At 40.7% G+C, this 72,089-nt stretch overlaps 1 protein-coding gene across 1 annotated transcript; it reads right to left on the bottom strand.

Moving 5' to 3' along the window:
• Positions 1-1,242: 1,242 nt before the first annotated feature.
• CACUL1 (CDK2 associated cullin domain 1) lies at positions 1,243-43,166 on the bottom strand. Its single transcript, XM_057381650.1, has 9 exons — positions 42,778-43,166; positions 36,625-36,751; positions 33,016-33,118; positions 23,398-23,493; positions 18,761-18,863; positions 8,597-8,686; positions 7,551-7,689; positions 4,671-4,714; positions 1,243-4,215 (listed from the first exon to the last, which is right to left on the bottom strand). Exons 1-9 carry the CDS (start codon positions 43,037-43,039, stop codon positions 4,175-4,177), a joined length of 1,005 nt encoding a protein of 334 aa, XP_057237633.1. The 5' UTR covers positions 43,040-43,166; the 3' UTR covers positions 1,243-4,174.
• Between the last annotated feature and the right edge of the window lie 28,923 nt (positions 43,167-72,089).

The raw sequence follows: 72,089 nt of genomic DNA on the forward strand, positions 1-72,089 counted from the left end.
GTCAGATAGCAGAAGCTCAGAAAGAAGAACATTAACCAAGTGTATCTGGAGCATTCTGGAGACAGACAGAGACAGCCAGAAGGGATTTTTGAGTACTCATTGCCTATTAAATTTTGGAATCCCCTGAAACAAGTCATTCCAGTCAGATCAAGATACATTGGTTTAATCCTTTTCCTCACTCTCTCTAGCAAAGTACTTTGTCAAGGGGTTTTCAGCTRAGGCAAACCAGCAAGTTTGTCTTGTTTTTACTAATGTAGTAATTTTCTGTCCTACCTGACAAAGAYAGGGGATAGCTTCCCTTCACAGGTGATTCTGGTCCCTATTCAAAGCCAGTCGATTTTAGTGCTACAAGGATGAAATTCAGATCCTCCAATCTTTTTCTCTTACCAGACACTATGGGCATAAAGCTACTTCACTCGGCCAGTATCACACTGAWTTGTGCTAAATCCCCTGGGACAAAGTAAATTCCCATGGCCTGTAGTGATTAGAATGACACTCACCAAAATCCACCCATTTCACACCTGCCACAATCACCAATACCTGAAGTCTGTAAGCTACCAAAAAGATCCTTGTTTAACCCGGATGAAATCCAGGATGGCAGCAGTCAACTGATCCTAAAGGCCCACACTGTGAGCTGAAGTAAGTGCTCCCTGGATACCCTGTGCATGTCACACGAAAAAACAACCCCAAAACCAAAATTCTTTGTTTTCTCTCTGCTGGAGCTGGGTTGATGACAGGAGTCAAATTCAAGTGGTTGTTTTTTATTCCATAGCTCTACAGAATAGTCCTTTCACTATGGTTGTCACAGTGTACACAAAAAATATTTTTCAGTCACTCAAAACATGCCCTTTGTAGTTCTTGGGAGTTTTGTTTGGTTTTCTTAAGTTTTAGAAAGTAAATTACCATGTCAGGGAAAAATTAAAAGGGATGAATCTGGCTGATCATATTTCTATCAAATGACAGGAGTCAAAACCTTTTTCCTCAACACATTAATCTGTAAACATTTCCCCAAYAACTGCAGGAAGGAGATGCAGCTGAAGAAGAGTTGGGTACTTATCTGGTAAGAACCCCCACCCCATCATTTGTACCATCTTAACCATGCATCAACAAATGCCAACCATCAGTCAGCATGCTCAATTTAAATATTTCAACTTCTCAAATAAAGAAATGAAATTAATCTAAAAATATTTTTAATATAGCAAGCTTGGCTATAGAACCAGTGCAACATAAAGAGGACACCCATTGTATAACCAACTTTACTGCTTAATCTTAACAGAGTAAGCTACAGATGCAACAGATTCACCACAAGTTATTTGGTTAAATTAAATACTGAAGTTAGGATCATGCTGTTGGTAATTGTGGCTTTAYAGTACCAATGCTCAAGTTGGATGAGTTAGTTTGACTGTAAGTAAAATGCAAGTTTACAGAAAAAAAAAAAAAAATTAGTATAGTAGCCTGTATTCTGTTCCATGCTCAGTCACAATGACAATGTCTTCAACAGATAAACAACATTTCAGCATTATGTAAATAATGCCAAAACATACAGGAATTGTAATGCCAAATTTACAACATAATACAGTGCTTAACAAAGAGATTTCTCAGGCACGGGGGCCAGTAGTGACAATGCTACACAGGACCAGAAGCATTCAAGCCCTRCTCAGTGCACACAGTGGACCACACTGACAGGAATGCTTTACCTTTCGATGGAATTGTCACTCCAGAAGTTTGTGTCCCAAACATAATGCAGTGGAAGAGAAATGTTAAACTCTTGCCTCAGACATGAAGCAAAAGCACTACGTGTTATTTACAAACCTGAACCAGTAAAACCACTTTAAGAACAGARAAAAACTGTGATCACCTGATAAAGATGACAGAGCTTGGTTACTGTATTGTGTGAACTAGGATAGTARTGAAGTTGTAAACAAACTTTAACCAAATTAGGTTAATGCATCTATTCTTAACTCAAGAATATTGCCATTTCAGCAGACAGTGATTTTTAAAGCTAAGGACACTATCAGAGGTTTTATTTTTKTTTAAAGCCAAAACTTTAAAAACCTGGAAGCTGGCAAACTATTTTTGTTCCTTATTAGCCTTCATTAACTTCTCCACAGCACACTTGAACAAAATTYTCAAACCTCCTGATTTATCTAATTCTGCTCCAACTAAAGTAGCTGGTACCAAAGTTGAAGCAGACACTCAACACTTGAAAATCCCTACTCAGGGTGGCTTGGCTTACACTACTGGGGATGAGTTCAGACTGCTGGTATAATTTTCATTGAATATAAAGCATGGARGCATTTGGTTTTTAAAAGAAACACTTCCTCAAAATTCAACAKGCTTTGCAAATATGCAAAGAAATATATAGGTAATCATTTCTGAATCTGTCAATATCCCAGCAATGTCATACTCATTCTTCCTCTCCCACCTTTCAACCAAACCACATTGCCAAAGTGGCTGATGAGACACTGATGGAATTAAATTCACTGACATAAAGCCTGGATACAAAACAAAAWGAAACTTTGTCCCTGCCGCATCTATTTTTTTTCTTTTTTTCTTGCATTTTTTAATGAACCCATACAAGCATAAAAGGAATTGTGTTGGTACTTTGTGTTGGTTTTTTTTTTAAAAACAGGCATAAGAGTTGTGCCAGATAAAACTGAAGAAACTTTTATTTCACTTYGGAAAGATTTTTTTTATATTACCAACCTATTTCTCTTCATAACTAAAGGTGATAAAAAATAAATCCATAGTAACAAAAAAAACCCAAACCCTGTAATCAAACTGCTTTTTCAAGTATGTTTCTCCCCTCATGAAAGAGCTGCATGAGCCATAGTGCTGATTAAAACCCACATCACMATGAGCAGACTTAGCCCCTAGCCCCAGATCCCCCAGAATTGGGTTCAGCTTCCAGTACACAAGACTGGAGGCAGGAGGCAGATGGGCACCTGCACTTTCCACCACACCTCAAATCCCTGATTCTGACTACATCCACTGTCACAGCCCCATAGCATCCCCCCACCAGGGGAAATGGCACAGGAGCCACAAAGTGATGTTGGACAGGTACCGTTGTTCAGCCCAGTGCAAATCTTGTGCTGATGGAGATTGATTTTGCAGACCTACCAGACTGGAGAGCTTTGCCCACAATGTWTCTAAAGAGCTCAACATAAACCACATCTTGGTATTTTGTTCAGTCTGGAATTCTTATCTCCACCTATTGCAATTATGGAATCACAGAATCACAGAATAGTCTGAGTTGGAAGGGACAAGGATCATCCAGTCCAACTCCTGAGGCCAATGAGGGGGATTCTACAAGAGTTGGTCCCTGCATTAAACACTATAAAATGTGAAAAATAAATGGGGACAAACTTCCAAGTCACTATTAGTGATGGTGATAGGTTCAACTTTTCTTCCTTCCTCCTTATATTCACTTCCCATCAATGCAAGAGAAAAGTGCAACTTTGCAGCATGTTTGTTCACATCAAGTTTTTCATCAAGAACACATTTTGCAGTAACAAAATATGGTCTATAAAGTCGCAAAGTGCACAAGCTGAAGGCACAGAGTACAAACACATAGGAAAACAGATTTCAAGATACCAAGTAACAAAAAAAATGATAAAAGAAAAATCTGGAATTCAAAACTCCCTGACAGAAGATACATTTATATGGGACCAACTCTTAAAAGGTGACAGTTTTTAAACTAACAAACAAATACTGCAAAATAATGAAACTTTATTCTTATTATTTAAGTAGAAGCTCCAGAAAATAACTTGAAGTTTAAAATCTAATACACTGACGTGTTAACTAGTTTTAAGAATGTCCTTAATATTAAGAAAAGAGTGCAAAAAGGATTCTTCCATTCTAACGCTTTTGGAAGCTGCTGATTTTGGCTGCCCATTTCCACTTTGAAAGGATTGTTTTTCAAGGTGCATTCCTCACAAAGGTCACAGAACAAGAACTTTTTGATAGGCCAGACCAAGGAATCRTGTCTTTCAAAGTCATCCCAACTGTAGCAGCAACTGACATTTTAATAGATAAAGAAGAAAGTTCAAAATTCTTCTTTGAGTCATAGTTCGTGTCAGAGCTTGAGTATCAGCAGTTGCCAAAGGAGGCTCCAGATGCCACCTGTGCTCCTCCAGTGTCCTGGCTAGGAATAGAAGCTGATCCAGTATATTCACTATCTGTATCCCCTGGAGCTTGCACAAGCTGAGGAGCCATCTGAAATTACAGAAAAAGTTCAAGAAATTCCCTCATATTAAACTTCCCCATGATGTCCCTTGCCACCCCTCCCCCAAAACACAGCAGTGTCTGCAAAACATTAACAGTGTAAAYAGAAGCTGCTACACCACATTAATGCCCRCTCATTCATTTCAGCCTGTAATAAGAGCTCATCATGAAACTGTATGGCATTTTATGGGAGGGAATAAAGCAAACACATGAGGAAACTTGGTGGAAAGAGCAGAAGTTACCAACAGTACCAGAAGAGACACTGCTCCCCAATGGCTCCACACCCAAGCAGTTTGTATTCTTTTAGGCAAGGTAAAGATTCCATTGCAGACAGCTGCTACATGTGGAGATGCAGCCCCTGAGAACCCTAAAGTCCACCAGGACCTGTATGCCCAAACTGCCAGGGGCTGGAGCAGCCTGGAGGGCAGGGCTGGATCCATACTTACTGTAAGTTAATTCTTCTCCAGCTCTCTTGCGTGACTGGTCACCTCTGTGGGGGAAGGCACAGAAATATCTCAATAAAAGATGTTCAGACATCTAAAGGTTCCTACAGACCCCAACCATTCCGTGATCTTCAAAACAACAGTGAAACACCTCAGCACAATCATCAGCTTCTACAGATTTAGAAACAAAATGTAAACGTAGTAACAATACTACTACTGCAGGAATCTCAATTTACTGAAAGCATAATCTGTATTTCATAGATTTAATTAGTTCATCCTTTTGCTACAGACAATAGGCTTGATCTCRTAGGGTAATTTTTYATAAAATGAAGATGAAAAGAAATGYKCATACACAGCTGGAACTTAAATCATGCATGAAATTRTTTTCCTCATTTTGAACTCCTCAACCAAACTTTATGGAACTATGTGAAAAAAYTCTGCATCTGTCAGTCTGAAAAGATGCTTCTGAATCCTGAATCTTACAGACTCTAAGCAACTCTGAGATGACAACATTTGTTCTTTAAGCAAATTAGCACTTAATGGTGTTGGTAAGCTGACTTCTTCATCTAGAGGTTGACATGCCATTACTGCTGCTGAATACACCTCACTGTGCTGTGCTCCTCCCAGTTATTGCTGAAAATGCAGCAAAGACATGACCATCTTTTGGCACAATTAAGGGAGAACAGATGACATTTCATACTAACTCAGAAGAGAACAGACTTGGCATGCTGTTTGATAAAAGAGAAAAACAACCTTTTTATACATCTATGTGTATAGGAATATAACCTCAGAACAATTCTGAAAGTCATAAACAACTATGCTTATAATAGGAAGAAGCACATTACATCCTCAAATTCATTTCAAGGCAAAATGCATTTCAAATACACTGGAAAATGCCATGCAGCAAATACATTCCCTGTACTTCAGTYTGCTTTTACCCGTGTGCCTTTAGTGAATACTCGACTCTGACACTTAATACAAGCTCCATATTGAGCAGACTGCACTGACTCACTGATAAAAAATATGTAAAGAACACTGTGCCAAACACATTCATCAGAAACTACCTGCCATTGATGGAGATATTCCTCTGCAAGTTTTAGCTCGCATTTTTATTTCATAAATTGAAAGCAAGCTACATAGAAACAGCAATTGCATGAAAGCATGAGGTAGGGTGGGCCAATTTTTTAAACCTACAGGGCACGACACAACTCTCCACATGTCCAATASCCAGAAAATCTCACACTGCAGAAAGACAAAGGAAGGGTTTAGAACTTAAGACTACAAATAATGTGACACAGAAACCTTTACTTAGTCCTTGTTTGGATGACTCTCAGGCTCTAATCTCCCCTTTGCTCCTGACTGTCACACAGGACAGAAGCTGTTCCCTCTAGATTTGCTTTAGTTCAGTGYCAGAKAAYTACTTTTCTAAAAGYAACTAAAAAAGRAGTTGSTAAAATCTATTCTGARGCTCCCACAGAGTCTCCAACAAGYACCACATAGGCACTTARCCTCTGCAATAGTCAGTGCCCCTTACTACCCTTCCCAGCCTTTCATACAGTCTCTCCTTATAGAACCAAAGAAGTTCAAAGCCAAGTCTCTCATTTTCAAGAAACTAAAGAAAAACATTTTTCAAACCAGTTGGTCTTGTGGATAGAGAGTGCTACAACTTGAAATGTCATGTTTRGTTCTCTAAGCAGTGTGAAACTGCTGAAATGCACTTGTAAGCAGAACTATTATCAGCCACCTACAGAATTAGTAAGATTGAAAGTTTGACACCACCRAATTGTTCCCCTTTTTGTTTTGTTCTGTACATTATATTCTTTTGTCAGCATCATATGCCTACTCAGTTTCAAAGCCTCTGATTCTTGGGCCAAATGCACTGCTTTGCYCAGCCCAGGGTCTTATGGTTTTATTTTCATGCTTATCTCTCAAAAAATTATTTTCCTCAASAGATACACTTACAAGGAAAGAATCTGAACCACATCATTTGCATTTGGGTCAACAGTAGAGCTTTGAAATTTGGTAATTTACCAAGCTTTGAAGAGAAGAGATGACATCTGAGGAAAACCATAGGGTCTGAAATTCAGAAATACACGCAACACTAAACACACCCACACATCTAGTGAGTGTTCAAACTAGAGGCCCAGACCCTCAGCATTGCACATGTAACAGGAAAGGTGAAGACATTTCCTCTTTATGAAGAAATGAACCTGTTGGGAACAGAGCATGAGGATTCCCCAGCCTGATCTCAGACTGTCACACTACTGCAGAAATGATTCTCTGCTGTGGTGGAAGTGCTGTGCCTTTGTCTGGGTGCATAAATAGAAGAAAACAGACCAACAGGCACTGCCCAGTGGGAACAATTTACAGGACGAGCATTTTCTGCTGTGTCTTTTACTGTTTGGTCTTCTCCCTTTTCCCCCTTCCCAATTCAATACGCAGATGGGAAATGCCTATTTAAAATAAACCCCTTGAGTGTATAAATAACTCTGAAAGGAGAAAACTGACATTTTCAGAAGCACCACAAATAAAAGAGAGTTTATAGAAAACAGCCAAAGTAAAGGTTGARGCTGAACAGGAGCATGATCATGCAGTAGAACCACAACCAGAACACAGGAATGCATGAACTGCAAGCAATCTGATCAAAATGTTTCAAGCCTTCCAAYCATCTACAGTTTTGGTACCATCTGCAGGGCTGTTAGTGCTAAAAAGATGTGGATAATAAGGCCATATTTCAGATACTGTGAGGGTTCTTTACTAAGGGGTTCTTTACTGAGGATTCTTTACTTTCTTCAATTATTTCTTCAATATTTTTAGGTGTATCCATTTTTACCATTTCAGCACTGTYCTGCACAATCACTACAGAAGATTAAAAATTTTTACCTTGTAAATCCATTCTGAATAAGGTCTCTTTGAAGTTTCTGGTCTTGAGCAGCATATTCCTGAAGCTCAGATTCCACAGCAGGGGGTAGAATATTTGGGATGAATTTAGAAAATAAAGCTGGTGCCATCTGTACCCATTCTGTAAGAAGAGAGAAAGCAATAACAAAATACATTGAAGAGGTATTTTGTGAAAATTCTGCTGTTTGACAAATGTGACTTTATTTGATATTTGACTTATATCATTATATTAAAATGATATTTTAATTATTCTAATTATTAGAATCTTGAATTTAAAAAAGAACAAAAAGCAACAAAAAAACCAACCAAACAAACAAAAAACAAAACCCAAAAAAACCAAACCATCACCCAAACCCACACAAATTATGCCTTAAAGCAGAACAAATAAAAAAGACTTAAAATCAGGTGTTCAATGTAGCTAAAAGAATTAYTTTCTCAACTTCATTCTCAGATTGAAACTCAGTTCTTCCTTCATCCCATAGGACCTTGCTGAGTCTCTGGACACTCTAAAGGACAGGCAGCTGATAATCAGCAAAATCACTTGGACAATTAGAAAATTAGTGTACATTTTACTCCAGGAAACTTATCCATAAAATATACCTCTCTCTTCCCTGAGCCTTACCTCTAAAAAGCACAGTAGTACCATAACACAACCCTGCTACTCCATCCCCATTTCAATGGAATTCACGTGTTTCTCTCACTGATCTTCCAAAGCTTACAACATATTTTTAAAATTCATAATGTAATTCTAATCTGTACTAGTTCAGCTTCAGGACAGAAATGTGATTTAATYTCACTGCACTGAACATTGTYKTACAGGAGTAAGACAATTTACCTTKAAGTTGCTTCAAGGCTTTAGGACTAAGCAAAGGATGAAAATTTTATATATTTTATATTTTAAATAGGACTGGTCCCAGTACTGAGCTAGAATTAGAGTATTTTCTGGCAACATTTGAAACCTGACAGCTGTAAGGCACTTTCAACCTGAAGAGAAATAAGAGATCAGTACAAACACTTTTCCTTTTTACCTGGTCGTAGTGTATACAGGCCTTTCACAATATTTGCCATGGTTGAAGGAGTTATTTGAAAGGGTGTTGACTGAGCTTCCAAAAGTAAAGCTGAAATAAAGAAAAGTTGTTCTTTTAAACACAATATAATTGCACCTTCTTCTTGAAGAAAAATCTGACAACAGCACATTTACTGTTTATGTGGTAATACACAGGCTTTTAGCCTTATTTGTATTTGTATGAGCTTTGTACCTACACCCAAATTACAGAAACACAYACACAAAAGAGAAAGAAATTAAGAAGGTGTAAACCAACTGCTGCCTCTTSATTTTCATTTCTCTACCAAGCAGCTGAGCACCTTTTTGTACCCAACACACAGAGAAATTACTCTTACAATTCTGTGTAAAGGACACATCTCTTGGGCTTACATTGGAGAGACTCTGCTTTTTAAGCTTCAGAGCATCTCCAGTTCTGGCTTCAGCATCTGCCACTACAGTACTTGAATAGAAAGAAAAACCTTCAATAGCATGTTTTTCTTCACTTTCTGAAACTGTTTAAACAGCTCATGTCATAGGGAAATTAAAATAAAGTACTTTTTGTAACCTTCAAGTAATCACAGTTGTTATATTTGACTGTCATAGATGAATTTTTTACAAAGAGCCATCTTAAAAGTGCTTGCTCATTTTAGCTGAAGCCTTGAGGGTGTGAGAGCCTGTGATTTGYTCTGTAATGACATATTGACAGCCCCCTTCCTAAGGATTTTTCAAACAGCCTCTTGGCAGCCAAGAAAGTTGGAAATCATAGAATTAAAATGGGCATAGTGCTTTATAATGAGACCATAATGTACAATCCAAACAATGTGTGTGCATATACAAATGTTTATATCTTTAATTAGATTTTGGCTACTTCAGCATAAGCTTCAACAATAGATTTGCAAAGTATTCAAAGAACTGTGAATTTGTTCTTCATATGTAGACATTAAATTATGTTCCTAAAATATGTAAAAATATTTAAAACAAAAACATTTTCATCACTTTACTGCAGCTTCAGAAATTAACATTTCTTATCTTGCTTTCTGCAAACACACACATCACCTGCTACAATGCAGATTTAGATCACTCACTCCTGATTTATAGCCAATAAATACAAGCATGACAGCATTATATKCAACAATATAACAAAGTAATGACATGCATTTCCCAATATTCAATAAAGAAAATCAAAGAATATACTGCTTAATAAACCATACAGTATCAACTAATCCAGCTTTTCCAAAAGCTGGACATCTATCCCTTAAAAATTGCTATAGGATTTGTGTTTGCAGGATGATTTCCATAAGAACAAACAAGATTCCTCTCTTATGATAGAACCAAAAGATCTCAATGMAGGTTTAAAGACAAACAGGTAAATAGAGGTGCCAAGATGTAACACTTCTTTGCACACAAATTCATCTTCATTTTTTCAATTAAACAAGCTTAGACATTCATTCAAAACTGTATTACTTCTTGAGAGTGTCACTTAGACTCAAGGAATAGAAACAGCTATGTCAGACATGCTGAAATGTTACCTCTATTGTTATTTTACAATCTTAAAAAATACTAACAAAGACTAAGGCTTTGGATCTCGCTTTATTAGAACAATTAATGAGAGCCTACAACACAGCGTCCTTCTACCTACTTCCTGAACTGCACCTGCAGCATTTACAAAGAGAGAGGAGGGAGAGGCAKAATAAAACAACCTCAGCTGAATGAGTGGTAACAACACCATGATACCATCTGACCACCTCCACAATGTTCATGAATTAATATCACATCCTGCAGAGTAAGTAACTAACATGCAAACAACTTAATTAACCTGTAAATAGTCTTGAAAACAACACCTGGCAGAATCACAGAAGAGAAGTGTGGGTTCCCATGATGCATTAATTGCAGAAAGATACATAATGCTTYGAAAAATTGTTGAACTGAGAAAAGACACAGTACCCAAAAAGGCCTCAAGGATTTTTGAGGAACAGTGGATGAACCRTATTGGAGTATGAACCTGCAACACTTCAGATCCTCTGCAGTAACCAAGCTACCTTGTTACTGCACAGCAGCACTGGAGAACTCATGATGAACATTTAAACTGCTTCCTAATTACAGTGGGGCACTTTGGCAAGATYCAGGACCCCAGTAATTCCAGGARTAGCAGATGATATCTTAACAAGTTCAAATTCACAYGTTCACAACTCAAGATTSACTTGCAAAAACTMGGATTTAGCWSYTCTAAAAAYCTTTTCCCATCCTTGAGCATTCCTTTGAAAACAGATTTATTTTACTTAGCAAAGACGTAACTCTTCTGGCAGAATAGTGAAACTTTTGTATGTTGATACAACAAAGGGTTTTTTCCCTCCCTTTCTAGTAATCTAACAGAACTTCAAAGTAAGCTATTTTAACAAATCATACACAAGAATAACCTAGGCAGATGCGTTCAAATATGTAACTATCCAACAATGCACTCTAAAAAAATTAGAAACCACATTCCTACTAAAAGCAATTCCAACAGCTTCCACACCAAGGCTATAGTCAGTCATTGCTCTCCAGCCTTCAACAGCAGCAGAACCCATTGCTTAATGTAAACAAAAGATGCTGGAGATTTTTATACTGCTGTACAAAATGCTTTTTAGGACTTAATTCCTCTATGTATGCAATGTGTACATTATCATGCAGAGTAACAACTTTAATACTTCCAAGGAATTGAGCCCTTACATAAGTGCACAGCWTTTCTGCCCCTTGGGAGGATCTGCAGATCCTATGGAGTCAAGTCTGTAGTGCCCCACTGACTTTCTCTTTGTCTTAACCCTCCCATTTGCAATTACATCAAACTGCTCATGATACTGGGATTTTATTTTCCTTTAAACAGAACAAAAAATAAATTTTTACTAACTTAAATTCTTTGTAAGTTTGCAATGAATTAAAATGTAGATCAGAAAAAAAAAGACATAAAAAGTTGTTCTTTGTTACTATGCATTTGCCACTAGGTATTTATTAAAGCCACAGATTACTTATAAAATATTCATTACATAGACCAAAAGCTTTATTAAGCATCTAATAAAAATACTGCAAAATAAAGATTCTGAGTCTTAATCACATGGAAAATATTCAGCGCTGTAAAAAGAATAAATATGAGAAACAAAGCTATAAATGTAGAGATATAYGCTTTTGGACTTGTATAATTGGAAAATAAGGCAGTATTTTCACATTTATAATTTTATGAGGCCTTATTGAAATTGGAACATTACTCCTATTTCTTTGCCAAGGAGCCAGATTAACCATGGTGGTCATTGCTTGAGTCTGTATTTTCCAATTTAATTTGAGGTACTGCACCTTAATCAACATGAAACAAGGAAAATACGAAATGTAGCTGCAACTTTTTTTAATGGCCTAGAGTTCTTTGATGAAAGGTTTAGTTCAGAGACAAAATTTGCATGCAGATTGTTATTTAAAGAATTTGAATGTATTCTACAATACTTGGTAATAACCCAGACTGCTTTCCAATATTGTTACAACACAATTACTCAGTCCTTAGCTGTGAAATTACAACTGCTACTTCAATATTAGTGATAGSACCCTTAACTGTTAGCGTGTCATTATTGATTATTCCACCAGATCTGCAGGGCACAGAGGGTATAAAAGATTAACAGCTCTGRAGAGTGTAGAAGTACCTGCTGGGCTCTAAGAAAACGGTGACATTAACGTGACAAGAGTTTGGAAGGAATGGTTGTCTTTCCTGCAATAGCAGCATCCCATAGTGTTATAATATGAACAATATAAATATTGTTTATAAGGTTAGAAATGGAATTTGAAATTATTAGACTATTTGCCRACATAAAATAAGCTAGAAATCAAACACTCAACAAATTCACAATCCTGTAGATGCTAGAAATTCCTTTAAAATTCTTTTTAATGAAGAACTTGGGAAGGCATCCCTTCCATATTTCTCAAAAAATAGCCTTTAATGCTACAGAACTCTCTTGCCCCTCAAATAATTTACTGTCAGAAGCTGGAACCTRAACAGCTCTATAGCTGGGGAAAAGGATACATGAGCTTTTTCTTCCGAGGAATTCTAACAGAAATCACCCCATTTTAGTCTGGCACAAACATACTGGAATTAATCGGTATTTTCTCCTGGTCCTCTGCTACCTCTCTCCATTTTTAAGGCACTGAGGAAGGAAATCTCATTTCATTTTGGAAGGAATCTTCTAATTTCATTTCACCTAACYTGACATGTGGGCTGATTCTAAGGACAGTCACCCCACAGGCCAGTAATTCTGCATTTTTAACATTTTTTTTAACTACTTTTTTTCCCCTGTATCTTCTTAAGCTTAAAAAGCAAGAAATATAGTTTATGAATGTGGGCGAGTTGTGCAGATTTTTTTCTCATACTAATTCTAAAGTTTTAGGAAAAAGCAAAGCAGTGTCTAGGGGCTGAGTAACATTCAATACATTACAGAAGGAAAGGGCCTCAGTAATCAAAAAAGACATTTTTAAAACACATTGCTTCTGTCATCAGAGTAGTCACTCTGCRTCCCAAAGAAGAAAGAATAATGATTTCAAATGCTTGAGGGCAGTTTCTACATTAAAGTTTTAGTTCAGATTAGAAATGTGATTTTGAAGCAAATTCACTGATTATCCCTACTTTGCTGCTTCTTGCTTGGTATGACAGAGCTGCCTTGGAGCATATTACTTGAATTCCTTTTGGGYAAGATTAAACCAGATGTGCTCCAACTGCTACTCCCTGGCACTTTGTCCAAAGGAGCAGACATTAGCAAGTGGGAAACAAAACTCTCCAAAAAGCAGGGAAAGGTCAGCACTGGGTCCTCCACACCGGCACAGAGGTGCTTCATACTCTGCTCCCTTTATACCACCCCACTTCTGAATACAAAAGTAGCAATGAAACCTTCAGTTCTTCTCTCAGAGCCCAAACCTTCCAGATAAAAGCCTGTGGTTCTGCTGCACCAAACCTGTAATGATGCTCCAGGTGTTTTGTCAAAACCAACTCAGGACAGACATCCAAGAACAAGATCATTTTCCTTATGAAACGCAGTCATTAGATGTGACATGGAAATGAGAAGCCCAAAGAACAATTTCTTCAAYGTCAGCAGTATACAGAAAGGCTGGAGGCAATGCTCCCTGCAAGAAGCTGAAAAACCAYGAGAGTGTTTTCTCCCCTTGTCAGGGCATTTTCTCTGCAGTTTGTGCATCAAGGCAGTAACAGGTTGCTTCTCAGATGCAGACTGACACAGATGTCAAAATTGAGGGGGAGGAAGATACATCACCTCAAGCAGGGTAAATGTCAATTCAATCAATCTTTCTCTTGTCTATGTCTGCCAAAGGCATGAGGAGAGAATAAAAAAAAACGCAGGACACATCAAAACAAACCCTGTGCTTGCTGTTGTAGCTGTATAGTCAGGCCATGAACTTGGCATCAATCACAGTCATTCTCTCAGCCTTTGCATTGCTCCTCTCAAACAGAGTTCTGTATTCACAAACAAAAGCTGGATATTATTAAGGAAAGGCATTATGTCACAGCAGCACACAGCCAAAGGGATGAGGAGGATCCCTTGATCAGCTGACATCAACAGGATTTGGGAGTTCACACAGGGCTGAGGGCCCACAGAGCAACAAACAGCACAGAAACACAGCCCCACACAGCCAACACACTCCCTGCTACAGTCATCAACCTCCAACAGCTATAAACTAATTCATTCTCTATAATTTTGCATTAAATTTCTCCCTGCTAAATCAAGAAGGACAGCTGGACAACCTCATTGTCAGAGAGCTGTTTGCAACCTTTTCCAGTGTTTGAGTAAACTTTTCTGGCACTTTTTAGAGAGCAGCAATGCAGTGGAAATATCTTTCCTGTTTTCATATAAAAAGAAAAACCCTTTCCAACATAAACAGCCCTTCTATTGAACTTTAATACACCTCCAACAAAAAAATAAAGAAAACAGAGCAACAAGATCTCTTCCCGTCATCTGAATCCAAGTGACCTGGCTAGGAAGAAACAAAGCTATCATATGTAAAAATCTTCAGAGAAAATACTTCCTCTGTAACTCACCAGARACTCCAAACATACTGAAGTAGGCTGCCAGTGGTCACCCTCCTCCTGACTTTTTTCAAATAACTTTTTCTTGGAAAACCATCAGAAAAACTTMTACTTTGGCAAAATATGTGATATATTTTTATACTGTGTTAAGCTCTGAACTCACACAAGCACTGACATGAAGAACTACATTCAACAACAGCCTACATGCCTTTAGAATCCACACACACTAACCACTCTGTGTGCTCAGGTTTCAGTGGCTAATTCTGTAATTACCCCAGGCAACAGGAACAAAATCATAAGTGCTGCACAAAGCTATTTTCCCTCTGACAGAGTTCACCTGACTTCCCAGTTGAGTAACTGCTGTACAAAAGTACAGGCAGAATTTTTTTTGGAAGAAGCAGCTTGTACTGAATGATCTGTACCAGTACATTGCTCTTGCAAGAGTAAAATCCCTTCCTGAACTCAAAACATTGACATGTAAGGRAAGAAAAGCCCTTACACAGACAGATATAAATGGCTGAAGTACTACAGAGATGTGCTAAGGCTTATTTGAAGTGTATCAATCTGATACATCCTACTTCCCCCAAAAACACTGTTGTAAGCAAAGAATTAGTAGAATATTCTACTCAGATTGTCCCGTAACACAGTTTTCACCTCCATGACCAGCTTAAGTTTCTGTTGCTTTTTTCTCAATATGAGATGCTGGGAATCTCATCAACCTCCCAGAACAGGATTCCAGCCTACCACTCACCKTCCTTTCTTTAGTTTTCAGGAAGAGAACAGGAATAATTGAAACCTCTTGTAATTTAAACCCAAGTGATCTCTCCACCAAGGAGACACAACAGTATGCTGTTATGTTAATAGCTTTTCCTCTATTGTTAGATTCAAAAGAGAGCCTGGTTTGGGCACTAAGCTGCCAATATCCAAAAAAGAGAAGAGTGAGTTACTTGCATATACTCTCCACCATTGAATTTTTACCCACTGCAAGTATTAGAAGTAGTTTCAGGAGCTGTTAYTCACTTTCACAAAGTAATTGCCATTTTTCAAGACAAGAATAAACAGGCARGATGTTTCTAGGACACGGAGATTACAGTGCAGTATTATCAGAAGAGACAGTGGCTGCATAAAGAGAAAATAAACCTATTTCTGAGTTTTTCTGCTTACRAGTCACCTCATGTAGGACTGTAGCAGGAACAAAGACACCCCTCTCCTAGTGACAGGGGGATATTATCTGCATCTTTTCACTCCTGCCCTCATTTCTGAAGTTTTCTGTAAATAAGATGCTGTATCTTTGCTTGTTATATTCAGTTAAGCAGTTCTACACACAGCAACTTCTCCCAAGCCATYGAATACAGCAGTCTTATCAGCAAGAGCCAGCTTTGGCTTTGTAAGGAAAATAAKCAGGTTATATTCACTTACTTCAAATGTGCCCACTTTAATTTGAGGAGWAGTAACTTGATAAATGTGAGTGTAAAAGTGTTTGTGGGTTTTTAATACGCATTTACTTAAACTGATGAGAAGAGCTCCTGATAGTGGAGTGCTTAAAAAAAAAAAAGAATCATCTATCAAACCCCAAATGGAACCAAACTGGCATTCAATGGTGCAGGAAAAATTTGTCCATGTCTACTTAGGTGATATTTCCTCTGAAAACAATGAATTCATACCTTAATCACTCTAATTTTTGCAAACAACTGCTCAGAGAGGTGCTCCCACCACAGAGACCAYTGTAGCAGGCATTGATCTGGCACCTTCCTGCCTTCCACCACCCAGCACAGGGACAAGGGGACTCAGCTTGGGGGAGTCTGAGTGAGATCAAATGCTAAGAACAGGTCTGGGTTGCACTGCTCTTCTGGCTTCTTCCCCCCATCTTYCTGAAGTGGAGCAGGAACTTTTTCAAAAATCAAATGAACCTGAAATGTACTTACAATCCTTCCTGAACACAGCTTCAAATAGAAACAGCTTCCGAGCTCTGAGAGAATGACAAGACACTATACACAAAACTCACTTTGTACAAAAAAAAAAAAACATAGCAACAATTTCAGGAGGGAGAACAGATGTTACTCTGACCCTCCAAGTCTAGATTACAAATAGGTTAAACCAACTTTGTAATTTGGTAGGGTTTTTTTCAATTACAGGGAAGGCATGCCTCTCACTGAAGTGGCAGTTGCAGCATCTCTCAAAAACAGCCCCAGGACTCCATTTYTCCATACACATCACAGCTTCCCTGACTTTAATTTCAAAAGCATCCCCATTCATAGCTGTACTTTTTTTTCCTTCACTATACAGAAACATTTTTTTGCTGAACAAAATCTGTATCAAATATCAGCAAAACAGCACCACACACTGACATTGGGAAGCAAAGTAAATAACAAACTGACTTGCATTCTATTTTCATAGAGCCCTTACACTACTAAAAAGGAAGGAACTACTCATCTATTTTGGTTTGAATTTCAGCAAGCTAGAAAGAACAGCTGAGAAAGGCAGAAAAAAATACAGTACTAGAAGTTTTTAAGCACCTCTGCAGTACTACATCATGTGCTATGTATCTTCAATTATTTCCCAGGAAYCTGCTAGCAAGTTTAAAATTTTATTTAGGCATACATTAACTCAATTTATAGATCCTSTTATCCAAGATTTAATTAAATCAGATCACAGTTAAGAGTTCATGCCTGTCAGTATTTATCATCTTACTTAGGAGGGAGATAAAAYCCAAATAACTTAGCTTTAATAAACTGATGGTCACACTGAAATGAACCCAAAGAAGCTGCTCATTAAACAAGAAACTCCATATACAGCAACACAGAAAGCTTACTTTTATTTTTCTTTTTTTTTCCTTTTCATTTGACTTCTGCAATTAACAGAGCTGGGAAAAAGTATTTCTGATTCCACACACACACACACAACACCACGGGTCCTTTCCTTTCAACAGTTCATCTGCAATTATATTTGATTCTGCTATTATCAGTGCAGAAAGTTAATTACTTAGCAACACACATCTGACATCACTTATGTCGCAGGTTTATTCAGTGCTACACCATTGCTTTGCCATTGGCCTGAAAATGTAAACATTTCATCTTAAGGCAATATCAGCCAAATTTTCCATGATCTTGTTGCAGCAATCATCCTACCAGGTTTCRTGATACCAGTAATTCTCTTTGAATTACACAAAATAAAACATGTGGCCCATGACTGAGCATTCCTCATTGTTCTRATTTTTCCAAGGTGATGTGATCTGCTCTTGCTGACACTTTTCCAGATGGCAAGAACAAGATTTCATCAGAGCTGATGATCTCCCACCCCTGTAGGGTTCCAGGCTCCCTGACACTGTAGTCACCTTGCAGTCACCCCAGCCCAGGATGTCACCTCTCAGTGAGCCTGAAACAACAGAGCTCCTTTCTCTGACCCACTGGCTGGAGAGAGCAATGCATTGCTGCCCAARTAAAGAAAAAAAGAGCAATAAACTCCACTCCAACTGCTCTAATGCTTTGCTAGCTGCCCTTCTGAGGGGCAAAGCAGGCCAGCAGCAAGGTCCTTGTGCTCCCACACTGAGATGACAGGTTTCACACAAACCCTGCGGTTCACCACAGGAGTCACACTTCCCGTTAAGTGCTCCTGTGGGTATCACTTGAAGCACATTATATTTGCATTAACCCATTAACTTAAGAGAGAAACTGTTGTCAGCATTCTGCAGTTCATCAGCTCCAGCAGAAYTCGAGCACATCATGACAATAACCCCATAGGTATCACAGGTGTGACCACACCACGTTCTTAATGACACCTGTCCATATTTTGATAACAAAATTAAAAAGTAATAGGATAACCAAGAGTACAATAAAACATTCATTATGCCATGATCACAAGTCATAAAATAAATATTGGTTCCCCCAGATCTCAAGCATACCGTTACTTCACACAAAGTCAGATTTCTGAAAACAGTAAGTTGTGTGTGCCACATTTCCTCATGCCTCAAAGGAATTTGTATTRAAGTTCACTAATATTTGGCATTTTCTCCCCATTTGCTGYGGATTTTCAGAGCATCTGAAAGCAGTGTGGCTTTCCAGATTTCCATTATAAGAAAAATTCAACAGTTTTACTTACGCATTAGGTTGTAAATGTGCTTTTCTGCAACATGTTCCGTAAACAGCTTTATAAGGTCATCTTTTAAGTCTCTGTTAAGCTTGGTTTCTATGTAAAATTTATTCTGGAAAATAAGACAGAATTTTTCAAGTTTATTTCTCATAATAGCAAATAAGTAAACTTGGTTTTTCTCCCTGAATAAAAACAGTTCAGAATATTAAAGCTGTAGAATATTTCACCTTTAAAGTGTTTCCTTGGTGACTGCACTTAAACGAAATAGAACATTCCTGGACAGCAAATAAACATTGGTGACAAACCCACTTACATACAGCCATGCATATTTATTTTGTTTTTGGTACCTAGAGCTATATCTCCATATTGATCCAGACTGGAAAGCTTGTATACAAAWCACTTAATTTTAGAACTTTCATAAATTATATAAATTCACTTAACAYCAAAACACAGCTGGACATCATGCTTGTAACAAAAGAAAATATTTTTCCAATGACTAAAATTGATTAAGCCATTAAAACAGATAGGTTACAACAAGAAATCATCAGCACAACTATCCACTTCTGTGGTTCACTGACAATCTCAGAGGACAGCTACTCTGAATGAATCAGCTTTAGAAATAAACGATATCTACAAATCTATAAAACTGAACTACAATAAATTTTTTAGGATTCCATTACCTTGACCCATTCAGCATTAATAATGAATTGAACTCTTTCAGGGAAATTCAAAGGAAATTCTATTCATKAGKTCCTTGAGGGCCTCTATACTTAAASTACTATTTGGTATCAATGCTCCAYTTCCAGCTTRCAATTAATAGCAAGATTTCTTGWCTGTGTTTTATTCATRGAGGTGTTTTAAATGCTRGGGGRAAWGTAACTGCTTCAGGATAAATCTCMTATCATTAAAATGCTAACTTGGAAGTAGAACAGCTGAATTAASTAATTTGGACAAATTCTGCAAAAGAATTAAACAGATAATGTAATGGAAAATCAACTCAAAAATAACCAACAGGAACACTTATCTGAGAGATTTACTAGAGGAAGGGATATCTTAATGGACAAAGATTTTTCCACACTTTAATTCAAGTTTTTCTCCTATTCACTAAAGCATTTAAYAAAACTGGAACAAACTCTCAGAACACAGAGCAATCTTTATGTTCTTATGTGAAACCCATTCTCTAGGCCATTACCAACATTACAAACACACCATAACAATCAGCCCAGGCAGAAGCCAGTTCCACTTTTGAGGCAAACATCCACCAGCAGTTATTTACCCTTAATAAAGATTGAAACTGGTAGAACAAAGGCAATCTGAGGGCTGAATACATGACCCTCTTCCAGTTTATGTTTGTTGCAGTGATGGACAACAGCCTTAAAAATATTTTTTTTTAATTCAGTAAACTTGCTGCTGGTGTTTCCCTCCCCAAAGGTTTCCCTAAAGGTTTTATCAAGGACTATGACTCAGTAGTTTCCCCCTCATCTGGGCCTGGGAACAGAGACTGAGGATAAGGCTCTGCAAAAGTTACCTGTCTAATTAGAAACAAATGTACCTGTCTAATTAGAAACAAATTAACTTATTTGGAATGGTTTTATCAATGGTGAAGTGACACTGCAACAGAAATCCACAGCTACTAAAGATACATTTCTAGGTAGTGTTAAGCTACACACCACACTACAGCCTTTGACCAGACCATTTTCCTAAACCATTTTGCACAAGATGTGCAAACTRTGATGCTTCATTTTGTTCAAGGGCTGGAAAGCCTAAACTTTTAGTTCTAGTAATTTCATTACTAGAAAGCAAAAAAGCTCCCACAASCCAGCAGTTTCAAGACAGTACCTAAACACAGAAAAATGTAAAATATTCTTCACATTTGCTCACTTGGAAAAACCTTTCCAAAAAGATGTTACTCTTGCATGAACTTAAATAGACAGTGAAAAAGCACCTAACTTAAGTACCTAATTTCCAATCCACAGTGCTGAAATGGGAGAGCAGAAGAGCTGTCACCTTCTCCATCCTTGTTAGAGGTAAATCAGGAAGGTTTTCTGTATAATATGTCAGTATCTAAGCTATACCAGTATTTCTCAAAAAAAAAAATGTCTCAAGACACATAAAGGTCTAATTGACAGGTAAAAGGTAAGCAGACAAGAGTAACTGAGAAAGTCAGGTATGATGCAAACCATAATTCAAAACACCAAATCATAAAGCAATCTGGCAAATCTTARAAGATAAAACTCAGTTAATATTATCAAGAGGAGATCAATAAGTATTTGAAAGAAGACAAAACAGTATATATGAGTGCTTATCACCTCATCAATATATCTGTACTCACATGTATTTGTGTGTACAGACACACACTAAATGCCCTCTAGCTGATAAGCAACAAAGTGCAATATCACCCAGTAGGGATAACAATATTTTTGAGGCAATGAAAAAAAAWTTAACTACCCTAAACTACAATGTTCACAAATGTTAGGCTCATATAACGATAAAAGATTTTCAGCTATAGCTAAGTAAAATAAAAATCTGAGATTCTATAAGAAAATTATATAATCTGAATTTTAATCTTTATTCAAGAGAAATATTCTTTCACTGACATGTGCAGCATACTGTGATAGGTACAATCTGTAAGCACCCAGAATAACCTTACTTAAAATTACTTACAAAATAGTTTTCCCATAATAATAAGGCACTGTGTATTAAGCTGACTTCCAGTTTAATTTGCTTTACCATTAGTTACATCAGAACTTTCGAGGGAGCCTAAATTCACAGAATCTCTGACGGTCTCTTGGTATCATGCTTTTCTGACAGATGTGCTACAAGCATCCTAAGACTGAAAAAATCCATCACCATGTGGAAAAAACAAAGTGCTCCCAGTCGCAAAACTCCTTCAGTTGCAAGGTCAGCCCTCTCAGCTACCCCTTCAGGTAAGCTTGGAAACACACCCTGGTCACCACATACACAAAGGGTTAGAAATCACCTTCCCTACACTACCACACAAAAAACATGGTTTGGTTCATATCAGGATAGAAAAGTGCTGCTGCTGCTATCAAGACACACAGGACGAAGCCCWAGACAAAATACTATGCCATATTCCAGTTCTGCATAAAAGCTTTCATTTTTCCTCAGCTYCATAGATTTTTTGAAAAATTAAATGCATATTAGAAGTTTACCTAGGCAGCAATATAACTATTCTTTCGGAACAAAGTCCTTAAGAGGAACTTTATGGCCTTGGGAACTCCTGATTAAAGCAACCACTGAAAAGGAAAGCCCTGTCACCTCTGACATAAAGGCAAAGTTTAACAACTTGGTCCACTTCAAAATTCTTTGAAAAGTATCTACTAAAGTAACTGCAGAGCTGTCACTTGTACTGTAATTGGACTTTCACCTCTTGCAGTTTTTCAATTGTATTTTTGGACCAAACAGAGGCGACTGTTGCTGCTGTATGAGAGAAAACTTGGTTAGATACTACCATGTAAGACTGCACGAGTACCTGTACATAAAAGTACGTCCAAATACACAAGAAAAAACTAAGAGACAAACAGTTTTCATCCTGACTTCTCTAGAGATATTTCCCACACCATGCACAACACTGCTGAATAAATTATTTCAGTGAAAAAGTGTGAGAGCTAATTTGGTTTTAGCCTTACAAACCAGCTATGCAGCTGAGCCAAGTCAGCAACGCTTCTGGCAGCAAGAGGAATCAACAGGTAGGAGAACCAGATAAAAGGGCAGATTAGAAGACATCAAGCTCAAGAAAGGCAAATTCCTCTTTTAATACAACCAAGTGTATGGTAACAAGTGTCAAAATACTGTAGCCAGTTACCTAAAGTCACTGAAATGCAGGAGAGCCTTCTAAAGGACACTGCTTCCCAAATTCTGTGAAACTACCAATGAGAAAAACTTCAGAGTTGGAGGTTTATTTAATGTAAATCAGTTTAAATATTTTTTTAAGTTTATTTTCCAACAAATATTTCTTTTTTTTTTTTATTTTTGAGTGATACCAACACAAGGATAGTTTCTGGAAGAAGAACAAATTTCAAGCTCAAGTTATTCATTACCACCAAAAAAAAGCAATAAAAGTTCTGGTACTTTGAAAAAAAGGATGCAAATTAYTGGTTTCTGAATGACTCCAACTATGCCTGACAGTGCTATGAATGTTTTTTTCTTCATCCATCCAACAATCGAATTGCTTTATCAAATAACAAAGACATGTGCAAAATACATTTCTTCCTGKCTTTTCTGAATCTGTACTACTTGAAAGAAAAGATTAATCATCTCCCCAACCTGACCCAACTAAGAAGCCAAAATTTAACAAGCCAATAAATCATCTCTGTTAAAAAAAAATATTAATAATGAACTATTTGAGATGGCTTTTTTCCCCATTAAAATCAAAACCATTCTCCCCACTTCCAGAAAAGAAGTATTATCATGGAAACCAACTCCAAAACTCCACATTTAAAAAGCATGGTTTCCCCTTCTTGTCCCCATACACCTGATCAGTACTGTTAGGCAGTAGCAAAACTAGGCATGAATTGTAAGTTTTACATGTCAGAAACCATAATAGCTGCATTTTATTCTTTTCACTTTCAGTTAACATCTTGTGTATGGACATATTTATTTGAAAAGAAATTTCTAAAACTTACCATATATATGAAAAGAGGCACAATGCTCTGCAATGCTCCCATATACTGTCCAAGAGCTATGTTAAATCTTTCAATATAGAGATCTGGAGGGCTGGCCTGCAAGAAACCGTAAAAGTCAGGTTGTAATYTGAACAAGAGAAAAATCTGGAACARCATGGACTACRCTTTCACAGCAAACTCAAACAACTACAAAGGATTTGATACACCAAGTCCACACAAAGCAAGCCACACATCATTCCAGAGTTTCTGTTCTAAGTCTCTCCAGCAAAACCAATCTTCCTTCAGTAAGTAGTTTTTGCCAAGGACAGTAGGTCAATGCCCAGCACMAAGTTCATTCAGTAAGAAATACAGTGAGCCTGTAACAAACTGACATTTAGCATATGCAAATCAAAACACTTATTTGTTTTGAAAGCACCAGCTGTCACGCCTAGAATCCATAATCAAATCTGCACACACACAAGTGCTGTACACTGTGCTCCCACCCCCCTACACTTTAGTCTATGAGAGCAGGGTGGCACTGAGCTGCTGCTTTGCAGCTGAGCTGSTGAGTGGCACATCCTGCAGCTCCAGGGAACACTGTCCTCCACAGAAAACCTTCCTAAGTTACTGCTGGGTCACCTAAGGCTCAGTGGGTTGAAATGGAGGGACCTTGCAGAAGCAACATCTTCAGAATATTCTGCATCCGGGTCCCACACTCCAGGTCAGGCCTGTGGAAACCTCCAGGCATGCTCAACACATGGCAAATCCCTGGAGTCCCAGTCTAAACTTTGCTATGTAAAACTTGAATGTGCTATATTCTGGGTACAATACACTGTTTCCCAAAGAAGGGGATAAGGATAAGGGGATAACTTCACTGTTCAGCAGCAAGTGAAGTTAAATTGAGAAGAGAGCCAGAAAAATGGACAGCACTAACCACTGCTTCTGTTMGAATATCCATTTGGAGGCATTCTGAAGAGCACTGAGACACCCACAGAAGGAAGAGGAGCTACAGTAATGTGTTCCTCCACTATCCACTTCTCATCTCAACCCTCCCTCATACACAGCTCTGCCTCTGGTCCAACCCTGCTCTGGTCTTCCCAGAGGGGCTGAGCAGCTGCCTGAGTTCCTGCTGCTCACATCTCCACACACACAAACCCAAGGGCAAAGTGCTTATTGCTAAATGCAAAGCAAAACTTCTCTTCCCTTGCAAATGTTTTGCCCTCACCAAGCCAAAAGAGGATGGAGATTACAGCAGTAACTGACACCTTACAAGAAAACAAGTTTGAAGATTTTCCTAAAGTCAAAGCATCTGTAACAGAGATGAGAAACACTCAAAGGCTTAGCTGCACCTCGACCACTATATCAGAACTTAAAGATATCTTCACAAACATTTTCAGCCTTTGCAGACATTCACCAGGGGCCCAAGTAGAACAGTTTAAATTTATGTTGGTATTTTGCTCTTTTAAGCATTCTAAATTTATGAACTTTTTTTCCACTTTAAAATAGCTTATTTTTGCCTCCCTTCTTAATATGCTTAATGAACACGTGGRTAATTTTCACAGCAAACACCAAAACAGAGCAGACAGTTCAGAAGGGAAAGCAAAACTGGCAAAGGAAGAAAGAGTGTTACTCCATATGCARTTGCCAAAGGCTATATATGGTTATTCCTCATTTTGATCACAAGGTTTTAATCTTATTGCAAATGCACTTCTCAGGGGTGGCCAAACAAATTTTAGTTCAAAATRCCAACAACGTATAAAAGTGGCTATAAGCTCCAAGGATTCCCTTTCATATGTAGTTACATATATAATTTGTTGCAAATAACATGCAATGAAATCTGCATTTCTAAGCATTATGTATTCCTGCTTCACTCCTTTTCAACCTCAACTTTAAATATGGTTATACTCACTGATTTGTATACAGCTTCTAAGATTAAAGAAAAAGGAAAATTTTRCTTGAAAGGACATGTCAGACAAAAGGAGACCATAGCCTGACACAGGGCACCACTCTTCTCTCACTGATAGATTGCCATGTTCATTAAAAAAAACAAAACAACAATAAAGCCAACAAGAAAAAAAAACACAGACAGAAGCTGTCTGGGCAGTGCAGATTTAATCTCAGGCAATGCATCCAGCCAGTCTGCCACACTCTTGACAAGGGACATTAAGGACTGGTATCTTTTTTCTCCACTGCAGATGAAAACTCTGCTAGCTCAGCTCCCAAAGCCTGTGCCACGGTAAGGGAAKGCTGTTTATGAGGGCACAGCATCTGCTCACCCAGCTGTCTCCTGAGAATGACCCCAGGAATCCTTTAACAGAAGGATACCTGGGAGCTGTCAACCACCACCATGCCTTGCAACCCAGTGGAAAACAACTGCTCCAGATAAAGACTAAGAAAGCTAAAAGAGATCCTGACAGCTTCAGAGGAAGCACTCACTTGTGTCAAGCAAATATCAGGCCTTGGTTTTAACCTCTGCAATGCAGAAATTAWGGTGTCTGCTTTATCAGCATGAAATGTCACTTCTCAGTTTTGTTCTCCTGCTGGCATTTCATGTCAAGCTTCAACAACCAAGACATTAACAGCGATGGACAACAAAAAATAAACAACAAAGCAAGCTTGACAATCAAACTCTCCTCAGTAAAGCTTGGCTTGTAAACTACCAAAATAATCAAGCCAAAGAGAAATCAATAATAGTATTTTCACAGCTCATCTATGAATTACTGTAATCTGTGTGGGGAAAACAGAACCATCTGTTTTCTGCTCATCACAGTGCCACTGTAGGGCTGCTCCAAACYGCCAGACTGAAATCAATTATTTGCYTGAGCATAGGCTCTTTCTCCACATCTCTTCATTTGTATTTATAGGACAGTAACTGGAGCAGGACTAGCTTTATATAAACTACTTGAACTGTCTAAACTAAAAAGCAGCACATAGCATCAAATTCAAGAGTAAACAGAAGTTGCTAAGATTTTTTATATTAAGTGGCCAGGATTAGAGCACAACTTGAATTTAAAATCTATATGTATTCAGCTATACCTATTACGAGAAAAAAAAAATGAAACTGCTTAGGCTGACACTTTTCACTCCTGGTCCTAGTCCAGAAAAACAGAACATATACATTCAGCTGCTCAAATTACAAGGGGAGGGGCAGATTTAAGCATGACATTTAATTCTTACAACACCCCAGCAACTATTAAGTCTTTAAAYCCACTCCTATCTTACCTGAGGGATGCATTACAGAAGCTGTTCAAAAATACAGAATACACACTCCTAGCCTAAGGTTTTCCAGGAAAGAAGAGGATCTGTTGTTCCTTCACTCCTCATCCTGAATCCTATGAAATTATCAATTGAGGCTTTTGGGAGCGTTTTTATATGTTTGTTGGGTTTTTTGATTGTTTGGGATTTTTTTAAAGGTACTCTATACATGCAGGCAGGCAGTTTAAACCCACTCATATATTTGCTTTCATCTACCACTCGTAGGGTTATGAACAGTTTTCCAGCACCAAGTTAACTGTGTGTCTATCCACAGGAATATTGAATGTTTGGCTGGATTTCTCAAACTGTGATGCAGCTGCATTTGCTTAACATCTTCAGCTTCTTTGTGAGTCAACTGCTTCTTAGAATAAAATACTATGSGGCTGCTGTTTAAAGGCTGATGTTGAAGACATAATTTCCCTACACATCAGTGGACAAACCAGCACTAAGAGAAATGAGAAGTCACAAGAAAATACATTTGAGAAAGGATGACATACAAGACATAGTCAAACAGAACAAGTAACTGGAGATCCTGCATATTAAATTATTAGATTTCAGCTAAGGGAAGRGTATCTAGCATTTCAATGCATCTGTGGGCAAGAAACTATATTTGTGAAAAAGATGTGGGTTTTTTCAGCTTGAAAACCAGTCTCAATAGCATTCTTAAATTGAACATATGAAATCAGAAGGCAGCTGCTGGCTCAAGATAACTTGGAAATGGCTCACAAGAAAKAAAGAGAGACAACAGTTCTGTGCTTGAGGAACACAAAGTTAATCTGTTTATGAAGAGTCATCTGGCACAATCAGCAAWATGTTTAGTAGAGTTTACATTCCTATGGTGAATGGGCAATTCCATTTTCCTGGGAATATGCTCACTGCCAAAATGCCAGCACATATGCTGCAGCATCTCTCCCACGCCTGGCAAGTAAAAAGGAAGAATGGCTATGACTACACAAATTAACCTGTTATTCATGCAAGTGGTCTGAATCTTCTAAAGCAGTCTTTGTTCTTTCTCAAGAAAATATAATTTGTTTACCTTGCCTTGCAATGTGTGTGATGCTCAGATCTACCTCACAAGACATGGGTATTATTAAAACTTTTTACAAAAAAACAGACATCAAACCAAGGCACAACTGATTCAAAGGCTGTGTCTTCCTAGTCAAGCCTGCACTCAAACCTGTTCAAAGCTCCAAAGCCTCATAACATTTTCTCACGTAACTGTCTCACAGCAGATTAGCAGGTGTGGGCCATGTTTCATTYCCATTCTACATGCTCCTAAAACAAAAAGATATTGTATCTAAAGATCATCAAAACTCTGTTTAGCAGTAGTGTTAGTTTAATACTAGTAGAGATGAGCCTGACTTTTGAAGTAGGCTCACCATATTTAGCTACCAAGTCAGACAATGCCCATACAAACAGTGTAATAAGGACTGGCCTCCCAGCAGGAGTAGWGCAAATAACCTGGCCTTCCAGAAGTACATTACTAATCATGCCTTCATTAGCAATTTGATTTACCAAGTTTACACAAAAAGAASCCATGGATGATGTTGCCAATATTTGTATTTCACAGACGAGCATAACTGTTCAATTCCATTAGAGCACTATATAAAAATAATGTAATACCACTGTACCTTGGAAAGCAAAAGACATCTGTGAAACAATCTGGAGYAAAACCACCTTAAAGCGTAAATATCAAGAAGTGGTATGAGATGGTCTCCAGTGTATAACTCTGTCCACAGCTAGAAATTCAGTTTTCCAAGTCCCAGTCCCTGGAAGCATTTTTATGCCACCCTGACTACATGCAAAGCCCACCAGGGTAAACATGACAAGCCACTTAAGCTTCATTACACAACTGTTTCTAAAAGWCAAAGTAAGGAAGTTCAGAAACTCATCTGAAGTTTGGAATAAGGCATTTGTATTCATCAGATTAGTGTTTCAGAAACAGTAGCAGCAGGAGATGACAGACTCCTCACAACTGKATGAAAACTCCACACAATCATGGGGACAAGGGAGAGCAAATAAGAGACACAGCAAATAAGACAGGAAAAGGCAAGGAAGGAACAGATTGTCCACAACAGATATTGCTAAGCTACATTTGAAAACAGATGACAACAGAGAATGACTCYTTTAAGTCTGTGTGTGTTCAGGTGTGCACATGCCATAGCAAACACACTGGGAATGCTGTTCTCTTAGATTCCTAAGTACATTAAATTCACAGGTGAGACAGGCCTGTAAGTGAGTTCTGTTGTGTGATCTCCATACAGATAATTTCTGCTTGATTTTTSTKTTAAWAYKATTGGTTTTAGTCCRATTTTTCTCTGTGTGCTTTAACCATGTAGCAGTATTAGAATGAACTTTGTCAAAGAACAGTGTCATGCTTTCACTAATATTAAAGCTGCTTTTGCTGATACCTTTACCACTGGCACTTTGAGCACCCTAAAACCCTCATTTGGGACACCTGATCCCCACACACATTTTCTGAAGGAAACAGCAGGAAGGACAAAACTTTCAGACACTGCACCGACTGGTTTGAGAGCTGACAAGACAGAAGGCTGAGAAATTGTAAGGATTAATAKCAGGCAGGAAACCTTTCTGGCATTGCACAACAAAGACTATAACTCTGAAGGTCCTGGGGGCCAAACAGCAGACATGCAAATTACCTATCAACACCAGTGACTCCTCAGTGCAATCATGTTCATTATAAAAAAATTTAATTCATCATCATAAAAAACCCCACCACAAACATAAAACAATAGATCCCTTTTTCTCTCTCCTCTAGATAAAAAAAAGGTGCAACATAACAAATAAAYGGTTTTCAGCTCTCAATCTTTTCACAAAGGAAGCACTGAGTTTATTCTAGCTAAAAGGAAAATATTACCCTGTACCTGAATAAAAAAGCTACTTTTGTAACAGGCCAGCTCAAAGCCACRGTGCATTCTGATTGTCAATGCTTTGAGTACTTTCCAGTGTCTTTTGCTGAAGAGATATGTAATGGGTAGAGTGCYTGATTTTAAATTACTTTATCAGAGTGCATAAGAATAAATGAAGCCAGAAACACTAGTGCCTAATGCAAATACAATTTTATTCATTTTAAAGAGATGTATTTAATTTGAAAGCATATRCTTGTGTATTCACCCTATCTCATACATCTGAATGACTCAGCAATTACCCACAGAAACARCTGACATTATTTTAAACCACAACATAATGAACTATGTCCATTACCAGTGAAATGTTTCCAAATAAAGCATCTTAGAAAAATCATCTGTATGCCACAGGCTTCACAGACCTCAAGACAACAGGAAACAAGTTAATTTGTGTTTTCTGCAGCCAGACGTTATTTTTYTTAAGCTGACAAAATTCAAAATTCTGATCAACTCAAGAATGAGGGAGATTTAATTCTCAATTACTGAAAGCCCCACATGGCAAAACTCAGTCATAACTAATGCAAAGAAGCTGGTCAGACATCAATGGCAGGAAAGGGAAGCAATCTTAACTCAGAGTCTCTCCATAGCAGYCTGAAGAGAGGATCATTTACTTACAGATATAGTAATGAGGGTCCTGCAAATGGCTTGGCATCCAGGAGGCCCCATATCAGCCTGATGACAAGCAATCCATCTCATCTAAATGTACTATTACTCAGCAGGCACTGCTCTTCRCCCAAGGTCCAACATGCAGAAAATAACATCAGCCCAGTCACATTTTCCTATGGCCTCTGCCACCACTGAAAGTAACTCTTTYAAGGTGAAAACGAGAAGCAGAGCTTCAGGAATACACAGGAATGAATGAGGTAACAAACACCAACACCACACCAAGTGGTGGAAAAAGCAGAAGACACACAGGATGACCAGGGACTGTTCGAGTGTCCCAGCACAGAGCCTGGGACACACAGCTCAGGACACCTGAGTGTCCACCACTCTGTGACCAGCTGGTCAGACAAGCTGAGGGCTACATAGACAGGGAGAGGGAAAATAAATACATATAAGGAGTTTCTGCAGAATGCCCTGAAGAGTGAAACCAAAMTCCATTAGGACTAAATCCATGCAAGAGCAAGTCTGACCAGTCCCCTGAGGTGCTCCCACTTTTACTGTTTGGTATCTGGGTTTTACTGCTTAGGCTGTTGATGAGTGGTTCCTGTAGGAGACAGCTTGCTCTGGCATGTTGGTTACATGCAGACATTGTGCAGCCCACTCGCCATTAAACTGTTACAATCAAGGCAAAATTGCTGGCCTGTYCAGAGAAAGATACTGCATTTGCCTGCCATTTGAGTTTCCACAAGCATCTGCYTTCTTACACACACCAATATTTCTGCTTATACTGGGCTACTTTAGCAACTCTAAATATTAAAAACCAACAACTTGCATCAAGTCATAGCTTGCCAACTAAACAGAACTCTGCAATTCCCTTAAATGTTGGTGGCAGGTGGAATGAGATTATGTCAGAAAGCAAAACACCACAAACTCTACATTAAAAGGATTTGAATACATAGGGTTTTTTATTGTTTGCCTGTTTGAGCCAGAAACTTCCAAGCAACCAACRTTTACAAAGTAATTTGTTATTGTTGCTAGGGTAAAGATCTAGAACTGCATTTTCAACATAAATTCAGACTGACTGAATGTCACAAAAATGTATTAAGATCAAAGATGTATCAGGATAATAAAATTAATTGCAGTATTTTCTTCAGAGCAAATTTCACAAYCCACAGCTAAAAGAGTTTCTTTACAGAACAATTTTTGAGGCAYGTGCGTTTTACCTCAAGAGGCTCAAAAAGATTTATCCAAATGTCATCCAGATGTCATCCAAAAGCAGTCACATACACACATCAGACAAAACTCACATAATGCACTCAAAGATGGTATCATGTTATATTACAGGTGTGTCTAACCTACATAAGAAACTTTTGCAAGGCTAAGATTGCATTAAACAGTTGTCTCAATTATTCTTTCAACAAGCTGATGTTCAGAAGCCAGCCTTGTTTTCAGGCAGAAGTATTTAGGCTCATATGTGCAAAAGCAAACTTTAAAATCAGCTGTCTCTGTTTTGGAACTTTAGAGAAAACAGTCATGSACTAGCTCAGAGTAAAGAATTTGGGGTATTCCCAAATTCAAATTGAACTAAAGCAGCATACTACCAGAGGATATATCAGAAAAACTGGCTAAACCTGTATAGCTGAAATGAATCATAGTTCTCACAAACAGAAGAAGAAATGTACAGGCTGCACCAGCTCAGCAGAACCAAAGGAAGGTTTTATTTTAAATATTACGTTCACCAACTTCAAGCAATTTTTACAAACCACTGAGGCTGTCACTCCACGAGGAATAAAGAGAACATAAAAGCGAAAACAAGGAAGAACCTAGTTCAAGATATGTCATAGTCAAATACCATACCTATTAAATGCTGGGTGGTTATTTTTCTTTATAAGGAGAGCCACAAGAGGAAGAGTGCAACAGAGAAACCACAGTGCTATAAATTTTGATGGGAATGCACATTTAGACAGAAGTACCTGATGCAGTTAAAGCGTTAAGACTGCTTTGGGCTGACAGAAATTAGTCATCAACGCATTAGAAACACTGAAAAATCTGCTGTAGTTTAGGGTTTTTTTTGTATTTGGCATCTCTACTTCATGTACTGCAAATCAGTACAGAACTCGATCAGTAATGGAAGTGAAAAAAGCTGCAGGGAAAAAAATCAAGCTGTTGCTGCTACAACACTGACAGTTTTAAGTACATATCTAGAGATTCTAGTCTAAAAGGAATGTTCAACAAGGAACACACATGAAAACAAACATGGATGCACAAATAAGATGCAGAGAAGGATAGGGATGTACAAACTGTATATATTAGGACTGCTGTAAACCACTGACATCTAGAGATAGGCAAGAAAAATGCAGAATARACTAACACAGAACTCAATATGCAGTAGTTCTTAACTTATACTTCACGATCTATATTTAATTCACTTMTTTTTTTTTTCTTTCAGATTTTCTCTTTTGTGCTGCTTGTGGTGCACAAGAACCATTAACAATTTATACACATTTACACAGGAATGGCAGACATTTAACTCATGTGCTCAGACCATGTTTCACTAAGGTATTTACATCCCAGATTATATTTTAGATTTCCCATTCTCCATTCTTCCATTACACATAATATATTCACGTTTAGCCACTGCACTCCACATGGCTRAGATATCCAAGGTTTGGCAGTGCCAAGCCTTTGGATCTAATAATTGRTTTTCTGTCTGACAGTGAATGAAGTAGTTGACAATTTTCTAAGTTAATGTAAATCAGTCTTAATAGCAATCCYCTCCACGGGCCACCTACATGCTGCTCTGATATAATCACATATCCCAGGAAAGAGAGAATTAGATTGTGCAGCTTCTTACCTGCAGCTCCTTTGAGACTCTCTCTAAGTGGTTAGTTATCTTTTTTATTAGGTCACTATACATCTGTTCCGAATGCTGCTGGCATACACACTTATACACACAACTGCAGAAACAAATATAGGAACAAACAATGAACTTACAACAGTTTGCAATGAAGGGTAACAGACTTCAAAATATTTTCTTCAAGTTTCAATGTTGAYGATAATAGAGTTAATTGAATGATTGTTGAACTTTTAAATACAGTCCCAAGCTTGGAATGAGCTCTAGCAGGCTCTTACAGCTCCCCTGGAGGCTCCAGAGTGTCCACCCCTTTCCCCCTCCCCAGCCTCATTTTAACTTACAATGAGTTCTCTTAATAGTGCACTCCAAAACACCCAGGACAATTCTGTCAACAGCACATTCCTACTTCTGGCTTTTGACTCTCCCGTGAATGAAGCATTTTAATGCTTATTAAAATAAGCAGGTTTAACAATTCTATGAATATTCCAGCACAAAACCCTTACTAAAAGAAGGGAAATCTTACCATTGAAATTGCATCAAAACAGTACCTGGTAGTTTTCCAAACAAATGTCAAAAATGCCAAAATTACAGACCCAAGCATGTTACTCTATGCTTTGTTGCCTAAATTCTAAGGAAATTCTACACTTCCATAAGAAAGAAAGATGCAGAAAAAAGAGGAACAAGACTTCCATTCTGCATTCCAAGGCTTGGCTGTGTTAACTCTGGTCTTCAGTGTTACCTTTGTTTCTTAAGAATATTTATTGCTCTCATACTGCAATATAACATCTGCAAAATAAGGCTACATATTTACAGCAGTTGCAAAGTAAATACATGTATTACTTTCACCAAGGTATTATTAGAGGAGTCATCAATGCCTGTCTAACACCAATATTCACCTGTACCAAGCACCTTTTACTTCTCAGTCAGCATTCTGAAATTTAGCTGTCTAATCCAGGAGGCCGAGGAAGACTTCACCCAGTATCTTGAGCAAGTCACATCTCCTCTGCTCTGCCCCACTCTACACTCCTCTGTACCAACAACTGTGACAGGAATCAATTTAGGCCAGAGACTGCTCCTTAGCATATGTGCAAACGGTTGATTTCCAGGGAGATCCAGACCCCAGACTTGAATTCTGCAGTCTTTTAATGGTTCCAAAAGCCCAAAGCAATAGGACAGCAACACTGTGTCTCTGTAGGGGAACTATGATTTCCAGTTCTCTGCTGAGAAGGGGATACAAAGACAGGCAAACTACAAAGATGGCAAAAGTCTGCTTATTTGGTGAACCATGCTATTTCTTTAAAACCATAAGCATCCTCCACCTCTTGTATTACTATATTTTAAAAAATAACTAAGTATCTGTAGTTTGATATTATTTAAATAACACCAGTCAAAGTCATCCTTTTTCTTTTATATCAAGTCTATCAATAGCAGATACGACATCGAGAAACAAGCAAATGCAAAAGACATTTTGGTTTAATGCTCTTTGCTAAGAGCAAGAATAGCAGTTTAGTTTGGATCAAAGAGAGAAACACTGATAAGGAAAGTGAGACTGATTTTTGTGATCTCTTACAGCATCAGCCAGGTGGGTAACCACAGCACATGGCCACACATTTGTCTGCTCCACAGCTAACCAGTATACAGCTACTTCCATAAGCTGACTGCTTCATTTACATGCAACTAAACTGAATTTAAAAGTACACTTCTCCTTAGTATTGCATACTATTATTATTACTAGTATTACTATTGCTGCATCTATTTCTGCATCTCTATATTCTGTAGTCAAACACCAGTCTTCCCACGTACAAACAGGGTGTGTTTACCTTTTATTTGAACACTTCTATTTAGAGGTTCCTTCCCCATTTTGAGATCCTGTTTTCAGTTCCTGATTGTGGGCTAATTCTGTGAATCACCCTTGCCCTGCTATTACCCAAAAGAAGTCACGAGCTTGTTCTTTAACATAACCAAACACCTTAGGAAAAGGAAAACCCAGGAAGGACATTAGAGGGTAAGCAGTAGGTGACAGGAATGAATATCCAAGCTTTCTCAACTGTCCTGAGGAACAAAAACTACACWGCACTTGGCAGGCAGTGGAGGTTGCCAGAAGTACAGCTTAACTGTGCACTTTTTCCTCACCTCAAACCTTCCTTCACACCTCTCTGCCAATTTATCCAACCCTTTTATGACAGGAAGTGACTACGCACAGGCAGGCTTTGGATTCAGATTTGAAAACAGTCACTAACGACACTTTGATACCTTACAGATAAACTGATCTATTGTAAATATCTGCACAGACACCGTGGCAGTTATCTCCTAGCTCTCACTGCTGGGGACTAGACACCTACAGCTATCAGTGACCATGTCAAATAGAGTCATTTGGGTTTCTAATAATGTATTTTGAGTTTGCATTATGGAAACCTTGATTCCTTTAGTCAGCACAAAGATGACCAAAAATACTACAGTATTTTCACCTCAGTTTCACTGTAAAGACTAAAGAAAAAAAGACATGTAGCTGTTTGAACCGCTTCAAGAAACATTTCATTTTTCAGACTAAAGAACTGGCCTAGTTCTTTAGWCTGTTCTTCTAGTTCTAGAAGCAGAGAGGATCTAAACACCAAGTCTGTTAGAGACTCTCAATAATACTCCATGCAAACATCCTTATTAAATTCAGTTTTTAAAAATAATCAATTATCCTTCCCCTGTCAATCTATCTTGTCTTGATTGTCAATTAAAGGAACAGTCTAAAAATAYTTTTAAAAATAAAATCAATCTCCTGGTTGGAAGAGGCTGTGGCAGAGTAATTACAATCACAGACATAATTTTTTTAAGAAAGCTGACACACCAGCTTTACCAGTTACTACCACAAAACTATGGAAAATCTTTAGTTTTGGTAATAGTAAAATACATRCAACAGATATCCAGATATTTGGTTTGCAGCAGCAGTGTGATGGGGAAGCAAATCCCCCATCATCTCACTCTCTTAGCCTGAAGGGCAGCTCTGGTGTGTGATCAGAACCCTTCTACAACTGCAGCTCCAAGAGAGGTATGAGCCAAACCTTCTCCAGACAAGAATACAAAGGCCTGTTCTTCAAACAGCCTGGAACTGCACATAGCTGAGCCAGGGGAGAACAAACCAAACTCATCTGAGGCAAAACACACAAATGATAATTTACATCAAAGCACCTTGGACCAGTTGCTTCTATTTCCTTCTGCACATCAACCGCACCAAATTGGCTCTTAYTAGATATGATGAAGAAGCCTTTTGAAACATTAAGTCATCTGCCTGCCATGCCAAACTCTTTGGAAAAAGGGATGTTGAGTATTTAATACATTCCTAGTACAGTACACTAAACAACTGTGATGGAGTTTATTTTAATGTGTTTTCTGCACTTACACATTTTAATTCTTCAGTGTTTATTCCTGTTAACATGGGATATCAGGATATGTATGTATTATTCACTCTAATCATTTAAACAGTTTTGTATTTCACATAACCTTCCCATCTGTCTCCTCAAAGGTACAAAATACAACATATGCATAGGTRGCAAGATCAAATAAACACTTCATTTTAAAGAAAAAAAAAAGTTGTGTAGCATTTAAAGTATTTCTTACCTGTATATTTGTTCATAGGAGATAGGGATGTAGTCACCAGGACTCTGAGTTAAAAGCTGATCTATGGCACTGTCCAACTTTGGCCAATATGTGCTCTTATAGTCTTCAATTGTTATAACATTCATTACTGCAAGAAAAAGACAAAAATAGATTTACTAACTTCACCTAAAAGACTAGAAGCAAGTGAAGCACAGAGTATTTTCTGTGATTTCAGATCACACCAATAAGCAGGCCAAAACACCTGGGAACAGCTTTCTTCCACCAAGATAACCTCATCTAAAACTAAAGCCCAGACTTCAAATTGTATCCTTGTATTTACAAAAAATAAAATCAGAAAACCTGCCAAAAGAGTGCTTGGATATTTCTTAGGAGCCCAAGTAACAAGKAAAAGCAAACTCCTGGGAGTTTTAATATGAAAATATAATAACAAAAAATCAAAAAAAGATTAGTTCAGATTAATAAATAATGTAACTTTGTGGCAGTTCAGAATCAATTATTAACACAGCATCTTCACATTMAGGAGAAGAAGCTCTGGCCAAGACTGGTAGTTTTTTGAATACTCCTTCCCAGCAGATGTATTAATTTCACAAGTCTCAGGTGGACTTGGTCTGAAAGCTTGGTCTGATGCAATTCCCTCTGCCTTCAAGTGCAGTTAGGCTTCCAGGCAACGTTTTTGAATCTGTATTTACCACTCCCCTCTAGCAAGGACAATTACACTCCTTTTCCAGATAAGGATCACCAGAGGGAAGAATAAGAGGTGTTTAAATCARCATTTCCCATTGCTCCCTGATTTTCCTCCTGAGCTTCCCAAGTGCACCCTCTCTCACCAGTGACTCCAGGTGCCTTCATAGCCACAGCAGGGTTTGCACCTCTCTTTTTTCAGGGAGGATTTCTAACCCAACCACTSCTGGCTCAGTTCCAATAGGTTCTCACCCTCTCTTCACAGCCATACTTGCAGAATTACCTCGCTGCCTTGTCACACCACCACAGYTTCACAGCATCCACTCAAAAAGCCCTCAGAAAGCAACAGCACCTCAGTCAAATCTCTGATTTGAATTCAAGCTACAAAATCAAATCAATTAAAAAAAAATGGATCAAAACTCTCCAGCCCAGGAAATATAGAATCATTTCTTCATTCATACTCCACAAGTGGGTCTGGACTACACAGGACAGAAAATAAGGATATTTCTCACCACACACAGACCAGTTTAGACACAACACTGGAAAGAAGTATTTTTGTTASGGCTGAATTTTAAATACACATTTAAATTTAGATTCACTGCTGRGTTTGAGAGGCAATATTTTTGAAATGTATTTTCACAAAGGGTTTAAAGGAGCTGAGTGAGTCACATTTGGCAGCATTATGAGGAACAATTCTAAGGAAATTAGCAAAACAGTTACGAGTATCATGAGGGAAAAAAAAGAGATCATAAAGAGAACACGGAATAGAGAGAGRTGTGAGACAAGGAAGTGTTGGAACTCTCTGTGCGAGCAAGTATTACAGATTTCTTTGTGTATCTTCTTAGGCTATTTCAGCCACAAACTCTGCTTAGAGAAGGATGTTAGTGCAGCACTCTTGGCTCCCTTTCATCCAGCTACAGCCATTGGTCCACTCTTGCTTCATAGCTGTTACAGAATCAGATCTAGTTAACCTAAGGTGTCTGAGCAGTGACCAGGTGCTGCAGGACACTGCCCCAACAGCCCAGCCTGCAATCTGAAAGTACAACACTGTTTGCTAWCGAGTGAATAAAGGTCACAGGTACACAATCACCAGGGTTTAAGTTAACAAGTCCAACAAGTCAGCTCCCCCACGCAAAAGCAACCATGCAGTCAGCAACATCAGAGCACCTCCCTGGCARTAAATTCAGGCCTTATTCCTTGCTTTGCAATATCTTGTTTGAGTTGTCATCTTTCACAGAGCCCACACTCCAGGCAGATGTTCTCAGAAGYAGCTTCCACATAGTAGCTTCACTATTCATGCCTACGCTCAGCAGCAAAACCTGAGCTTTTCTTTCTCACTTTGCTACCCCAAAACARATGGGCCTCCACAGAATACATTAAACTGAAGTCAGCATAAATGTTAGACCAAGACTTGCTTTAAGATTTCAATGTACAATCATGCCTACATCTGGTTTAACATATTAAATGAGCACTATAAATTTGAAAGAAAATAGTCAAATAAGAATTGAGAACACCGCAAAATAATTTTAATGGGCTGTTGAGATGGTAATTTATTTTTTTCCCCAAGATGGAAAAAGAAAACAGCAGCAGCCAGAAGATCTGCCCACTAGACACGCTGCACAGGTAAAGGAAAAAATGCTTTCATGAACAGCCCCGTGAGACTTGCATAGGAAAGTCTGCATAGAAAATTTACTGATAAATTCATGGTAACATTCTAGAAAAGCTTCATTCTCATTCAGAAGTCTCTTTACAAGTACTATGTAATTTGATTTCCACACTTCAGTTCTGAAACTAAGCCAACCACAATATTTACATAGMTAAAAGTCCAAGACTACAAACTGAACAATCACTATTTTTATTCTTCTAATCCAGAAAACAAATTACTTTAAAATTTTAATAACTGTCACTAGTTAGTAATGTCCTTTTTCTCCTGACAGTGCTTACACACAAAAAAATGAAGGGTGGTTTAAATTAAGACCCTCCAACTACAAACTCTGCAAGAACAAGGATGAGACCAGGAAGAAGGGAATCACACAGATCCTTAGCAAGGAAAGACAGACTTTGCYTTAATTTCTTACTTTTCTATCTTTTTAGGATGTCATGCTTAAATGTTTGTCCCTACATCAGGTATTCAGGATTTAAAAGGTTTTTCCTAACAGTTTCCATTCCCAAACTGGCTGGTTTCTCAGAATTGACGTTGATATTTTTGATTTTATCCAACTCCAGCAAGTGGGGGAGGGGRACAKGGGGAGAAATCAGTCTGATAGAATGGAAGTCAATATTTTCCAGAGAATTTGRCATTTTTCAAAGAATTATTAAAGACTTCACAAGTAAAGCTTGAGCAACAACTGCYGTTTTTCCATATACAGAAAAGTTCAAAAGAAAAACTGTTTAAGTCAAATGCAGCAGTGAAACCATAAAAAGAATATGCATGAGCTATCATAACCCAGATATATCAGTATTATAGTCATAATGGAAACACAGTCTGCTTCAAGCTACCAAATTCTTTGATATCAACTTCAATGAAAAGAATGGCAAAACCAACTAAGATTAAAAAACACCAAGAGCAGGTATACATCCCCAGGAAACTGGTAATAAAATCTTACACACACTTTTTCAAATCTATAGTTAAAAAGCAAGAGACAGAGCAGGATGGCTGATTCAACCCACTGCCAAGTATGTAGACATCAGTCTGACAATTATCTGTCATTTATTTTGGCAATAAAAATGAAAGAAAGCAACTAAGCATCTCTGAGCTTTATTTCATCTCACCAAGTGACACACACAAAATTCTACTGCTCAATTAGCAGAGCACCCTACAATCCTCAAATATTTTGCCARAGTGTACAAACTCTTCAGGCAGCTGTCCAAGACTCATCTACAGACTGTGGCCCTGTGCCTTCCTTTTTCTCAGCCCCCATGCCCACGTTTACACAATAGATTTTGCTCTGCCCCTCTGCCTGATACATCCCAGCATACATTAGCAAGTTTATGAGTTTGCCCCGTGGTTGCCTTCAATTCTATGYTATTTTTATAGCATGTTTCTCAGCCTGCATTAAGGCTGCTTAGTAAAAGTAACTTTTCCTTCATCAGGCCATTTGCCYACGCAGCAATGCACACACACAGCACTGAACAAGGTTACGCAACAGGGAAGGCAACAGATTTAATGGATATGCCAATGCACAAAGCCACATTGCCTGTCCCAAATGGCACTGGCATCAACGAGGTTCTAACCATCCCTGCTTGAAAAGGATAAAAGAAACAAGAAGGAAACTCTTCATTGTTCACCACATTTGAGTTATGCTGCAATTTACTATTATGGAAGAGTTTTTCTTGAAGTAGTAAAAGTTCTTAGTCTTCTTTTCTTCTTCATGACTTTGAAAAAATACTTTTCACTACTGCTTTATAAATCCACAACTATGACTGAAGCTGATTAACTATAAATACTTAGTTTTAAGTATACCACAACACAGGTTTCCTTTAAGTAGCTTTAACTAGAAGAAAAGCTATTAAAGAAAAGCTATTAAATGAACTGTGCATTATTCCAATTGTAGCTCTCAGTCTTACCAAAATCTCAAGGAAGAAGAACCGGATTTAGCTCCTTTTGTCCAGGACAGCCTCTGCATCATGAAGCAAGGCAGGAGTTCTTGCTTATTGAACTGCAGAACTGATTCATGCAGCAGAGAACAGAACTTTCCTATCAAGCTTAGGACCAGCAAACATCCTCCACACATGTTCTGCCATTACTGGGACAGAGCAGACAGGAGGGATCCAGCACATGCTGTTTCCCTCTTCACTGAACCTTYACATTCAAAGAAATCTTTCTCCATTTTCCCACGTGTGAAAACTAAACAGAGGTGATTAAGGAATCCTCTGCCAGAGCCAGGATAAGAACGGGCAGGATCCCAACTCAGCTCCTTTAGGTCCTCAGTTCACACCACTTCACTCAGCTCCTTTAGGTCCTCAGTCCATACCACTTCACTGGACTTGTTCTGTTCATTGGCATGTACAAGACATGCATCCACAACGCAAAGGTGTAAAAAAGCTCTATTGAACTTAGAGAATTTYCTATTTTGCACTAAAATCAATTAAAAAAAACAAAACAGTAAGATAATATGTTGGGATACCAATACTGGAGAAGTGAAAAAAGAACTCCAAAACCACACCCTAAGCAAAATCATGCTCTGCATCTGCTTCTCCCCCTCAGATATAAACTGTGGATTAGCTGGAAAGTCACCTTCCCACTTGCTGGATTTTCATTCTGAAACAGAAAGAAAAACTAATATTCTGAATGTCTGGACTAGGAATTCAAGAGCCCAGTTTAGCAAGGTCGAACAACATCTCATTTCAACTGTCTCGAGTTTTTAGAAGCCACCCCAAGGTACCTGGAGCCCTGACAAGCAAGGCAGGCAAAGTGCCAGGGAGCTCACAGAGCCTGAGAGTCTCAACTTCAAAGCARCCAGCCTTGGCCAAGTGCCACAAAACCCAGGCTATCTGTGAAGCAGAGATCCAGAAGCCTGAACTTTGAGCTTTTCATCATCTCTGGACATGGACAGGAGAGAGAGCACAGGGGGAAGCAAGGAGGACATGCAAAATAAAGTGCATTTCTCATCAAAATTTGATCATGGCAGTTACACAGTTACACTTCCAGGAATACTTTTAACTATCCAAATCCAAGAGAAAAAAAAAAAAAAACGCCTGTTTTGACCAGAGGGGTGACTTTAATAAACAAAAGTAGAACTGAAATGTAGAGCAAAAAATCTTCTCTTCCCTTGATCCTAGCTCAAAAAAAAAAAACCCATTTTTGTTAAAAGCTACATGCAAAACGCAAGGCAAGGTTGGATGGTGCTCTGAACAACCTGGTTTAATGGAAGGTGTCCCTGCTCACGGCAGGGGGGTTGGAACAAGATGGTCTTTACGGTCCCTTGCAACACAAACCATTCTGTGATATAATGATTCCATTATGATGCCATTATGATTCCATTGCAAAGTACTGGGTTAATTTGGGTAAATTAATCCTCTGTCATTCTCATCAGGCCTTTGCAGACACATGTCCCTTCCACGACAGCACGCCCCTTTCCAGGGGCTCTGCCCATATCTGCCACCAGCAATCCCAAACAGGCTTCCTATCTACGATTCATCTCCACGTTTTTCAGGCAGAAAGACGAAGTCTATAGGACAGAACGACCTAAGCTAAAAGGCTTCCGAAAAAGCAAAACCGAGAGCCCTGCCCACGCTCACTCTCCCAGGTCTACAGCCAGATCTAGCGTGACAGTAAAGCACAAGTTGGGGCGCTGTGCGAGAAAGGTTATTTTCGCCTTCTAATGCGCCTTAACCCGTTTAGACTTCGCTTCGAGAAGCCTCTCGGGGCAAGACCACGGAGGGGTAGGACAGAGCCGAGCCCGGCCCCAGAAGGGAGCGGGGGCAGCGGCGCAGGCGAGGCCCCCCCGTGCCCAAGCCCGGGTCACTCACGGAACTTGGAGGTCGAGGCGCTGATGTTGATGGCGGCGATGGCCCCGGCCGCCCCCGCCCTGCCGGCGGCAGTSCCCGGCTCGCAGCCCCGCAGCCCCGCGCCGTTGTGCTCGGGCCCGGCGGGGCGCGGCGGCCCGGCCGGTGGCAGCAGCCGTTCCCCGAGCAGGTGCCGCCCGTAGCCGCCTGCGCCCCAGTTGTTGTGGTTCTGGTCGTCCATCATGGCCTCGCCGCCGCCCTCCTCCTCCATGCTCTCCTCCTCCATGGCGGGAGCCTGGCTGCGGGAGCGGGGCGGGATCAGCGCCCGCCGCCCATCGCCGCCGCCTCAGGCCCGGCGGGGCTCGGCGGGCTCGGCCCGGGCCCCAGCCCAGCTCCGGCCGCGCCGCGCGACACTTCGCGCCGGCCGGGCGGAACGCGGCGGCCGCGCCGGGCGGCAGCGCCGCGGGGCATGCTGGGGGATGTAGTCCTGTGGGCGGAGCGAGAGGCGGAGCGCGGAAGGAGGCGCGGCCTGCGCGGGGTCCGGGCCCGCCCGCCCGGGGATCGCTCTGCCCGGGGATCGCTCTTCCCGGTTCCTCCAGCCCAGGGAGCTTTTCCCTGGAGCGAGAGGCTCCGGCAGGGCCGAGAGAGCGGGCCTGTGCTGTCAGCGCCCTCTGGCGGGCCCGCGGCGGCCGGGAAGGGCCGACCCTCTGGAAAAGGGASCGAACGGGGACCGGGATGTCACGTCCATAAGGGGATGTCACCCCCTCTTCTCCCTCTTCGGGACCGACCCGGGCTGCTGGGAGGTGTCCCTGCCCTGTCCCTTCCAAACCAGCCTGTTCTGGGACCTGTGAAATGCCTGCAGAACGCTGCTCTCTCACGGCGTTCCCATTCTCCTTCTAATGGTGACTAACCTGCGCAAATAATGTATAAACACATTTGTCTCGCAATAACAGTGTAGCAGTTTAAAATTGTTTTTAATATGCTCTTGGCCAGGAGCTRTAGTCATAGGACAAGGAGTAATGGATACAAATTGAAAGACGGGGAATTAAGGTCARGTATTAGGAAGAAATTCTTYGCTGGGATTGTGGTGAGACACKGGRACAGGTTTCCYAGGGAARTCSTGGATTTCCCATCCCTGGCAGAGTTCAGGGACACTTTGGATGAGCCTTGAACCACCTGGCCTAGCAGAAGGTGTCCTCTTTCATAGCAGCAGGCTTGTGACTAGATGGTCTKTAAGATCCCTTCCATCCCCTTCACATTCCACGATTCTGTGATAATATTGTCTAGTTGCCTTCAAGTACATTMGTTTAGGTTTTATTTTCATTTTCACCTGGATACTGTGATAGAAGAACGGAAATGAGTAGTGGGTTTTTACTGGAAATAGATTTCCACTGTGTGGGGTTTTGATCTTGCTTTGAAAGAAAAAAAAAATAGATAAAATAACAGGTGCCTTGCCTTCTTTCCAAAATAACTCATAAAAAGTGAAAAACATGTCATCTGTTTTCCAAGTAGAAACACCAGGTTTTATTTTAGCATGAGACAAAAYAGTTCTGTTTTACAGAAGCAGAAGATGCCACTGATTTCACAGCACAGTGGAACCGTCTCAGGTTGCTTTGATAAAGACAGGTGATGAGAACAGTTTGTCCCTGTTGCATGGTGGTGGGGGGTTGTACATTTTGGACCTAACGCTGGTTTTGCTAGGTGTCAAGATCACACCCTGAGCATTAATGCCCTTAAATTGATGCACTCAAACCCACAGACACTTCTGTCCATTTTTCATCTCAGCAAACACCAGCAAGTCACCATTTTATCTCAGAGTCCAAACCTGATTTGGAACCTCAGGCACAGATCTCAGAATACAGGTTCAGCACATTCACACACCTGCTTTGGCTGTTGATTTGTTCCCATCTACACCTTAACCACACCTGGAAAGAGAACAGACAGGACATTTTTGTTCACTCTGCTACAATTTGTGTTTACTGAGTTGGACGTGCACTGTAATGCAAGTATCAGTGGAGTAATTTGTAATGGATGTTAAACTTGGAAAGCTAAAGCAGCAAAGCRTTTTCAGCTTAGGTAAGAGCTGTGATTCTCTGATAACCATGAAGAAAAGTAAATGGAGTTTGCATATCTTCACTGCTTCAAGGAAGGTGTGTTTGTGTTCTCAACCCTCAGAGCAACTCCACCATAGCCTCCCACTCATGTGCTCTTGCTGATCTCAGGAGTGGGTCTCACATTGTTTGCCAGTGTTTAAAAACAYGGTGACTGAGGAGGAATCAGAAACTTACACTTATCAACAGAGTTTTATCTTTGTTTWACTAATTTCAAAAGTGCTTGTGTTAACAACTAAGAACAATGGAAAAGTAACACAAACGCGGTATTTTTCAGTTCAAGAATTTCTTCTTTTTCAGTTCTAAAATGTCTTCTTTTCTCTTTCATGCTCTCTTGTTGCCCATGCTGATTTCTGTTGCCATTTCTGTAGTTTACTGACGATCTGGGTGTTTGGTTTGGTTGGGTTTGGTTTGGTTTGGTTTGGTTTGGTTTGGTTTGGTTTGGTTTGGTTTGGTTTGGTGGTTGGGGTTTTTTGCCACACTCTTTAAAGGTACTTTGCCCTTCTTTTCACAATGTTCCTACCACTGTGACTGCACTCACTGCACTTCCTTGTGGCAGGAGTCCAGGAAAGCTTAGGAAATCCTTCACCAAGCATTTCTCTGCCGAGTCTCCTCCACTCCTTGTGCAACAAGGCAGCTCATCTTACCAAGCAAACAAGAAGCCCTTTCTTGTCTCCCAGAAGGCAAATGAAAAGCTGCAACAGTCATCCATGGCTCATGCTATTCAAAATACGCCTGCACGCTGATAAAGGCSCTATCAAATGGTTCATCACTGCAGCAGCACTTGTTTTTGCACGGAGACTTCTCCTCACCGTTTCCTTTTTTCCTCGTCAGCATGTGAAAATTCGACTCAGGCTTTAAATACCTTCTTGGCAAAGTTACAATTTGAAATACCACAACTATAATTATTTTCGCTATTAGCTGAGAGTACCACATAAAAAAATGCAATTCTGACAAGACCTGAGGATCCTCACGTCTCTGTAACATCCCCGGAGACTCGAGACTTGTCTCTATTGTAACGAGCTCGTCAGTAGACTGCAGCAATTTCGATGACAAAGTAACATGCAGATGTCACACTTTTCATTTCAGTCTCTCAGATCAGTATGTAATTACCCAGACAAGTATCACAACCGTTTGTTACATCTTCATCATATTTTTTTTTTTTTTTTTGGCTCACAACTTTTGATAACCAGGTCACAGCCACAAGCTTTCCTACAAATTAAAAGTGAAGATCAAGATCTCCTAACAGTACCCATCCATGGTAAATGTGAGGCATTAAAGAAATATTTTTCTACACAGGACTTCACAGAAATGAGACTGCAAGGAAGATTTTCCTTCCAGATTCTCAGAAGCAGACTGTGACACTTGCTTCTGCTGGATGTTTCCTCTTGCATAATTTCAATTTTATATGAAATTTGTGTCAATCAGATAAGGYGATTTTGTTTTTCTATTTGTTCTTATAAAGCAGAATTATTAAATACCCCAGAAGAACTGTTTCTTGTCCCAGCTGGGTGTACATAGGTAGCAGTTAAATGATATATGAGGCATGTTGGGAAAACAACATGCATGTTTTGGTTTATTTCCTTCTAGTGGTAATAAACATTATGAAATGGATACAAATCTCATTTTAAACCAGACACTTCTTCCTTATTTCCCAAGCACCAATTCCACTGCAGTCAGTAGGAAAGCTTTCATTGATTTCAATGGGATTTCAATCAAGGCCTAACACAGCACATAAAAAGCTTTTCAGATTTATAGCTCTGGTTGTAAAAACCAAATAAAAAAAAAAAGAAAATAAATTCTGACAAGAAAGGAAAATTAATGCTAAGCAGAGCCTTACACAGCAGTGTGTCAGGAGGAACATGCAACACAGCTCTTTCAGTGTTAAAAAGACAGCCCCTTGCTGAGCACTGGCAGAGAGTGGATAAACCAAAAAGGAGGTTTAGGTGCTCATTCTTTATGAGATATATTTTGACAATTGATGACTTGCTCAGGCACAGGGTGCTGATAGTACCTCTGCAGTTTGTGGCATATTCCTTTCAATAGCAACTCCCACTTTGGGCAAGCTCATAAGTGTAAAGTTTTCTTGAAAATGCACCAGTTATGGGATGGAGAGACTGCTCTTAGTGTTTCTTGACTATATATTATCTATGCACACTGACTATATACTGTCTCTCCCATTGTGTTATGATGTCTCAGTTGGTGTCTGCCTAGGGGAAGAAAAAACTCAACAGAAAAACACAGTTTATGTGATAAGTCCTTGTGAAATAAAGGCTGTTAACAGATTTTACCAGCAGTTCACAGCACAAGCAGAAATCACCTGCCTGGAGAGGAACAATCCTTGMAGATTCTTCTACAGGCAGAAGCTCAATTGTGAACCAAGAAAATTCCAGCTAATCCCCACCAAGACAGAAGGAGCGTGCTCTTGCCAGGTATCAGCACAGTGCCTTTGGTGGAGAAGAGAAGCACAGCCAGGAACAACCAGGGAAGAGCAGGGTAGATGTGAGCTGCTGATAAAAGGCAAACATGGGAACTCCAGGGATGACTGTGCTTTCCTTGTACTGTCCCAAACAGCTGCTTTGCAGGGCACRACAAAAATACAGAGTCAAATCAGATCATATCCTCCTGAAATGAACCAAAGAGTCACACCTTGGACTGCTCCTAGGTGCATATGCAAAACCTCAAGCTGATAATTTGGATTTAGGGTACTTGTGATGGTTTTGCATGAAGCTCCAGTGTGTCCCTGCTTCTGTCCTTCAAGAAGGCTGTGCTCCTACTCTTCAGCCTTTCAAAGAGAGMAGGACCCAGAACTGTGTGAAAATGCTTAAAATGAAAATATATCTTCAAACCAGCTCCCCTTTGAATGCTCTCACCAGYRATATATCAAGAGCACAATGACTACMGGAGTACATGCACKGAAATCTTTCCAGTTTCCCCACTAATGGTCCCATTCCCTGCATCATYTGTGCCTAGTGTGAGGGCCATGAGTGCACTAATTTGATGTAATTAGCAAAAACTGGATTCCCATAAAAACCAGTGTCCTTTTGTCCACAAGCTCTATTTAAGCTCACAGTTTAAGGTTCGCTCCACACCTGCCCTATGTCCTGCCACCTTTCTCTGCCAAGTCCTGGCATGTTCCTCCCTCATAAATTATTTAGCAGGATTATCTCAAGGTCTCTGTCATGATTTCCTGCAGATGAGAGCAGCTCAGGATTTGGCCCATGGGAGCAGAGACAGCCGTGTTCCCTGGGTGAGAACCCCACTGAGCACACTCTGGATGCTCTGTCACCTCAGTCAGGCACAGAAAACAGCGTCCTCACCCCAACCCTGAGGGCTGCAGGGTGGGTGTGTGCATCCTGTAAAACATGACATATATTTTTCTCATCTGGGTTTGGTTTCACAGCACCAAGACAAAGCTCAATTCTTCTAGCACAAGCTAGCTAACTGCACTACAAGCATTTTTGTGGCATGTGATACGGGTTAATCCTTTTAACTGCAGGCAGACCAGACTATTCTGCCCCATAAGCCAATATCAAAGSGAACTCATGTTAAATAATRAAATATATTGCCTGCTATTCATTARTAACCTCATTTTGGTTGTGTTTTKGGCCTTTGGTCAGCCACTCTCATTTATCTGGATGACACTGGGCAGTGCAAACAATGGAAAGGAGTCAAACTGAAAATGTGTTTAGTCCCTTACAGAACCAGCCACCTGGAGCTGCCCAGGCTGTTCCATCAGCGCTGTTTCCCAGCCTGGGACCACAGGATTGGGAAGTCCATCATTGGAAAGCTCATCCAGCACGAGGGCACATCCAGCAACAGGCAGCTTTTGGAAACAAACACAAAAACCCCAGTTTTATTAATGCAAAAGGAAGAAGCCAAGCAGCATGTAAATTTTGTGCTGTTTCATCATGTTTTCTCATTTGACTTGCTCCATTATCTCCCAGTAATCTTCTGCTGAGCCTCCGCCTCCACTCGGGTGTGCAATCTCTTGTAAGATCTTGAAAAGAGCCCCATTTATCAAATAAGTACTTCTTGACTAAAAGCAAAAAGCAAACTCCACACTTCCCAGGGAAGATTTTGTTTATTTTGTCATTAAGTATTTAACTGCTTTCTCAGAATGTGTTCTGAGAGTATGTGAGAGTTTGTGAAAACTTTGGCTCCAGTAAAATAAGGTACATCAATGTACACATTAAGTGACATTTTCAGAGAATCTCCCAAAGCTTTYGAGCTTTAACCTTAAACCCATGTTTCCCTTTCCAGTTTTTTAGCTGAGAATGCAAATATAAAGATGTGTTTGATATAAAAGCACAAGAACTTCTGTCATTTGAAAAAAAAAAAAGTGAAAGGTGAAAAGAATTTTGATGTTACCTGATGGTGAAAGGATTCTCTCAGTAGTGAGAAACACTTTTTCAAATGGACATTATCAACATATTTATGTATGAAATCTATGAAATATTTGGRAGCTTTTCATGGTAAGAATTAATAGAGTGAAAACTTTCCTTCCTCCTAGATTTTAAGCAGGTAAGTGTAGCAAAAAACGTGCCTGTAACTGAGAGCCATCGATGTAACAAAACATTCTGGTTTGATTTCTCCAAAATGAAAATRAAAACCTCAGCATAAACAGCTCTCACCCTGTAGAGCCAACTGTAATTGGCCTAGAGGTGGAGCCAGTCATCTGCAGGGCTGRATGCAGAGGAGCAAACGATTTCTGAGCAATAATGCAGGAAAACTGAGAACTAGTGATAATGTAAGTCAGGGATTTACTTGAATAATGGCTCTGTGGGTGTGATACATCCTCACCAGCAGTGAGCAGCAGATTACTGAAAGGCTTAGACTGTAGCTGTGATAGCCACAAGGGAATTTCTCAGGGGAAAATGTGGGAAGGGAGCCTGGGGTGGGGAGGAAGAATCATTGCACAAATGAAAACATAAAGGAGAAGAGAACAAGCAGCACCTTCCTTACAGAGCAATGTTTTGCAACCCTACCATGCAGAACCCTGCTCCTTGATTGCTTGCACAATGTTTTTAGGTGTTAAGCAGCATTTCCCTTGCMATTTCAAAAGCAGACCTTCCTAGGACTGTTTAATCAGATAGTAGGAAAGCTTTCTTCGTCACATCTTTCATTGCCTGTCACATCTAAGGCATTCTGGAAAATAATTTGCACAGCACTTATCTGGGCTGGCGTGAGCTACCATGGTGCAGCAACAAAAGAGTGGGTGCCCAGTCTTTGYTTTGTGTTAGATACTGGATATCGACTTTCCCAGTATTTGTATTTTCTCAGAAAATGGAAAAATAGCATCCAAAGTTCCTCCTGCTGGAGGATAATACATGAATTCATCACGCCTTCAGTTTCAAACCGGTTATATTTCCAAGGCTGGGAGAGAGGAGATACTGGTCCATTAAAACGTGGTTTTCCCCATAAGCTGTCACAGTGGGGAAGTCTTTAAAGAGCTTTTTTTCATGTTAAATTTGTTTTAAATAGGCTTTTTCATATGCTTTCAATTTAGTACTCTCAAAAGAAGGTCCACCCCTGTATTCTGTGGGGCCTGCTGCTGCTTCCCACTTTCCATTCTGCATTRTCCATGTGTCCCAAATTGACACCTGCTCTGGTTCAGCCCAAAATCTCTACTGGCCAAACTAATGTCCCCTCTGTACCATACTTAGGGTGAAAGGAATTACACAAATGTGAGAGCTTTTAGAGACAGAGTTAAACACAGAACTAACAAATGCAAGGGATTTTTGTGTTGTTATTCAAGGATCAAAGGCACACAAATACCAGCCTCTAGCCCTCATGATTACAGCTCTTCCCAGCACAGCAAGTGGCCTTATCTTAATCAAACTTCTCTATCAGGCTTCAGCCTCATCCTCTTCAGTCTGCCCAGAGCTTTGCCATCATTCACCACCCACAATCTTGTCTGGCTTCTTTGCTCAGCACTCTCTAATTTTCTTCCTACTTCTTCAGTTATTTCTTCYCTTCAGCCTCTCTTCCCCCGCCCATGTTGTGTTTGTGTCCCTGGCTTAACTTTCTCTCCTCCCTTCCTTTCTGGCAGCAATAGAGCCTCAGCACATGGAAAACCTCAAAGACATCTGTAACTGCCCCTCCAGACTCACTGCCTTATCTCYTGCCCTTCTCACAGTCCCACCATCCCACCTGGGTGCTGGCCTGGCCCTTGGTGTTCCACATCCTGCCCTTCTTGAAAACTGCCTCGGGTAACATTCTGGCATTCCCCCTCTCTTACTTCCCCGAAGGTTCGAGTCTCTCGAGCAGATTCTTTCCTCTGTTACAGTGGCCTATTTTTTTTCACTTCCCCTCAACAGAGTGGTTATGTTCCACCCTTATCCACCAAACCAACAGTGTTACCAAACCATCTCCCACTCCTCTTGGGTTTCTGGATCCTCTTCTCSATTGCATCAAACAGAAGCTTCACTTTCAAGGTTCTTTATGATCCAGTTTTTGTCTTTCATTAAGTGTCAGGAAACCAACTCTGTCCTCTAATCCATTCAGGATAAAAGCCCTTATCTCACACTTGTTAAAACACTCACTTAGGCACCTTTGTGCTTTTTCCCAGGCAGCTGTAAGTATCTGTGAAACTATCCTCATTATCTTATAATTCTCCAGTGGCATTACGTCAATAAAATCCTTAAGTGTTAGGCTGTGGGTTTGCTGCAACCCTCTGACTCAGAGTGGCTCATGTGTCCTTCTGCCTCCCTCCCTCCCTGTCTAAATCCATTCATTAGCTCTGTCTGATTGTGAGGTCTTTGAAGGACAGACATCTCCTTTCCCATCCACAGCCCCCACCACAGTGGGGTCTTTATCCCTGACCAGCTGCTATATTGCAGCAGTAGGGGAGTTAAACCAATCCACAGCCTTTTGCCATCAAAATTATGCTTCAAAATTTTTATWTCTAATAGCAGACTGGTCCCAAATTTGCCACAGACTGCAGGAATTTGGATGCAAATGACATATATAACACTGTGTAATAAAAGGAAGAAATGAACCAGCAAGAACATCGATGAGCATTATTGAAGACTAATTCTGACTTCATGCCAGAATGAAAGAAAAAATAGATATGGAATTCCTGGTAGCATAGCAGCAGAAAAGTGATAAGAAAAGGCAAAAGCATTCCCAGGAGGTTTTTTATATGTACTACRTTCTAAATTCACACCTTTGCTTCTATCAACTATTTGTAGAATTAGTTGAACTTATAAGGAAATAAGAAGGAGGCTTTTAAAGGTCTGGGATTAAAGCACCTTTTAAATGTMATCTTTTGAATTTACAAAAAGTATCAAATCCCACCCCGTTTTTTATTTTTCTGTGGTAATAAGTAGCATTAACAGATTATGCTTCAGGTCAATCAGTTTCTCTGTTCTTGCCACTTCCTCTTGTGAGCTGCTCCTCCCCTGCTACAAGACTGATTCACCAGGACAGATTTTATTCCTAAATCAGAGCCCTATCCACTTGGCTTCATAGATGCCTCTCTTGAAGTGAAAGCAGAAATCAAAGAAAATACTCGTTTGTATTCATGTGGTCAAAACCATTCTGTTTTGCTGTTAGACAACAATTTCTAAGCCATAAATCTTTACCGGGACAAATTTTGCTGGCAGAATTATAGTGGCAGCAAAGCCAGTATAGCATTCCTAATTCCAAACACCACCAGTCCGACATATGCCTAAGTCTAGAACAGAGGGACTAAGCTTTTAAATAGCTTAATTCATTGCTGCAATTTCTTTGATAAATATCAGCTGAAAATATCASGCAGGATCAAAATCGTCGTGGAGGTGATACAAAACAACACAGTGAATGGAAAACAATGCAGGAGGAWATGGAAACAAAGTAAGCTTTATTTACAGTAAATAAAAGGGGGGAACAACAAACAAATCACTTCTCTTTATGTGTATTCATTAGTGTGGCTTAAAGCGTGTGGAAATTTTACTGCAAAACTCACTGCTGCAATGCATAATTAGGAGAGCACAGTGGCTACTCTACTGTCACAGAAAAAATCTCAGCTGAATCTCAYCACCTTTCACAGAGTTTTCCTTTGTGCATTCTCTGAAGAGGTGCAATCAGAATTACCACAATATAGGTGAGCTTTTATCTGCTGCTTTATAGAAGTTAATTTCTATGTGAAAAAAATAAACAAACAAAAGAAAACCGACAAAAAAAAACCTAAATAAATAAATCATAATGGAGGAACTAACAGAATCTGACAAATTAAATTAGACACTTAGTGATCTTAAATAACTGACTTAAATAAAAGTTGCAAGTAGCCTGTTACTTTTCGGTGTTACTTTCACAGAGAGGAATTAAGTTCTCTTTAAATGTTTCTTCTGTAAGTGAAACAGGCAAAGAAAAGCCCATATGACTATAATAAGGGGAATTAGGTCAGCTTCTGAAATCATCCATCAGTGAAATGCAGCACATCCCCAGCTCATACAATTCCAAAATCATTTAAAGTGATTGTTTTCAAGTCAATCTTCCATCGCCCGCCTTTTTTTTTTCCTGCCGGAGGCCAGAAATAGCACCTCATAATTTATCTTCTGTGTCAAGCTTTGCAACAGCTGCCCCCTTCTGAGCCACTGAACTCAGGTTGCTGCATCTGCTTTCAATATACATMCTGGAACCACATTTTCTCTGTTGCGTTCACCTGTCAAATATGGTTTAGGAGAACATGCTTCAGATGCTGCTAAGAAATGCTACATCCAYAAGATTTGGAGCTTAGAATTCGATGAGTTTATGAACTGTCTCAAAAAGCTTATGGAACTTCAACTCATTGCAATGAACTAAAGCTGCTAATTTATGGTTTGGATGCCAGAGACWTGYTGGCTGGTGATTTTAAAATTCATARAGTTAGAAGTTGCCTTGGACCCTAACATTCAAAATTTCCACCTAAATAAAGGCTGAAAATTTCCACTTCCTTTTCCCACACACCCTGTATTGCAAGAAGTTTGGAGCACTAAGGTAAATAAGGAGTTCCTGGAGCTTCTCTCAGTTCCCAGGTCAGGGAGTGAATCCCTACATGTGCTGGCTCTGTTGAGAGAAGGCTCAGGCATGAAGAGCTCTTGTCTCTCTCCCTCTTGCCCTTGATTCTCTGCTTTAACCAAAAGTAAAACTTTGGTGCATGGGTCAAAAGCAAAGGCATTTTGGGCAGGTGGCAGTTTTGGGCAGTGAGAAGGATCTACTGCAGCTGGTGTTTACAATTCAGCACAGAGAGAACGTCCTTCCTCTTAGGAAAGCTGGTTACAGGATCCCAGAGTGCCCAGGCTGCTGTGCACAAGCTCTTCCTTCTTCTGCAACTTGCCAAAAATTCTCTCTGGCTTTTCACATTGCCCTAATGGAATTCAGCCTGATCCAGGAATCCTGCTCTAGGAACAGCACTGGTGGAAGGGAGCACAACRCTCAGRCCATTTATTATCTGTTGTAGGAGTCTGTTGGAAACACATGCCCAGTCCCAGGGCTCTGCTGAGCCGAGCACCAGAGAAGAGAATAATCTGRCCACAAATCTCTGCTCTGCACAATTTACTGAGCAGATGTTGGACAGGATGAAAAGAGCAGTCCAGACAACGGGAGAAGTCTCCTGAAGCTGAACCTCACCACACCAGGTTATTTATGTGTTTCCACACCCTCACTGCTCTGAAGCCAGAGATTCACAATTCCTGTATGAAGGTGCACAGCAAGATTCAAGCAAATGGCAAATGGCACATGGCAGTTCAAGTCCCTTTATGCTGGTATCTGCTTCTTCATCTTTCAAAAAGCAGAGGCAGCAGCCAGTCTGAGCTGGAATGCAACCAGCTTTGTGTTGAAAAGGGAAGAATTCCCTTTAAGAGGTCAGCATCCAACCTCAGCTTTGTTCAGCACCACCTCCTGAATAGCAAGAATTATGTTTGAAAGGTATGCCCCTTTGAGCAGCTCCTGAATAGAGAAAACTATAGGAGGCTGCACATTTTTACAAAGAGAGGATGTGCTCTTCTCCTTTTACTGATCCAATGTTCAAAGAGCTCAGAAACCACCTCCTGCAGGTGCCAGGCTTRGAGAACAAAACAAAACAAAAAAAGAAAAATGGATATTCTGCCAACTATGGAGAGGCTTAAAAAATCCCATTTTTCTAGGTCACTGAAAGCAGGCAAAACACAGAAAATGTTTTGTATTGCCACTCCATTCTCCCCTGTGCTCCCTGCAAACATAAATAGTTCTGTAATTCATCACAAAGCTGCTCTTCCCTTGTTGAATTTGAAAGAGAATATAATTGCTTTTTTCCATACACCAGTAATGATGACGGGGACCAAGATGCCTTTTTGACATAAAAYGCGATGTCATTCATTAAAATTACTGCTGCCTGAGTGGGAAGTTTTYAGCAGAAGTGTCATCTTCTCAAAAAATGCATTGAAAGGAAGTCAGATAAATAGAAGTTTTCTCCTCTTACTTTTGCACAACACACCAGASTAGTTTGCAGCTTAACAGAACCTGCCTGAGTGTTCTCACAGGAGCTGTGGGTTTGTTAACAAAATAATTAATTCTCCATTATTCGAAGTGTGACCAAATCAGTTCCTAGTGAARTATTTCATCTTTTATAGTTTTTCACATTCCAAGTGTATAGATTTAGGTAAAATTTGAATAAACACGTGCCATTTGGATACCCATACACCATGTACCACTGCAATCAACAAATTGAAAGCCGTACTAAGCTAAAGGGATGTGCTTTCAAACAGCAGAGGGAAATAACCAGRAGGTTTGGCCAGGGAAGGAAGCAGTGGACTCTGCTACAAGCATCACCACCCAGAGATGCACTCTGGCTTCTGATGCAGTGGTGCTTTCCAGATTTTAAACCTTGCAGGAGTTCTCTCCAGTGGTCATCTCCCCATCAATGCCCAGTGCCAGCATCAGCACCAGACCTGCCAGACCTCAGGGGCTTTTTCCCAAGAGAACTCGTATCACACAGAGCTCTCATGCAGCAAAAATAACAGCGTGCCCTTGGTCAACAGCAATTTGTTCTGTGCCTGTCACTGAGAGCCCCGTGCCCGTCATCTAGGGCTGCAGGGCTGGCAGATAAAGGTGAAACAAGCCCTCTGTTCCCAAAGCAGAGTGACATCCCTCGGCCCCTGCTCCTCACCGTACAGCAAGCACTGCACATCAATTGCTGATGCTATCAAAGGAAATAGCATTTCCAGCCACATGGGAAATATGTCAGCAAAACAAATGGATTCAAATAAACAGCAGCAGAAGGCGCGTAGCAATATTGATTTGTGGCTTTTTATCCTCTGTCCTTTTGAAATGGTCCCTTTCCAGCACTCGGGCTGCTGTGATAAATACCTGCCCCCCGTCCTGTACCCTCCACTACTGACAATACACTTTGTGTAATTTTATTTTTTTTTTTTTTTTGAGCAGAGAGGGAAAGAAAAGATTTTTTTTAAAAAGGCACCTACACTTTGTAGTGATTCTGGTTTTGAGCCATTAGCTTGCCCTGCAGTATCAAGCATTGCTTTGAACCTCTCCCTAATACGACAATGGCTGGTTTGTATCAAGGAGCTTCTCACTAAAGGCAAGGCATTTGAGAAAAACACTGAATTATGTGTCATTAAAAAGAAAGGTTAGCAGTAGAAATACATCAAAGGGAGAAAGATCAAAATTACTGTAAAGTGAGCAATTGAAGCAACTGGAAAAGTCCTTCCCATTCAGGCAGGTCACCTATTCAAGTCCAGCCTGAATCAAAAGGGAAAATGAGTCTTCTGTAGCTTTAGAGAAATGAGACAAGGGGTGTCTCTGCTGGGTTTACATTTGATAGATAGCCCCACTGCAAAATCAGCTTCTGCCAATTTTCGCAAAGGACAGTGCAAGGTTGTAGGTTTGGGTAATTAAAATAATTTGAAATAAAAATATTATGCTGTTTTTTGAATAAACACTGCTACCAGAAGGACATTTTTGCCACCTAACCATAAAAGCACCAAAAAAAAAAGTGCAAGTAGTGACTGTTAGCTCCTGGTTTGTGAATGGTAAAGAGTGAGGCCAAAGCTCAGGCCATGTCTGAGGGCTGTGAGCCTTCAAAAAACTCCATGGTAAAGGTCTGAGCTGCACAGGATTGTCACTACCAGCAGAAATATCATCTCCTGCTTTCCCATRCCAGCTTCCTCCAGAGAGGGACAACCTGCTTTGGGGCTCGAAACATATGGGATTGTAAGGGAGTCATCAATGCTGAAACAAAATTAAATATTTGAGGACTACCAAGAAAGCTTTAACTCCTGTCCTTCAGCATCCCCCCAATGCCCCAGTGTCTCGAGCAAAACAATGCTGACAGTTCAAGCCTTGCCTGTCCCCCACACAAGATAATTTATCTTCAAAGTGGAGGCAGCAGAGATGTTGCTGACCCAATCCCTGTGCCCTGAGTGCTCTGCTCAAACACTGCATAGGCACAGGAAGAGAAAAAATTCACTTGTAAACTTAAGGAACTGTTTGTGCTGACCTCAGGTTACCCTGGCTGGCACTGATCCTGTGACAGGACAGTCCTTCCTGCTCATTCTAAAGGCACAAGTCACCAAAACCCCCTCCCTGAGCTCTAGGGTTCATGGCCCATGGCACAGTTCTTGGGCAGGAACATGGRGTTTTTAGTGAGATGTTCTGCTAAATGATTTGCAGGCCCTTATTCCCCTCCTCTCACCCTAKCTGTCCCTTTTTCCTGCTATAAAAATGTTAGCATGACTGCTTGTGATGAATTTCAGAAGTTTCAACACATAATTTAAAAGCAGAAGTCATTAGCAAACATCTATTTGATCATTGACAGCTGAAGCAGTGAGAAGAGCTATCATTTAATAACAGTTAAGGTTAAATACATTCCTGTAGTTTATCATCATTCACTTTCTCTAAATGCAGGGCTGCAGGTAGTAAACTCTGGAGAGAGGGACGGTGTGAATTACGTTGTGTGGCAGATAGAACCATCAKCAGCAACCTTTCACATCCCACCAATCCAAAACAGGAGTCTGACAAACAATTCCAGGGGATCACCAGGTGACATTRAAGTCCTTATAATATCATCCTTTCGTGCATGTGATATATTGGAGGCAGCTCTCGGGGAGCCCTTAATGGCCCAGCTGCCAGCACGGTGATAGATGYGCTTGTGTTAAGGAAATGAAACAGGAATTATGCACAATGCATCATTTCTGCTGCCAGTGTCATCGGGCAGGCAAGGCTGCACCCCCTGTTGATTTAAAGTAAAACAGGATCCTCAGTGCTTCATTGCTGTGGAACAGAATAGAAAAGAACAGAACATTGATCCTACAATGATCATCTGGTCCAACTCCACTGATCCTACAATGATCATCTGGTCCAACCCTGTGCAGGTGCARCACACGCAGCAAGTGAGGAGACACAAACCCATGAAGAGCAGATCCATTCAGAAAACCATACCATGAAATAACAGCCCGTTCCTTCACCAGATGTACTCTCAGAAAGTTCATTTTACCAAACTCACTCACCTAAATGAGCACGTTTCTTCCCTGCTCCAAGCTCTGCTCCATTCCCTATTCCAGGGACAAAGCTGGGAGAATAAAGAAGAGGCCACAATTCCCTGACTCAGCCTTCCACACCCTGGAGCAGCTTTTGGATGCCCCAGCATCCAGCATTGCCCTTTCAGTGAGATAACTGAAGTCCCTTGTACCCGTGTGAACGTGGAGTATTAAATACCAATCTATAACTCAACAGAGCTTTTGCAGGAAAATGCCAGTGCACAGTAACAAAGCAAAAATAACAGCTCTGTCTGTCACCTCTGCAGCAGCAGGCAGCTTTTCAGCCCAGCTTTCCTGGGTAGTCATTTATAGCAGCACAGAGCAGGTGGAAAACATTGCTGCTCTGATCTGATGGCATTTTACACCCACTCTGACCAGAGAAAATCACTATAAAGGGATAAAGAGAGGCAAATACCTAGCACAGTCTCCTAAAGGTAGGCAAATACCTAGCACAGTCCTAAAGACAGGCATTTGGCAGCATCTACTTTCCATCCTCACCATCACATACCTGAAAATAAAATTAGTCTGTCTGTGCAAATGTAATTGTGAGATGCTCTCGTGGGCTGTCAGGGACTGGTTTAGGCACCAAAAAGCACATCCATGGCACAGAGCAGGTGATCATCCCAGCTCCAGCCTGCACATCCATGGCACAGAGCAGGTGATCATCCCAGCTCCAGCCTGCACATCCCTGCCCAGACCAGCTCACCTTTTGCAGGTTTTCTCCCTCCCTGGGGAGCAGGGCAGGTGAACTCGTTCTCCCCAACAAATTTGCATCTGACATTCAGAATCTATGTTTTCTTATTTCAGAGCTGACAAAGTGACAGCAATAATTAATCTTGCTGTGCATGGAGTTCACTGATATCAAGAAGAATTAAACTACTGTAATCAAGCCAGTCTGTTGCAGATGTGTGAAGTGCTGGAGTTTATCAAATTCTGCAGGCACACAATTTGRTTCTGCATAACAAGGGAGGACAATGCAGACAGGACAGCAGAGAGGCAGCAGTAGGATGCAGGATTTCATGAATGCCTTTTTTAGCTCAAAGRGTGCCACACTTGTCAGCTGTGCAAAAGACACGGTGACATGTTAATGCACGTCATGTCACAACTGTCACAGGATCTGCACGCTGGCTCTGTGGGGATGTGCTGGGAGTCCCAATCAACATGTGCCTGCACAGGCTTCTTGTGAGACACCTGAACTTCAGCAGCTCCTGAAACCAAATAACTGCAGTAAATGTGCAGATCTGTGGAGGTGTGAAAGGAAGCTGCTGAGGGGGGTGTTGAAAGAGCAGCAAAGCTCAACAAGGACAATTATCCCTGTCAAAGGATTTTGGTGATCGATGTCAGCTGCTCTCACAGTCRGAGCTGGGAGAACCACAACATTAATACTTGATTAAATTAGGCCAACCTGAAGTCTCTGCCAGAGCACGTGGTGCCACAGGTTTTCTGAGATGGCAGGGTCTCTCCTTCACAACGGATCACATCTTTGTCTTGGCTCACCACTTTCTTCTTCATCAGGAAAGCTTTCAGCACTCCTAACAAAAGGCACAGCTGGGCAGTGCCAGGGATATCTGGCACCTTGTGCCAGCTCAGCTCCCTCCCCAGCATCATCCCCARGAACCTGAGGTGCAATCTCTGCAGATGGGCTGAGGGCACAGTCAGCTGAGCTGACCCAGAATTGKCTGCCTGCAGATCCAGACCTGCTCCTCCTTCCAGCTCTCCTCCCYAGTTTAGGTCTGTTTTATGAACCCTTCTATGAACCTCCAGCCTCATTCATGCTGATTCCCTGACTGTTAAGCAGGCAGACACTAAATCTGGGGGACAAAACCAAGAGAAGCTTCCAATGCCACAGGCAGCAAGAATGCCAGAAGCAGGGAAGAGGCCAAACCCCTCTGGCAAAAGTATGGAATTGGCTTAGCTCTCCCAACACCCAGAGGAGCTGTTATTTTCCGACCATCAGCTCTTTGTTTGATGCACCTCAGGCAGCTGAACAGCCTGGAGAGTATCTACCCAAAATTTACTAGCCCCTTGGCATTTATTCCCTTTTCAGTCTTGATGTCCTACGTCCAAGCCAGATGATAAATGTCCTGTACTCCATCCTGCTCTTCCTTCCCTTCAGAGAACTGCTCTGCACTGCCCTAAGCATCACGAGCTGGTAACAAATCAAGCTGAATGTTTGCTTGCAAAGCCCAGCCTGGAGGGAATGGCTTATTTTCATCAGCAGCCAGGTCTGTTGTTCAACACTGATCCTAAACCTGAAGGATGTAACTCATCCTGCCTGCTCAGACTCCTATTTCAAAGACTTCTCCAGAACAGCTGTTTTCAGGCAGGTGCCACCAGAATGAGAATTTCTTGGTATCTCAAGCAACTCCACAGACCATCCTGCCAAGCAGCCACATSCCCCTGCCCCAAAAATGCCACCACAGAGAGGAACATTTCCACCTATCCTGCTGACACCCTTCTCCCACACATGGAAATAGAGCTTTTTAACCCAATGAGGCAAGGAAAGAATGCAGGACTGGGTCAGACTGGATGTTTCCTCCCTATGAAAAAACTGATAGAGCTGGAAGAGACCTTCTAGCTCACTGAGACTCATCACAAAAAGCCCTTCCATGTAAAATGACACATAAATTGATCAAAATCTCTCCTTAAACTAATTWAATCTGCTGCAAGGCCACACTCCCATAATGACTAAAAGCTCTCTGTCAGCTCCCAGCCTCTGGTCCTTTTGCAGCTGGTTTATACTCATTTTCTCTGTTTACCTTTTAACAATTCCGTTGACCTCACATTATTTAGTGTTTCATTGTGTTCCTTCATGCTCCAGCATTAACAAAAGGAAAAGCAAACACAGGAGAACACGTGAAGGAGCAATAGGAAGAATCATACAGCTTTAAACAATTATGAAGGAGTGGGGCAAAAGGTAGAGAATAGCCCACAGCTGATCACTGCAGTTTTCTACATCATAAATAAATAAACAGGGACTAGAACATTTGACCTATGGCTTTGAAATGAAACAAGATTCTTGCTGCAAATGGAACAGCATTAATAATATCATACAATGGCCACTTCTGTGTCAGAGCTGTGTTAATTGTATGAGCAAACACAGCTGGGGAACCAGCTTGGGGGAAGAAGGAAGACTTGAGAAAAAGAGATTCAATTGTTGGAAAGAGCCAGGCAGGCAAATTGGCTGTTGTTGGAATAACATGGCAGAACTCAGCAAGGAATCCTGGAGAATGGAATTTGGAAAGATGCAGTTTCTCTTCTCTTCAGAGGGAAAAGGAACATGAAGAGGTCACATCTCACCTCTAAGCAAGAGCTTTTAGGGCTGTCTGATTTTGTGGGAGAAGGAATAAGGTTCAGGGGCTGAGATGGGCCAGGTTGGACCCAGCCAGAACCAGGCTGGACTCTGTAAGAGATCCCATCCCTGCAGCAGACAAGGCTTCCCCTTTTCAGTGGTTTTCTCTTGCAAAGAAAGCCATTCTCCATCCTTGCCTCTCCAATTATCTGCACCCCCTCTCCAAAATTACCAGAATGGACAGCACACACAAACAGTTAAAGAGAGAGATCTTAAAATAGAGCAGCTTCATTCCAGTGAAACCCTCAAGTTTATCTTTCTTGGCTTTCAAGACACTTGTTTGCAACACCTCCTCTTCTAATAACCAAGATTCAAAGTTTCCAAAGTCTTTTAAGAAAAATCTCCTAAAATGTGTCACATAATTGTGTCATGTAATGGTCTTTCAGAGAACATCTTGAACCCAGGCAATGGAAAATATCTTCACAGGCAAGGAGCAAAGAGGTGACTTAACAAAGAATCATTATAGGAACAATTAGGCTTTCAGCTGGTAACATCAAAGAGTTTATTTATTTGGTACAGGACTGGAAAAGAGAGCAGAAAGAGTTATAAAATGTTCCAGCTAGTCTGAGAGAAAGCACAAAAGCTTCATGTGCAGTTGTATCACCCTTTCCAAGCTGAAAGAAAATCAAAGTGATGAATTCTGTGACTATAATCCCACAAGAAGCTGGGGTCTCTGACCACAGGGCATTTAAGAATCTACAGAGATCTGACTTGGTTTAGAGAAGTTCCTGGGAACAACTCAAACTTCTTTCCTTCCTCTGTTTAAAAAAAGCCTGACCATTTTAAAGCTACACTGAAAAACTCAAAGATTGACTTATTTTTTTCAAATTTAAAAATACAAAGGCTTAGGAGTTAGTAGCTGCTGCAAAACACTTTTCCCATATTCTTTTCCTCAAATAAAAGCTGAAACAATCTGCAAATAAGTAGTATTATGGGTGCAATTTTCATTTTTGTCAAACCTTTTGCCACTGGAAATTTTGGCCAAGGGGTTTTGTTGTTGCTGGCACTACTGCTCCTTTGTAAAATTCAGGTGAATCACTAGAGACAAGCACAAGCAATTCTCTTCATTGTGCTGTCCAGTAGTTTCTTGTTTTGTTTGAAGGCACTGCTCCTTTCCTCCAACACAAGAAGTTCAGGATGATGTGAGTAGTGGAYCTGACCTTACTCATTCCCAGCAGTAGGAGCTGACATGATTTTTTTCTGGTAAAAACATTCCAGGCCTTTCATTTTCACATTTTCAGAACAACATATTGTGTTCTATGTCAAAGAAATGCTTGGCCAACGCAATCCTTTTTAGCTTTTTTATTTTACACTTCTGTGGGAAGATGAAAAAAGTTGGGGGGATCAGCCCACAAGCATTTTCCTCACACATTCCTAGTTCACTCAGCAAACCAAAAAATCAATTCTTCATCCCTTTCAGTGCTCAGGGTCACTAAAAGTGAAACACATTCTTTTTTCAGTAAGTCATTCCTAATAAAAGGCACAAAACTCTGTGGGCAAATGCTTTTTGTGCAGATCTGGAGATACACAAACTGAAATTAAACCAGTGTCCAGCATTTCTTTCTCCCTATAAAAGACTAATATTGAAGGGGAATTGTTTTCTAGAAGTCAGTGGATGTGTGGGTTAAATTGTTCAATAGGTCTTATGATGATTTTGTTATTTGTTCAGCATAAATAACCTTTTACTATAGCCATTTCTTTACCGAGAAAGGTATTGGATGTATTGAAATGAAATATTTTCCTAATCATCACTATTATGAGGTTGTTTAATAAACAAACAATAGCAGATGAAYGGTTCTGCTCTCCATGTCCAATTTCCTTCAAATCCTCTCCTCACAGAAGGGGCCCTTCAATCCATGTAGAGAGAGGGGGAGGCAGCAGCGTGAGCAGGATCCTTGCTGATCTGACATTTTCTTCTCTGTAGCTACTCAATTCCCAGTGTGGCTCTGCAATACAAAATTCTAAGTTTTTACACAGCTCCTATCAGCCTGGTGAGAGGGGAGAGTTTGATTTCCACCACAGGAACTCTCTTGCATTCATCAGAGTGCAATTTAATAGTGGTATTAAAAGCAAAGCAAAGCTTTTCCTTTTCACCTAAGAAAAGAAAGAATTCCCTTCTCTCCTGCTTCAGCCYCCACCCTTTGTTGGACCAAACAAGGCGACCGAGTTCCTCTCACCTCCCCAAAACCCAAGGTTGTTTTGTTTACAAGGGTTTGGAAACTATTTCCAAATGGTTTGGAAGGTTGAATATTGCCAGCATTGCCAGGCACAGCCTGAGGTGGCCACACAGACTGTCCATGGTCACTCTACTGACCTCTGCCTCCAGAGAGGGTCAGGGACAGCATCCAGACACATCCCTCCACATGAGGGTTRCATATATGCTTCCAGGAATAATTTCCTCATGCCTCCTGATATCAGGAGTTATATCCTGGCAGGAGAAAATTAATCCTGGAAGTGTGAGCAGGGATTYACAGGGTGGGAGGAGACCTGGCCAAATTCCTTGTTTTAGTGCAGTCCATGTGTGTTCATCCTGCAGCTCACTGACTCCAGGACACCACTGCAGCTCTACAAAGCCACAACTTTTCCTTTCCCACAGGCATACACAGGATGAAGCTGGAACTGTAACTCCATGGTATGGCTTTGTCACAGCTGTCACCAGTTCAGGGAAAAAGACTCATGAAACTCCTCTTCCATTTTGAGTTAACCACTGAGCAGCGTGTTAATTTTCTGGGTCAGCATCCCAGGATTTTCCTTTTCCTAGCAYGCTGTTCAAGACTCTCCACTCTTTGACATCGTGTACAACTTCTATAGCAAGAGAGTGCTTAATCCTCTCTGAAGTAATTTCTTTCTTCTTTTATGACTGGAGCCCTGGACAGTCTGTTATGCTCCAACCCCRGTGCTATATTTAACTCAACCATCTTGTTCATTCTTCCTCTCATCTACAGCCTGGCTAAAAGGAAGAAATTGCAGCCATGAATAAAATACCAGGAAGAAAGTCAAACTGTACAATGCACTTTCAGGCAAATTCCAGCATCTGCAACATTCCCCATTCTGTTTTGGAAGGATTTGCATACAGCTTACTGCTTGGAAGTGGAATGTGTTTTATCTCAGTACCAACTTTCAACATCCCTGCACTTTGTTTAGCACTGCTTCATTTATGTTTAGCAAAGGCATATTTCCCTGAAGTACATGAAGAGTGCATTGGGGGAAAAAAGAGGACAAATTTTCCAGATATCTGTGTCTAAAATGAACCGTCTACCTACATGTAAATGCCCATGAATACAAAAAAAAATCTGATTTTCAGAAGWGTAGTAGATTCAGATAATTTTTTATGACCCAGGGGAAAAAGGTGCCAGTTTCTATCGAGTTGGTTTCCTACACATGACATTTTTATTTTCTGTTTCACTGGAGTGCAGACAACTGAGAGGCTCCAGGTTCAGCCTTTGAAATGTTGGTGCAGCTGCAGGGTGACAGCTCCCAGAGCAGGCACCGGCACACACACACACACGACACAAATGTTCAGAGAAGTCTAAATTCACAAAAGCCTAATGTGCTGGAGAAGTTCATCAGCAGTCACATTTTTTTAACAATTTCAATCTGCTCTATTTCGTGCRTCTCTCTTGGTGACAGCAAAAACTCACGCAAATCTGCTGCACGTCCCCAGCAATAGAAGGGGCTCGCTATGCACATGTTGTCATGAAATAGTAAATTTCAAATTCAGCTTTGAGACTTAAAACTAGCTGAACCTAAAACTCATCTACAAAAAATGACCCACACACTGAGAAACTCTCCATTCCCAGTTTTCCAAGCAAGAACTGCCTCTGCCCTGAATCTAGATACTTTTTGATTTTCCCCCAGATCTGGAACTGATGCCAAAACCACAGATGAGAGAAAAGCACCAATATTTGTTTAGCAGCCAGATAAAGGAAGAGMAAACTCCTTTCAAACTTCAGATTGGTCTGACAAATGCCAGGAAAAGAGAAAAAGATGAGACAGGAGAAATGGGAGCCTTTAGCCCGTGACATCCTGCTCTCAGCAGGGATTTCCATCACAGACAGATGCTCCAWATCCCCAACCCCTCTTAATGACCCAAGTTCCAATCACAGCAGAAATTATATTCCCTGCATCCTTGGCCACAGAGAGGGCTGGTGGGAGACAATGCCTCCAACCAGCAGCCAGGGAACTCTCCCTATTCCCAGTGCCCCAGTGGCAAACAAGGGAGGTGTGGAAAGGGCAGTTACCAGGTTTTGCACCAGCAGGGAGGGAGGCTGGAGGAAGGCCAACCTCCTCATTGTTCTGCAAGGCTGYTCACAAAGACTCTTTTTTTTTGCATTGTTTTGTGCCTGTTTTGTTCCACCAGACCCACTCTAAATAGGCATTTTGTTTGCCATTAATGAAATCTGCTTCAATTTCAAAAGTTCTGTTTGCAGGCTGTAATCTCAGTCCCAGTCCAATTTAAATATCCGTTGTTGCGGTGGTGGACTTCTGGACCGCATCCCTCCAGCTCAATGCCAAAAAACATAACGGGGAAAATTTCACCCACCGTTAGGAGCCATCTGCTCGTGCTGCTCTGAAAAGTGAGGCAGATAAGGAGCTGTGTGATACCCATGTAAGGCAATTTGCTGGCCTGTTTATCATACCTGACTCTGGGGTGCACAGCTTTATTTTGATTTGATAAAAAGCAAAGGAGTGCAGCTGCAGCACGCTGCTGCTTCGCTAAGCCGACAGATGGGCATCACTGTGAGGAAGCCACATGGCATTTTTTTGTTAAACTCAGCTCATTAGGTTTTATCTGCAATATGTTGCTGTATTGGCAGAAAACCTTTCAGCCAGCAGAAACATTAGCCAAAGTTTGTCAACAGATATAGGGAAGGTCCTATTGTGGAAGGATGTGTGCTGGGGCAGGGGTGAGCTGTGATTGCTTCTCAGTGCTCACAAGTCAACTCTGGAATTGTTTTTCAGCCTCTCTCTGTAATTTGTACCATAATGGCAGTTCTGACTTGCATATTAATAGAGCTGCTATTCACAGTGTGAGATTTTTGGGGCATTTCAAGACAGTTCACAAATCACTTTTTCTGAATAGGTGTAGGAATTTTGTCAGCAAAACCTGGGAAGTGGGAAATTTTCCTTGCCTCTGACACTTAAAAAGATAAATGCCCRAATTCTTATAATAGTGAAAAGTGCATTTTTAAGCTGAGAGCCACAGGCTGTATTATTTTGGGTTGACAAAATGTTTTTTCCTATCTTGAGTCGCTGGTTTGATTCCAATGGGCCASTTTAACTTTGAGAGAAAAATGAAGTTGTGTTCTGTACAGCTTTAGCTAGAGATTGGTAAATTTGGAAAGCAAACCAAACTATTTTCAATTCATAGAAGAAATATTAGATGATTTTGAAGTTTTTCCTCAAGGAAATATGTTGAYTGGGTTACTCTGGGAGCTCACAGGTATTTGAACAGCGCTGATGTGGGAGTGCCAGCAGCAGTTATTTCACAGCYTGGGGTCCCAGTGAGGCATTAGGGAGCCAGGAGACACCCACACCACAACCCAGACCAGGTCAGAAATGTGCTTTCAAACCCTCCATCCTGACCATTCCCATTTCTTGATGTTCACAAAGGGGTCTGGGAGCACATTCTCTGGGTTTCCCTTRGAGGGAACTAAACCACCTCCACAATGTCCTACTCCTTAACAGGCTTTCAGTCCTCAGGACCAAAATAATCTGAAATATTCCCCCAGAAACACACACAGTTTGGGTACCAGGGCTCAGCACCATTTCTCCCCCCACATTTCCAACATTGGATAACTTGCTAAAGCAAAGACATTGAAAAATCTCTCTTGTTTTAATTTACAGGTGGTAAATTTAATTTTACATYGGGGGTTTTCATTTACTTTAAACTCTACCTAAATCAAATCAAACTCAAACCTAAATTTAATAACTCCAGCTCAAACCAAAGTGGGAATATCCACTCAGTTTTCTGGTTACTCTAAATTTACCAGTCTAATATGATACTTTGAATTAAACCACACCAACTCAGAATCTAAATGTAACCTTCGTGTCTGCAAGAGAAAACATTTTTCAGTGATACAGCGAGYTGAGCTGTGTTTTCCATTAGTGGAAAATGTGATCACATTCTGAGATACTTTATATTTTTATACTGGCTTTTATTTTTAGCCATTTCTGTGTTAGAGCAGGGCCCATTATCTCACTCTAATTAAAGGTCACTGCTCCTGTTACTATCTATAGCTGTAAAACCTCATGGTAAGCTGCCATATCTTGACCCAAAATTAATAAATGTATTTTAGATCATACATTTCCCCTTTCTCCAGTTGCCTGGCCTGTGTTCATGCCACAGACACAGCTCTCAGCCATTTTAGGAGTGCAGCTGGAAGRTGCTGTGGAAGGGGAAGATCAGAATCTCTGGGGACACAGCTCTGGCCATCAGTGGGATCAATCATTGGTGCAGGGTTCACCAGCCAGCAGCAGGCAAAGCTCCCACAGCAGAGAATGTGCCAGCCCTGGTTTGGTGTCCAGGAAAGCTTTGAGCCCTTGGGGTGTTCCAGGGCTGGGGGTGGCAGGGAGAGCTGCTGCTTTGGTGACCAGAGCATCTGACAAACCACTGTGGGACCCACTGCCTCCAAATGAAATCCCTTTTGGGTGGATTTGCTTTTTTTTTTTTTTTTTTTTTTTTTTTTTTTTTTTTTTTTTGCTTGATTTCTACAGAGCAGCCAGCAAAGTGGAATGCTAACCCGTAAGTAAAGTTCACTGGCATTTTTGTAATTCAAATAAAGAGTAYATTGGACTTGCAGCCAGCTGTCTCTGGCCTTATTTCACTGCCGTGCAGCCAGAGCTTACTGTACCAYGGGCAAAATGGACTCTGTGAAAGCAAAAGATGGTTTCATGTGTAGAAAAGAACAGCTGTAAAGTTTGCTGTATGCTTTGGCCTTTTGTTGTCATGATGATCTGAATCTGGTAACCAACAGTGCAGCTGCAAAATAAGAGACACAATTATTCCCTCAGAAATAGYCCAATTTCCCAGTAGTCCATAAACCCCATTCATTTCAACACCAGACATTTTCCYCCATCTCAAGCAGGAGAAATTCTTCTGCCCTTTTAAATTTCAGTCTTGCTAGAGAAAAAAAAATACAATATCTAGTCACACATGAAAGAGATAAGCTCCATGGTAATTGAACAGCAGAGATTCTGCACTCCAAATTCTGCCCGAGAGCCTGTGTGGATATTGCCTTTCAAGGGCAGAAAGGGGAATGGCTTTTCCTGATAACCATTGTATAYACAGATACTACAGGAAAATAGCAGAGGGCTATCAGCATGGTGGGAGGGAGTGGGGAAAAGAAATTGCAGGCTTGATTTTAGAAGAAAATACYCAGGTTTTGCTTGAGATAGGTCTGTATAAAGAACTGGGTCTCAAATATTGAAAATAAGAAAAATCTTCTGGCATCCAGCTYGCAATTGATATTCATGAAAATGTATGAGATTAATGTGCTCGCTTGGCACTGCCCTTCAACCTTGCAATGAGAGCAGTCAGGTCTGAGAGGAGGTGGCAGAGAATAAAGAGGGACAGGAAAAGCAGAAATGGGGAAGAAGAATAAGCAAACAGAACTGACTGACTGAGCTGCTTCCTTTCCCGTGGATTTGCTGGCCATGTGCTGCTCTCTTTTGCACCACATAAAGCTGGAGTCAGAGGAGTTTCACCCCGGTGACCTGAGCCACCCAGAGCTGTGCCCTTGCCTGTCGTGCATCAAAGCCTGCAGTGAACCCAGAGCTGGGTGCAGCTTTCCAGGTGAGGTCTGCATGTCCAYGAAATCTCCTGGAGGAWGAAGMTGTCCAACACCCTGACATGCTGCTRCTTTTTGTTTGTGCTGTTYCCTCTGTCCTYCAGTGTYRCCTTGTCCTTCATTTTGCAGGAAACACAGATCCATGTCCTGCAATCCTTCAGCCATTCCTTGGAGGGCCTGGCCCTGTCCTTGAACACTGTTGCTCTCCAGCTGAACATTTTCAGCTCTTTACATCGTGCTGATTATCTTGACAAGACTTTCAGGTGATTTCTAGGAGGAGGCAGAGAATACTGAGGGATAGCAGATCATCCTGTCCTCTGCCAGTTGTCATCCTGAGGGACATTTATGCCACTGTTGGCCATGGCTTGGTTCAGCCTTTTCATTAACAGCTTGATGGAAGGACTAGACCACCACATGGTACTCGGTGAAATGCAATAGTGGAGCCAAAGAAACCTTCCTGATGGTCTGCAGGATTGGTGTCAGTAACAGTACAACACACACAACCTCGCAGAAAGGATATTTCTCTGGTGTACCAAAAAAAAAGAGCAAAAATGCAGCTAAAAGATCTGCAGGAATGACYCTGTTCAGAGGCAGGGGCTCAGTGAAACCCTGCAAAGGAACAAAATGGGATTGGTGCACAGCTCCCCTGTTTRTAACCCCTCTGGCTCCACCTTCCCTGTAGAGTTTCTGTGGTATAACTCAGAGGTTGTACAGTATAATCGCCTCTCCTGCTCAGCTTTGCTGGCATGCCAGAACAAATATGTGTGCAGCACATTTGACATCAGACCTAAGCTGCTTTACAGTGAAAAAAAACCCAAACTTGTAGTTTACTGTGGGAAAGAAAAAGTAAAAAGTTAAATATCTCTACTATCTAAGTAGTAGAGATACTACTGCTCCTKTGAGCAGCGTTCCTGTACTCCAAGTTTCTCCAGGAGCCGTGTACCCTGTCATCTTCTATCCCCATCACAGCTACAGAMTATTCTCCAGGGTGAGGAGACAGCTGCTTGTGGTGCATGAGGGAACAGCCAGTCCATCTGGGAAATAAAACTCCCATGACATCCTTTCAATATTTCTAAATAAAATGTTATTYCCAGTTATCTGACTTCAGGGAGGCGAGTAAAGGGCAAAGTAGGGACTTTCCTCAAAAAGTTTAACTTAACAGGAAGTCCAGTTTGTCGTGAAAAACAGAGTAAGAGGATATTTTCAGCCAAATCTAACAGGTTTCTTGAGGCTCTGAGCAGAGTGTGGCATTTTGGGGGAGTGCAGGAGGGGCAGGGTCTGGGGAGCAGCTTCTGCCAAGAGAGTGAAGGTGTCTGCTGAAGTTATATGAACAGGAATTAATTTTTTTGTTAAGAAAATCTTACCTTTAAACACTTCCAGTTAAGGACCATGAAAGAATATGCCAAAACAAAGCCTGGCTGTACTCGGGGATGGTGCACATTTGATTAAAGTGAGAGAGAATATTGCTTTGGGCCCTGCTCACACTTGCTGTGCAGTAATCTCCTGACTGCACTCGGGTGCTGCTGCAGGAACTGCACCTCTGCACTCACATTCTGCTGTCCTCTGCCCTCCAGGAACACAGTGGGGTGGACATTCTGCCTCCCTGAACTCTGCAGTGAGAGCTGAGAGACTGAAGAATTGCAGCTCCACCTGACCCTGGTGAGAAGGAAGGGGATCCACAATCCCCTCTCAGGTGCTSCCTTCCCACAGTATCTTATTAAAAAAGGGCTGTTTGCACCATTATGAAATAAGTAGGTCACAGACAGCCCTGACCAGTGTTCCAGTCTGCTCACTTTGCTGCTGATGTGGATTAGCACTGAAAAAGTCACGTTATTCTTCTCTCACGTGAGGATGCAAATTACCTTCTCATGTTTAATTCCAACACAGGAAGAAAGGACAGCTGAGCTGCCCACATCTCCATTTGAGGTTTTTTGTGTATATTTTTTGCTGGGTTACTAGGTCTTCCCTTCATCCCTTTTGTAYCAGCACAGAGACAGGACCTTGTTAGGTTGCCTCTTTGTATTTAAGAAACCAAATCTGCCCCCCTGCCAGCATTGAAAAACACAGAGGAAAGAAAAACACTTTCTGACCTCCAAAGAATTTTCTGAATTAAGTAGATCCTTTATTTCTCACCAGAAACCRCAGAACAAAGCTGGCAGTGAGCAAGTCAAGAGTTATCAGGAACTGATGCACCTCAGCACTGAATGTGCCATTGCCCCAGAGACAAATTCCTCCAATTTACCTTCCTGGTTTTGTTCCTCTCTTCTGTGGCCACATTGTCCTCCCTCTGTGCTTATCCCAGTGCTGAGGAGGGACAGCATTGAGGTCCAWGCTGATAAACAGCAAATTAATTCTTTCTGTGCTTTAATTGACTCCTGAGGTCAGAGAGGACTCCACAAGCCAGTCCTCCCTTATCTCCAGAGTGACAGTGCATGTGGAATGGAGACATTTATACCCAGCTCCAGGGATGGCATGATAACTGTATTTATCTTTCCAGGTGATTGTGCCTGCAGGGCAGAGATTTTAGCTCCAGCCTTTTTCCCCAGAAGGTTTTTGGTGGCCCTCACCCCTCTGCTGGAAGCCAGGA

This window comes from Malurus melanocephalus, unplaced genomic scaffold, assembly GCF_030028575.1.
Source record: "Malurus melanocephalus ecotype Western Australia unplaced genomic scaffold, MMel_1.1 scaffold_519, whole genome shotgun sequence".
NCBI lineage: Eukaryota > Metazoa > Chordata > Aves > Passeriformes > Maluridae > Malurus > Malurus melanocephalus.